This window comes from Sander vitreus, chromosome 16 (genome assembly GCF_031162955.1).
Source record: "Sander vitreus isolate 19-12246 chromosome 16, sanVit1, whole genome shotgun sequence".
Taxonomy (NCBI): domain Eukaryota; kingdom Metazoa; phylum Chordata; class Actinopteri; order Perciformes; family Percidae; genus Sander; species Sander vitreus.
The window spans coordinates 6,212,648-6,284,736 of record NC_135870.1 but is presented as its reverse complement, the minus strand read 5'-3'; the positions used below and the strand labels follow the sequence as shown (position 1 = coordinate 6,284,736).

At 39.9% G+C, this 72,089-nt stretch overlaps 1 protein-coding gene across 1 annotated transcript; it reads right to left on the bottom strand.

The window, feature by feature from the left end:
- Positions 1 to 16,489: 16,489 nt before the first annotated feature.
- Positions 16,490 to 44,443, bottom strand: LOC144531657 (tenascin-like). The gene is made up of 22 exons (XM_078271911.1): positions 43,966 to 44,443; positions 41,143 to 42,456; positions 40,487 to 40,750; positions 40,269 to 40,384; positions 39,337 to 39,490; positions 37,887 to 38,156; positions 36,815 to 37,000; positions 36,395 to 36,484; positions 35,984 to 36,247; positions 32,793 to 33,068; positions 27,502 to 27,774; positions 27,095 to 27,217; positions 25,896 to 26,039; positions 24,050 to 24,169; positions 23,276 to 23,419; positions 23,053 to 23,183; positions 22,069 to 22,201; positions 21,023 to 21,174; positions 20,748 to 20,844; positions 20,497 to 20,658; positions 19,743 to 19,906; positions 16,490 to 17,753 (listed from the first exon to the last, which is right to left on the bottom strand). Exons 1-22 carry the CDS (start codon positions 44,441 to 44,443, stop codon positions 17,643 to 17,645), a joined length of 5,166 nt encoding a protein of 1,721 aa, XP_078128037.1. The 3' UTR covers positions 16,490 to 17,642.
- Positions 44,444 to 72,089: the final 27,646 nt, after the last annotated feature.

The following is a 72,089-nucleotide window of genomic DNA, read 5'->3' as shown; positions in this document are numbered from 1 at the left end:
GATAGTATAGTTTGTCGAAGAAATATGAGGAAAAAAGTCATAGTATAGCACGTCAGAAAAAGTGAGAAAAAAGTCATATTATAGCATGTCGAAAAAAGTCATATTATAGCACATCCAAAAAAAGTCATAGTACAGCACGTCAGAAAAAGTGAGAAAAAAGTCATATTATAGCATGTCGAAAAAAGTCATAGTATAGTATGTTGAAAAGAGTTGAAAAAAAGTCATAGTATAGCATCTCAAGAAAATATGAGGAAAACGTCATAGTATAGCATGTTGAAAAAAGTCATGGTATAGTATGTCGAAAAAAGTTGAAAAAAGTAATAGTATAGCATGTCGAAAAAGTCGGAAAAGAAATCATAGTATAGTCTGTCGAAAAAAGTCATAGTATAGTATGTCGAAAAAAGTAATAGTATAGCATGTCAAAAAAGTCATAGCATAGTATTGTTGAAAAAGTCGGAAAAGAAATCATAGTATAGCACGTCGAAAAAAGTGATAGTATAATTTGTCGAAAAATGTCAAGAAAAGTCATAGTATAGTATGTCGAAAAAAAGTGAGAAAAAAGTCATAGTATGTCGAAAAAAGTCGAAAAAAGTAATAGCATAGCATGTCGAAAAAAGTCATAGTATAGTATGTTGTAAAAGTTGAAAAGAAATCATAGTATAGTATGTCGAAAAAAGTGAGAAAAAAGTCAGAGTATAGCATGTCGTATATGTCGAAAAAGTCATATTATAGTATTTCACAAAAAAGTCACAGTATGTCGAAAAAAGTCAGTATGTCATATAGTATAGTATAGTATGTTGAAAAAAGTCATAGCTTAGTATGTCATTTTATAGTATGCAGAGATGTTCACAAGTCATTTTTTGGAAGTCCAAGTCAAGTCTCAAGTCTTTGAGCTCAAGTCCAAGTCTGTATTCCATTACAGTTACAATTTAAATAGTTGGTATTTAGAATACAGTTACATTGTTGAAATCAATGGATTACATGACGATACTTCTCTGTTTCATGAGTTTATTCACTCTCGCAACTCCATGCATTTCCCAGAAGCCCCAATATGAAAACGAGAAAGTGAGCTATTTGCGTGATCACTGATAGAGGTAGAGATGGAGCCGGAACCGGCACAGCAGAGCCAGGGCAGGAATGCGTTTCTATCTTGGAAATTCAAACAGCATTTCACATTAAAGAAAGAGAAGAGAGAACAAAATATAACTGTGCACTGCAACCTCTGCTTGCGAGCAACCAACCTCCTTTCAGCGTCCAAATTACTCCACCTCCAACCTGAAAAAGCATCTTAAAGTAAGTTATTTTGAGCCAAGGGTAGTCGTCTGCTGTAGTTTTATGGCGTTTTTCCATTACATGGTACCTGCTCGACTCGCCTCGACTCTACTCGCCTCACTGTGCGTCCGTTTTCCATTGCAGATTTTAGTACCGCCTCAGCGTGGCTGGTCGTCATAGCGGCGCCGCAGTAAACTGCCGTGACCTAACGCGACACACACACAGAACGTGGAAGATGTGTTGTTGTTGCCACAGCCAGAAGACACGTTTTGTTTCAAATGAAGCTAGAGGCAGCAATAATAAACACAGCTGGCTAAACTATTTAAAAATGGCGGGTTTGTTCAGGACACCCCCCTCTGTCGCTTTCACGTCACCTTTTGGTATTGGCTCAGCTCGCTTGGAACCTCGACTGAGGTGGTACTAAAAAAAGTACCTGTTAGCAGGTACCAGGGACTTTTTTTCGTAACGGAAAACCAAAAAAGGAGAGTAGAGTCGAGGCGAGTCGAGCAGGTACCACGTAATGGAAAAGCGCCATTACTGGTCACCTTGCTATTTTGTAGTTGACGTGCGACTTTACACTCTCCTACATGCTGATTTACTAGACCCAGAGCCGTTGAAAGACTGGCCCCGTTTGACATGTTAGCTAACGTTAGCTAAAATTAGCTCGTGGTATCTTAGACTGCGGTTAGATTTTTGTAGTATGCAGTTCGGGACTACAAATACAATAATCTATCTGCTTGTTTAGGTACACATTCAGCCAGTTGGAACAGAAGAACACACCAGAATAGGCATGAGTCATAAAAAAGTCATAGTATAGTATGTCGAAAAAATTTCATAAAAAGTCAGTAGTATGTTGTAAAAAAAGTCACACTTTATTATAAATAAAATGTAACCACCATAAATATTTCAAAAAGTGAACATTATCATGACATAGTGTAAGCAGCATTTGTGTTCATGTTCTATTATTACAGGCTACTTTAGCGTAAGATTGTGGATGTTTTTTTTTTACAGTAACCATAACTGTGATTAATGGTAATAATCTGCAGGGAATATTTAATGACAGGGATTTGTAATGGCTTAGAGTTTACAGATACAGTGAGTCGAGTCATTATAAGGCAAATCATACATATAAATGATACAGTACTTCAGCCTATATAAGCCAGCTTGCTTGAAGCAATTACAGAAAATACTGCCTTTTTTCTTTTCAGTCGTCTGTCAGCCAAAGCAAGTCACCATACTACAAATTCCCATTATGGTAAATGTACATTTTACTTTTTTTGTTTCTGGTCCTTTAAGAGGAGGAATTCTTCAGATGCAGACTGTAATGTAGCTACACCGGTTACAGAGCTGTAAAGGATGAGGTTTAAAGATAAGGCAACAGGTTCAGAGAGTTTATCTTTAAAAAACCCTGATAGAGGGAGCACAGGGTCTGGCATTGTACAGCAACCTGTTGATAATTAACGAATATATCTGAAGTATTGATGAGCACCTCTCAGAAAGTGATCTCAGGGAAGTAATTATGGACCAAAGTGCATCAGTCGTTGCCCTACAAAGTATTAAAAAACTTGGCATGATTTGTAAAACTTTATAAAAAACACTTTATAAAAGAAATGTTTTAGCAATAAGCTGCATTTTCAGAAATGAAAAGTCATGCTGTTTTTCTGTCAAGTGGTTTGAACTATTTTGTCTCTTTTAACAGTCATGACACTTGAAAAATCTAAATAATCTTCCTATCATTCTGCACATCGCGCTACCTTGATGTGGGCGTTTGAATCACATTTCATGCCATTGAAACAAGACACCAAAAACGTTCCATTGTTAATCCTTTTAGATTAGAGATGCAATCAAATCTGTTTAGCATGTTCTAGGAAGTAGGTGTATTGTGCTATCTAGATAACTTTGATTAGTAACAAAACCTGATGTACAAAGAGACACATTCTGGGTTAGATAACTCAGGAAACCTGTTTCCCAGAATAGGGCCAAGTAGCCTTTAAGTAAAGACTTTAGCTTCAACTAAAGGCAATTACAGTAATAAACTAACTGGGAATGTCAGTTTTGTCCCCAGTTAGACATCTGTCCCCAGTCTGTACCAAAATACATATAGGGCAGCCTCAGACATACTGCTTCCTGTTGACTAGCCCAGTGTCCAGTCCAACATGTGTTCACACTGGAAAGCCTCCAGGTGTCGATATCTGAACCCTGAGAGAAACCATTAACAACCGCACTTCCACACTTCCACAAAGGATGTCTCAAATTAAATAAGACTAGTCACATGCTGCTGAGTGCATCTCACCTGTGGCTGTTCTGCAGAAGTGTGTACACTGTAAATACGGAAATTGTTAATCAACAATCCAAGCCATTATCCTGACTAAGCAACTGTGGTGTCCGGGCAGATATGACAGCATATAGTCTATCTTGATTGCAATCATTTTAACTGGTGATAGAGGTAACCACAGGTCCTTGAACTTAAGTAGACAGGTCAAAACCTTTTTAAGATGAAATAATTGCAATATATGACTCACGAAGTTAGTTAGTGAATCAAATCTGATCAAACCCCACCCACACAGAGTACCGTATTAAACTCTCATATCATACCCTGAAGTTTCTTTTAACTGATTATTTCCTGATAGTCATTCATATTTATATTTATATTTTATAGAGACATACATAAGGGGTTTTAAGGCTATGTTTTCATGGGGTTTTAAACACAAAAAGGTTGCAGACCAAGTGGAATGTAAATCTATAATGCTGTCTCCGGACAAGAAGAAAACGCTGGGGCGATTATCTAATTGCTAAATGTGTAAAATGGGTCGCTCAATAATTGACGAGGAAGGGTCCACCCAGCTGCGATGACATCAGCTCTGATTAGTAAGTGTGTGGGATGGAAGTCAAAGTGCTGAGAGCAGACCAGGCCATAAATTGTGATTTCACTACAGCTTAATTTATAAACTAGTCTGTCAGGTCACAACACAAACAGCAAGAACAACAAAATCTCCTGCCTCAAAAACTTGACTTTACAGTAAGATATTAAGTCTGCAGGGTTTTTCCTGGCTCACAATGGGCCTTTGAAAAATCGAGGAAGGGATGAAGTGACCCTGCCCGGAGGAAGCCCGGGGCCCCCGTCTGGAGCCAGGCCCAGATGGAGGGCTCGTCAGCGAGCGTCTGGTGGCCGGGTTTGCCACGGAGCCCGGTCGGGCACAGCCCGAAAAAGCTACGTGGCGGACATCCCTCCATCCCATGGGCCCACCACCTGTGGGAGGAACCGCTGGGGTCGGGTGCGCTGCCACATGGGTGGCAGTGAAGGTCAGGGGCCTCGACGGACCAGACCCGGGCAGCAGAGGCTGGCTCTGGGGACGTGGAATGTCACCTCTCTGTGGGGGAAGGAGCCGGAACTTGTGCGGGAGGTGGAGCGCTACCGGTTAGATCTGGTGGGGCTTACCTCTACGCACAGTCTTGGTTCTGGAACCATACTCCTGGATAGGGGTTGACTCTTTTCTTCTCCGGAGTTGCCCAGGGTGTGAGGCGCCGGGCGGGTGTGGGGATACTCACAAGCCCCCCGGCTGAGCGCCGCCACGTTGGAGTTTAACCCGGTGGACGAGAGGGTCGCTCCCCCACGCCTGCGGGTTGTGGGGGGGGGGAAAACTCTGACTGTTGTTTGTGCATATGCACCAAACAAGAGTTCAGAGTATTCGCCTTCTTGGAGACCTTGGAGTGGAGTCCTGCATGGGGCTCCAGTCGGGGACTCCATAGTTCTGCTGGGGGGACTTCAACGCGCACGTGGGTAATGATGGAGACACATGGAGAGGCGTGATTGGGAGGAACGGCCTCCCTGATCTAAACCAGAGTGGTTGTTTGTTGTTGGACTTCTGTGCTAGTCATGGATTGTCTATAACGAACACCATGTTCGAACATAGGGATGCTCATAAGTGTACTTGGTACCAGAGCACCCTAGGCCAAAGGTCAATGATCGATTTTATAATCGTTTCATCTGATCTGAGGCCATATGTTTTGGACACTCGGGTGAAGAGAGGGGCGGAGCTGTCAACCGATCACCATCTGGTGGTGAGTTGGGTCAGGGGTGGGGGAAGACTCTGGACAGACCTGGTAAGCCCAAACGGGTAGTGCGGGTAAATTGGGAACGCTCTGAGGAGGCCCCTGTCCGACAGACTTTCAACTCACACCTCCGGGCGGAGCTTTTCGTGCATCCCTGTGGAGGCTGGGGGCATTGAACCCGAGTGGACAATGTTCAAAGTTTCCATTGCTGAAGCTGCGGTGAGGAGCTGTGGTCTTAGGGTCTTAGGTGCCTCAAGGGGCGGTAACCCACGAACACCGTGGTGGACACCGGTGGTCAGGGAAGCCGTCCCGATTGAAGAAGGAGTCTTTCCGGGATATGTTATCCCAGACGACTCCGGGAGGCAGCTGCAAGGTACCGAAGGGCTCGAAGGGCTGCAGCCTCTGCCGTGAAAGAGGCAAAGCAGCGTGTGTGGGAGAAGTTCGGAGAAGACATGGAGAAGGACTTTCGGTCGGCACCAAGGTGCTTCTGAAAACCGCTCGCCACCTCAGGAGGGGGGGAAGGGGGAACCATCCAAGCTGTGTACAGTAAGGATGGGACGCTGTTGACCTCAACTGAGGAGGTAATAGGGCGGTGGAAGGAGCACTTTGAGGAACTCCTAAACCCGACTAATACGCCTCTATGGTAGAGGCAGAGCTGGAGGATGAGGGGGGGGATTGGCATCAATTTCCTGGTGGAGGTTGCTGAGGTAGTTAAACAACTCCACAGTGGCAAAGCCCCAGGAATTGATGAGATCCGTCCCAGAAATGCTTAAAGCTCTGGGTGTGGAGGGGTTGTCTTGGTTGACACGCCTCTTCAACATTGCGTGGAAGTCTGGGACGGTGCCTAAGGAGTGGCAGACCGGGTGGTGGTTCCCTTTAAAAAAAGGGGGGACCAGAGGGTGTGTGCCACTACAGGGGTATCACACTTCTCAGCCTCCCGGCAAAGTCTACTCCAAGGTGCTGGAAAGGAGGGTTCGGTCGATAGTCGAATCTCAGGTTGAAGAGGAACAATGCGGATTCCGTCCTGGTCGTGGAACAACGGACCAGATCTTTACTCTTGCAAGGATCCTGGAGGGAGCCTGGGAGTATGCCCAACCAGTCTACATGTGTTTTGTGGATCTGGAGAAGGCGTATGACCGGGTGCCCCGGGAGATACTGTGGGAGGTGCTGCGGGAGTACGGGGTGAGGGGGTCCCTTCTCAGGGCCATCCAATCTCTGTACGACCAAAGCGAGAGCTGTGTCCGGGTTCTCGGCAGTAAGTCGGACTCGCTTCAGGTGAGAGTTGGCCTCCGCCAGGGCTGCGCTTGTCACCAATCCTGTTTGTAGTATTTATGGACAGGATATCGAGGCGTAGTCGGGGTGGAGAGGGGCTGCAGTTCGGTGGGCTGGGGATCTCATCGCTGCTTTTTTGCAGATGATGTGGTCCTGATGGCATCATCGGCCTGTGACCTTCAGCACTCACTGGATCGGTTCGCAGCCGAGTGTGAAGCGGCTGGGATGAGGATCAGCACCTCTAAATCGGAGGCCATGGTTCTCAGCAGGAAACCGATGGAGTGCCTTCTCCAGGTAGGGAATGAGTCCTTACCCCAAGTGAAGGAGTTCAAGTACCTTGGGGTCTTGTTCGCGAGTGAGGGGACAATGGAGCGGGAGATTGGTCGGAGAATCGGCACAGCAGGTGCGGTATTACATTCAATTTATCGCACCGCTAGACGAAAAGAGAGCTGAGCCAGAAGGCAAAGCTCTCAATCTACCGGTCAGTTTTTTGTTCCTACTCTCACCTATGGTCATGAAGGCTGGGTCATGACCGAAAGAACAAGATCCAGGGTACAAGCGGCCGAAATGGGTTTCTCAGGAGGGTAGCTGGCGTCTCCCTTAGAGATAGGGTGAGAAGCTCAGTTATCCGTGAGGAGCTCGGAGTAGAGCCGCTGCTCCTTTGCGTCGAAAGGAGCCAGTTGAGGTGGTTCGGGCATCTGGTAAGGATGCCCCCTGGGCGCCTCCCTAGGGAGGTGTTCCAGGCACGTCCAGCTGGGAGGAGGCCTCGGGGGAGACCCAGGACTAGGTGGAGGGATTATATCTCTAACCTGGCCTGGGAACGCCTCGGGATCCCCCAGTCGGAGCTGGTTAATGTGGCCCGGGAAAGGGAAGTTTGGGGTCCCCTGCTGGAGCTGCTACCCCCGCGACCCGACCCCGGATAAGCGGATGAAGATGGATGGATGGATGGATGGACAATGGGCCTTTGGCACATTAAGCAGGGTTCCACGTTTGGGACACGGGCCCAGATAGACTACACTTGACCCCAAAGTCCAGTTGTTTAATCAGTAGGCCTATGAACAAAAAATTCCCAAGGAGCACGTTTTGCTCCCAAGTTGAAACATGTAGGAGTGACCTACATAGGCTACTGCTTTTACTGCTAATTTGTACAATAACACAATCAAAACTGCTCCTCGGAGGCCAGTTTTCGAGAAACTGTGTTTTGTGCAGTTTCAAAGAGGAAATATGTGAACATGGAGGATGGGGCTATTAGTCTTCAGTTTTCTTCTCTTCAATCTCTGCTCATTGTCTGCAATGGCCTTTAATGCTTTTGGTTGCTACAAATTCCATGAGGATTCGCTAAAGCTTCCTTCTTTTTGTCATTTTTATTGGAAAGACTTTTGTTAAATTTTAACTGTTTAAATCTGTTTTATTTATTCTTTTGTATGCTTTTCATTGTTTTACGCTGTGTTCCATGTTGTACTTTTAAAAAAAAATCTAGTAGTCTGAATTGCTTTTTTTTTAAATTGTTTACCTTTAAGCACTTTTTAACTCTGTTCAGTATAGTGCTATATAAATAAAGTTATTATTATTATTATTATTATTATTATTATTATTATTATTATAATAAGGACTTTTTGTAATTTATTTGATATCAATGTCCAGAATATCAACTCTATCAGAGACAGATCAGTTGGTACAGACTGCAATAGCAATTTTTTCTATATTCACTACACAAGTAATGTTTATCACCACCCAGTGCATTACAAATAAAAAAAAATTAAAAAACGTAAGAAATTATTTACAAAAAGTGGACCAGCAGCTACAGTAAAGCAACTGAGAACGCAGTAAAAATGCACTGGTAAATGAAACCTTTCACCACCGGACAGAGCCTCTAAAAAAGCACGGCACTTATCAAAAATGGACACCTTACTGGAATGACAGCTGATCAAATCTATGTTTAGCTATCACAACACAGATGGGGATTTACAAACATTTCAAATGTCAAAGGCCACGGAGGAGCTGACCTCTGGGTTTGAATGCCAGGGGATTCATTGTGATGCTAATCCTGTTTTATCTAGTCAGAACCTAAAATAAACCGAGCGCTCTGAAGAATGAGCTGTAATCCCCATCACCGAGCCCTGTGTGCTCCTGTTCTGAGCCGGGATGTTATGTCACAGTCAGAGATGCAGAGCTAAATGAAATGAGAGAGAATATGAGCAGGTACAACAGATATCATAAAGGGATTTGCAGAGTTGATTTGAAATGTTTTCCGCAACAAAGAAACAAACAAATTGCATGTACATAAACCCACAGGAGCTGGAATGAACACACACATAAGCACAGAATAATGGAGAGTAAACGTGAGTAAATGTTAAGTGTGAGTGCAATTTAAAGGAATAGTTTAGAGAGCCAGGCTAATTGAGCCAGGCTAGCTGTTTCCCTGTTTCCAGTTATTGTGCTAAGCTAAGCTAACTGGCCGTAGCTTTTTACTGTACATACATGAGTGGTATGAATATTCTCATCCAACTCTCGGCAAGAAAGCAAATTAGCATATTTACCAAAATGTCAGACTATTCCTTTTAATAAAGTAATTGATCAAAAAAAAACAGAAAATGCAAAAGTAGAGATCTTTTTATACTTTGTCTATTTCAAAATGCAATATAGCAAAGTACATGACTTTTAGTTACCAAACAAGTTTTTAATCAGGATTACCCATACTATTGCAAATCTATTTACATGTATGACTTGTATACATTCACTAATGTATATACGCTGATGGAATTTGTTAGAATTTGCTTTAAGGAGCTTTGGACCCAAAATGCCCATGAAAGTCCAGATGGCAACTTGATGAGGTAAAGAACTTGGAGTTGTGATCTCTGTAGTATGTAGGACTGCAAATGAAGCAGCTTGATCCAGTCATATGTGAGGTCCAACATGCAGGTTTTAACATGCTATAAGCACAGCTACAATCCTCTTAGGCTGAGGGCCAACCTGACGTACATCTGCAGCGATCTAATGAAATGTATTTTGCCTTAATGCTCTCATTGTAAAGCTAAAGGAGAAATTAACATGCACTGTGATGTGAAGGATTACAAGATCACTTGATTTGAGCTAAAAAGAAAGGAAAGCTACTGTATACAGAACAAAAGAGATCAAAATTAGCTTCAACGCTCAAATAATTCAGTTAAATGTAGCTGTCAGCTCTGCTTTCTTGGCTTTTAATCAGAGGTCAGACATCTGGCCTCTGGGCTTTTCATGTAATTGCTCTGCTTTCTTAAATGAACAATACCATCAAATCTATACATTTGATCAAATCCTTAGTAATTAACCAAATGAGCTCTTCATGAAATAGAGCTCCATTAGAGGAGATCACTCACCATCTTGATAGGTCATAAACCCCCACCACCATGCATGTTGTGTGTACATGGGAGGTCACTGACCCTCTCTCATTTTTCACACTTTAATTTTAATGACACGTCAGATGGCTGCATTCATTGATTAAGCCTACAGATGTCAGGAGATGATCCCAATGATTAATGATTATAATGGGAAATAATTTACCGCAATCCCTCGTGTTTATGTATGTGACTCTACAGTATCATGCCCATAAAAAGCTGTGCATTTTTAATAACAAAATATAATATCCTACCATGACATTGCCTCATTTTAACTGTTGGATTAATGGAGGTGCAGTTACTGTAGTTTACCATTAAATGATATTGTGAATTGATTAAAAATCTATACAACTATGTAAAGATTACAACCGGTTAAGATAAAAAATTAATCACGATGCAATTTTTAAACGACCTAGGGCTTAATCTACTTTTGATTTCACTTCTTTTGACTTCAGACGTCACTACATCTTCTTAGTTTATTTATTTCAAGATATTTTTTTCTATTTAGTTATTGTGATGTGGGATTTGTTTTAAAAATCCAATTAATTTTTCATTTAATTTTAGTTATTTAACATAAAATGCAATTTCAGTTGCACATGTGATAAGAGAACACATCTGTTGTTTTGCACAGTTTATATAAATAAAAGGAATATTTGTCATTCATTTGTCTGCATTTTATTATTAAAAGAATTGTGAGAAAATGTTATCGTGAATCGTGAATCATGAGTTGTATTGTTACATCCCTAATTGATAGCAATATTCAAGTCAAAATAATTAAAAATCATTGTTTTTCTACTTTTTACCCCTAAAAGGTTTATAGGTTCTTAAGAGACCAGAGTTATAGTAGTTAATTTTACATTGGTATTTCACATTTCAAGTACATTTACTCTAGTACAATTTTGAGGTACTTGTACTTTGAGTATTTCCATTTTATGCTATATTCTTCTACTCCACTGTTACATTTTGGTAGCCAGTATTGTATTTTTAATCCACTACAATTATCTGATAACTTTAGTTACTTTGCAGATTATTATCAGGTTATTAGCTAATACCAAATATAAATCAACTAATGATATATTAACATAGGTTAAGCTATCCAAAAGCAGTATATAAGTAATTAAAATAAGCGCCACATTTACCAGCTGTAACATTAAAGTGATGAACACACAATAATGCATCGCTAATTATAAACCAGTAATGTAATGGGCCTATCTGAAATAGGCCATTATAAATGAGTACTTTTGTACTTTAAAGTAACTTTTTGAATGCAGGACTAGTGTCGGAGTAGCCTACTTCCTCCACCACTAACCTAACGTTATAGATTTCCCACACAGTTTAACACAGGTGATAATCAGACAGGGCATAACGTTACCTGTTCTCTCCGCTTGTCTGCTGTCAATCTGGCTAGCTAAATCCAGTTTAACCGCATTGTCCTCCTCTCAGAAAGATGCTTCAAACACTGAAAACCTGTTCTTGACACACGGGAAGCAAACAAAAAGCCATTTTGTTCCTGGAGAACCACTCCACGTTAAATCTGATTCATTTTACCAGCAGGTTGGTTTATACTTACTCCGCAGCGGTGTGGAGTAAAGGTGGGGTAAGGACGGGCAATGCGAGACGTTTATCGTTAAATACCAATTTCCAAATTGCACCGACATTTTTAATATCAATTTTCTTCAAAAGACAGTTTTTAAATGTGTATTGTAATCACCGTTGTTCATGGTGACCTCAGTTAATATCTTCTTTAAAATACGTGGACAAGAGACAATCAAATTACAGCTGGGCAACGGCCAACCGCTTTGAGCATGAGTAGTTCTTCCCACACTCTGGGTACTTGAAGTTGAGACCGTTGAGACCGACTATAAATTGAGAGAATAAGCGCTAGTATTGTTAGCATATTAGCAAATATACGTGTATATTTATAATATTAGCATGCTGGCGTTAGCATTTAGCTCAAAAGCAACCAGCAACACTGGGCACAAGTTAAACCTAGCTAGCATAGCTGACTGTTTGCCGTTCGGCCTCACATTGTGTCACTGAACCTATAAATTAACGCAGGCGAATACCAGCGCAGAACTTCTTTTACAATTTGAGGGTTTTAAAGACAGAAACTCTGTAAATAGAGCTGTGACTAAAACAAATGATGATGAAGATTATATTTTGTGCCAAGTGATTAATCAAATCATTCAAGGGGCTGAATTGGAGGCTGAGCATGTTAACTCAGAGAACATGTAAACGGATCAAATCTGACTAGTTTATTACCAGAAGTGGAATGTAACTATTAGATACATTTACTCGAGTACACTTAGAATTTTGAGGTATTTGTACTTTACTTGAGTATTTCCATTTTATGCTACTTTATACTTCTACTGCACTACATTTATTTTGATAAATAAACAACCATATGGCACAATGTGATGGATACAGTGATAAATTTGACTTTTCACCGTAGGATTTCCATATTAATCAGAATAATGCTGCCATAAAAAAACAATTAAAAAGTAATTATACTATATTTATTTGATGTAGCCCACAACTAGCCCTGCAGTAAATCTTACTGTACACGACAGGGGTTTCTTCTGTCACAGTCAAAATGAAAATGATTCAATATCTGCAGGCTTAAGTACAAAAGCATATTATTTATGCCACAGTCATCTTTAATTTACAACATATGCATAAGGAACTCACTCAGCATATAGAATTATCAGACTGAGTGTGAATTACCTATTTTTCAATTATGAATGTGTAACAGTGGAGTGGAAAGTAACATGGAGCGCACTGACAGGGCCGTGAGCAGATGATTTAGATACATGTTCAAACAATGCCAAGGACTCTGCACCCGAGAGTTGAGCCAATTCAAATATAGCACAGACTCTTGGGAAAAAAGTTTCCTTGAAACCATGATTAAAGGCAGTCAAGCATGTTTCAGCGAGGCTGCATGGCGTGACTAACACAAACAGGTTTTTTAGGCAACAGAGTAACCTTTGCTCATATGGAAATCACATTTTTATTTGGGCTCCTATTTGACCTCATGAGTTAAAGTGCAGACTTCATGTTTATTTCTGAATATATTTTACACCCAGGTTCCCTTCACTGCATGGTAACATCTTGGAAAAACAGCACTTAACTATACAGTAACAATGCACAAACATTACCTCATAAAAGGTAATTTAACTGATTAGAAACCTGACTATGTAAAGGTAGACTTGTCTTTAGGCCGTTGCCATCAGCAGGAGAGAGTTGGCTGTGTAAATCTGAGCAGCTCTTATGCAAACAATGATATAACACTGCGCAAACACTGCAAGTATCACAATGTGTAGCAACACCATGACAGTTCTGAGAACTGTTGGCTAATTTTGTTTCACGTGTATTGAGGCATGTCCTCATTGTACTGCAGCCTCACCTAGGATGTATACATTACCCTATAGGAAGTATACAAGTGGTGTACAGCAGGTTCCTACAGTTAGTTATACTTTCTAGTGTGGATAAAATAAATGTAAAAACAAGACAGAGTTTACAGCCATGGGGAGTGTATTTATGTTCCCAGGGTCATGTGTTCCCCAGCTCAATGTCTTCTTAATATGACACATTAAGGAAAGGGTTTTGTGTTCTCAGCAATGCTTTATTTTCATAGGTCAAAGGTTAAATGTATTTTCCCTGGGTCAGTTGTTAAAATCACCCAAGTACAGCTTACTGATGCTATACTCCTTGAAAACTTTAGACATTGATATCTCCACAGTGGCTGAATGGATTTTTAACATTCAAACTGCATTTGAAATGTCCATCTTACTCCATTCTTTTGGAACTGCGAAGATTAGCCCTTACCAATCTCTTAAAATGTTGATCCTGGGAACATGGGGGGATGACCCCCCCCAGCCACACTAACAACTCTGTGAGGTTGTATTTAGGCACATTTAGGCTTTGAGCTAAATTTTAACACCTCATAGATGCTATAAACCAGTCTTTCTTTTTGCACTACAATTTAAAATACTTATATTGACATTGCGTATATGTGTATATGTATATATGTATTTAAGTATCTGTATATATTTTATTTTAATCTTTTCTAATTTAAATATTTGTTTAAATGTCCTATGTGTGTTGCGTGAAGGCGCTACGTCTTACACTTCCTTGTGCAACCCTGTGTTGTAAAATGACAAACAAATGAACCCTGAATTTAGTGAATTTACAATTTATGGCGCTTTTCCATTACGTGGTACCTGCTCGACTCGCCTCGACTCTACTCGCCTTTTTTGGTTTTCCATTACGAAAAAAAGTCCCTGGTACCTGCTAACAGGTACTTTTTTTAGTACCACCTCAGTCGAGGTTCCAAGCGAGCTGAGCCGATACCAAAAGGTGACGTGAAAGCGACAGAGGGGGGTGTCCTGAACAAACCCGCCATTTTTAAATAGTTTAGCCAGCTGTGTTTATTTTTGCTGCTTCCAGCTTCATTTGAAACAAAATGTGTCTTCTGGCTGTGGCAACAACAACACATCTTCCACGTTCTGTGTGTGTGTCGCGTTAGGTCACGGCAGTTTACTGCGGCGCCGCTATGACGACCAGCCACGCTGAGGCGGTACTAAAATCTGCAATGGAAAACGGACGCACAGTGAGGCGAGTAGAGTCGAGGCGAGTCGAGCAGGTACCATGTAATGGAAAAGCGCCATAAGTGGCAACTTAAAAAGTGCAATCAGTCAGCGTTTCTAAACATTAGCTCAAGTAGAGCTCATTGGTGTCAAATCCACATTTCACTTTCGCAAATGTTTGGTGTCATTTATGCAGCAACGATAGCTACAGAATGTCATTAGTTTTGCAGGTATTTAGTCACAAACCAAATGAGTCAAATTGAAGTTTTGAACTGATGATGGATGCTAGGTGAAAAGTTAAGGGATCGCCAAAGTTAGAACAATTAATCCTAAAACAAAGACATGAATATGCACCAAATTTCACAGCGATCCATCCAGCAGTTGTTGGTATATTTCACTTAAAACCACAACCTGCGTGTGGCACTAGAGAAAATATTCAGAGGATCACCTTTTCTTTAGCATATTTGTTTAGGGATGTATAAGAAAAAAAGTGTTTGAACAACTGACCAACTTTGCTATCTTTTGAGCAACACCAAAAGCAAGGCTAAAAACTCTAGCAACCTCAAAAAGGTAGCCATTTCTAGAAAATCTGATTAATTTGGGACTTTTTCACCAAGTTAACCCCTCAGAATACATATCACCCCTTCACAGGGGCTGTTATCGGCTCCCATCTGTCCTCCTGACCACAGGAAGTAATCGGGGTCATGTGAAATATGGTGCTGATTTTAACAAACACAAGTGCCAGCCAATTGTTTAATCTCTTCCTAAACATTAAGTGGTACAATTGGATAGAGTTGTACTTGAGTACTGTTGCTCTTTGGAGCTTTATTACAAGGGCTCTTGACTCATGACCTCGGTCTTTTTTTTAGAATCGTCTCAGGATGAAATTTGATCTCAGCAACTTGCATAGGTAGAAAGCCAGGCCAACGGTTATTTCTAAATCTTAAACTTAATGTGGAAACTTGCAGGTCTGTGCCAGCCGACATCCAGTGTTCCCTCATTCCTCATTTAAAATTCAGACAAAATGTTCCAACATCCTAAACCCTCGACAGCTGAGAGTGTCGGGCTTCTCTGAGCAGCACGGACATACTCAGAAACTACTGCCATGACCATGACTGGACCTGCAGTCAGTGTGGGTCTGATCGACCTCTAGGAGGATCAGATACAAGAAGAGGCCATAATGTACCTTTGTACAGCCAAGTGGGCTGCATAACAAACAAACAGTGCCAGAGGGGAGCTGAGAGGACACTGAGGGGCTGCAGATCAAGATGAATGGTCAACATGAGTTAGGGTCTGATCACTAGATAGTCACCTGCTAGATGTTGAAAGACTTAAATTACCTTATACTGCTTGCAGTAGGAAAAGTAGGACATGTAGATCGGTCATATTTAATTAAATCATCCCTCAGTTAAGGCTCTTGTGATTTTAAGAAGTTGGCAACACCAAAGACTACCCTTGTTAATTGTGTGACAGAGCCAGTGAAGAGCAATAGCAGTTTAAACCTACACTATGGATTTGATGACAACAGTAAAGATAATGGTTTTGGTTTTGTGCTTGCACAAAAGGCTCCAAAAGGGATCCAGTTGCAAAAAAAAAGAAAGATTAAGATTTTAACCTAAACTTTGAAACGGTGGAAAATATCCTGTTACAGAAATATTAGGCTGCACTCAAGCCAGGAAATTACAGTCTAATAGGTTTATAAAAGAAGACTTTTAAACTAAACTGGTATTATGTTTTTAAAAGTCCTCAGATAGCCAGTCAATATGAAGAGGTTTAAAGTTCCTTGGATGAGAGTAAAAGCCCTCCTCTTGCAATAACATTGACCATTTTTTTTATTTAAACAATAGAAAGTCTTATATCAGTCTTATATCAACATATGTAATAAAAGGGTTTCTGCAGTGTTCAGTGAGTGTTTAATACCACATAGAATTCAATTTAACACCTTTTTCACAGACATACCAGGTCCAAACCAATAGTGACAGTAAGGCTTAGAATTATTTATTAAGAACATGAATTAACAATTACACCACATTTGTATCTGTATTTCTAAGCTCTATATAAACATACAACTCCTACTATAGCAAATCAATTAACATGATCTGGACCCAGATAAGCGGCAAAAACATTGATTTTAATTAAAAATAATGATGTAGTTTAAGTCTTTTTATACATTCTAAGGCCTTTTTTAAGGGAACTGAAATAAATGCTTTTTAAGACCATGAATACTGAATACGTCTATACTTAAACTGTCATTTGCTCTGTGAAATACACTCCTAAGTAGCACTAGACAACCATATGATACATCACCAACCAGTATTGCATTGAGAGTAAACACTACCATCTGCTGGCCTGGAGGTGGAAATCATTTAAGTGTCTTTTTATATTTAAAAAAGAGCTCACACACACTTTTATCAAACTAATACTTTTATTTGTATTGAAGGTTACAGAGCATCTTTCTATCAAAATAAGTAAATCAAAATTTAAATATGAATTCAGTGGTATTAGTGGTTTCCAAATGGTCTCTTGGTTGTAAATACATGACATTTCATTGAGTTCATTATATTCATTAAGATTAATCATTTTCTGAATTTATCCTGGTCAATAGCTCAGTTAAAGATGGAGGAATTGAACTAATTCAACATTGAATCAACTTCCCGTTACTTAAGAGGACAGGACGCCTTCTTCTGACTATGTGCCCTTGACATGTTACTGATTCAGTGGATTCCTTTAAACAATTTTACAATGAATTCCTCATATGATTACAGATGTTTGGTCCCAATAACAAATGTACTGTATGTCCATTCGTGCTCCTCAAACTCACCGCTGCTTTCAAATAAATCACACATACACAGCAGTGCCAGATTGGGATGGCCACACAAAAAAATGTTCTATGGTGTAAATGTTACCTTCTCACAGCCAGAATTTGAATTACATTCAGCATGATGGTCTTTTTGTTTTGTGTGTATTTTAAAGAATGATTTGAGGATGAGGGAACACAGAAGTTCTTGACTGCCGATGTGGCTCTAGGTGGAGGTGGTGGGGGGTGGAGATGAGGTGTAGACCAGGAGTGGGGTTCACGAGTCTACGATCGCTTTTTTCTGTTCTCAAAATTTCTGAAGTTGGCTGGCCTAATCTTCATCTCTGCAAATTCAATTGAGTGTTCGTGGCCCTTCCAGTGGAACCAGTTGATCCCCTGCAGAAATACAGAATACAAATCCTGGTAAATATAGAGTTATCAAACACATCTGAGTCATCCTTCCCTAAACCATACATCCAACAATTCACAGATGTGGAGGGAAGTCTCCTGTAAAAATCGGATTTGTTTCTTTATTACACCAAAGATGAAAAGTAAACTGCTCCATGTCAGAAATGTTGCAGAGTGTGTGTAACAATATTTTGGAAATAAAAGGTATTTTATCTAGGGCTGCAACTAACGATTATTTTAATAATCGATTAATCTGTTGATTATTTTTTCGATTAATCGATGAATCGGATAAAAAAAACTAAAAACAAAAAAGCATTAATTTACATCAACTCAATACATACTTACATACATGTTGTTTTAGTTAATAGTTGTGTAAAGGTAAGTAACCCAAAGAGCAGATACAGACGACACACACACACACACACACACACACACACACACACACACACACACACACACACACACACACACACACACACGTTCACTTGAAGTTTATTCATTAAATCATTACCATCATTGTAGTAAGTGCAAGTTAAGTTCATTTGTACTCCACCTTTAAACACAGCTTAAGATGACCAAGTGCTATAAAAGAACTTTAAAATAAAATTAAAAAGTACAACACACACAAATATATTTGTCAACAATAACTGATATGGGACAAAGCCCAGAATATATACATGACAATAGATTGAAAAATGAATGGGCCAAAAAAGGCGAGTGAATAAAAACGTGTTTTTAGTCTTGCAAATTATACCACCCCTGCTTTACTACTGTTATTAACGAGCTAACGCTAGCTTGTCATGCTAGTCAAACTGGATAACGAGTAAATACCACACCAGCACCAGAAGAGCTACTGGAGGGACGTTACGTTCCTCACTTCGAAACGGAACAAATGTAGGATTCTGTAGTGACTTCACCCTGCTGTTGAACTCCCTTCCTCCTCATCAAGGACTCCAACATGTTTACGTTTTAGGTGCTGAATCATCACCGTGGTGCGCCTGTGCGATGCCATGTCGCTTGTGCTTATCTTGCAATTAACACGTTTTCGATTTATTTAGCGTGAAATGCTCCCACATCTTGGATGACTTAGGTCGTACTGATTTCTCTGCCTCCGCCATGTGTTTCAGAACAACGTTACGGGTCTCTCCGGTCTCTCTCTCCGTATTTCAACCCGGTCTCACGGTAGTTCGTGTAAATGTCACGTTATTTTTAATCTATTGATACGTGTTCACGGGGACGTTTTTCTCGTGGTGGCCAGCACGAAATACCCTACGGGGAAAGGACGCCTCACACGCCAGGAGACGGCCGAAAAGGAAGCCTCATATGCTGGGAGGCGGCCGTGACTACGGGGCTGGGCTGCATATTTCCTCTACCCCCGTTCTGCTCTTTTTTCTTTTCTTTCACGCTGCACCGCTCTGCGCTCAACTCAATTTATTGTATTTAAATTTGTATCTCCGCGACTGAGTGGCATATTGATACAACGAATCGATAATGAAATTCGTTGCCAACTTTTTTAATAATCGAATTTTAACGATTTTATCGATTCGTTGTTGCAGCCCTAATTTTATCTCTGTAATTAATCTGAAGTAAGTGTAAAGGGAAGTGAAATACTGTTAATAGCAAGTAAATAAGCTATTATAAGGAACTGGGGGAGGGACCAATGGCTAATAATTGTTGGCAAAATCTTCTAAATGTAAAAACTGACATATCTTGAGACTACAAGAAACAGAACTGGAAGAAACATGGGGGAAATTGATTGATTGAAAGATTGTACAAGACTCAAAATGGCAACATTGGAACGGGGCTGCAAATAAAACCATCAACAGGACTGTATGAATAATGGAAAATATGTTAAATAACTTCCCAATCTGTTTGTTACTGTCATTGTTTAATGTCACCAATCTTTTGCCAGCTTCAGTCATCTTTTTCAACGAGAAAAGAAATAATCGGAGACTTTATGAAATAAAATGTACGTACCTTACTGTGACTGTTGTCACCATATTTCCCCATGAGGTTGACACGATGACAGTTCTTATACCAAAAGGCCCCTTTGTAGGACAAGGCGCAGTTGGTGACAGCAATATCGTTATCGTTGTCGAAGGTGGAGAAGGGGCGACCCTGGTGGTACGTCATGGAGTCACCTGGAGAAGATATCGACGGTAAAGCTAATGTGAACATGTGAGCTTATTCAATTAAAGACAGTCCTTTTAGATTAAGTAAGTAATGTCAGAGTGACTTTTCTTAACGGAACAGTTACAAATGTTCTTGCTGAGAGTTAGATTAAAAGATAAACACCACTCTCATATGTGTATGTCTAGTATAAAGCTACAGCTAGCAACCAGCAATTAGCTTAGCATGAGGCTGGAAACAGCTTGCCTGGCTCTGTTCAAAGGTAACAAAATCCACCTAAATTTACTTATTTCGTACAAAAACGGAGGCGTAAAAACTTACGCATCTGGCCAAGAAACCCCAACTTGCTGTTTTTATACTTTGGTTTCTGTACAGATCAAACAAACAATATATACGAGGTGTTAACTAGTGAACTTCAGAGGTGTTGGTAGGTGTATTTTCTTACTTTTGGACAGAGCCAGGCTAGCCGTTTCCCCCCGTTTCCAGTTTTTATGCTAAGCTAAGCGGCTGCTAATATTTATAGCAGACATGAGAGTGGTATGGTTTTTCTGATCTTATCACTGACAAAAAACAGTTCCCAAAATGTCCAAGTAATACGTACCTGCTGTCCCACTATACGCTCCTATGTAGACTTTATAGCGCGTTTTTGGCTCTGCAATCGTGAACTTATCGTACTGAGCGTAGGCCGATTCCCCGTTGTCCCTCAAATCGACTCGCAGCTCATAAAGGCCAGAATTTGTGATTTTATGGAGGTTGGAGAGACCTGTAATAATTTAATATGTGAGTTGGAAAGGGACTGAGTAAGAAGAGACAGAGAGAGAGTCGAGGTGAATAGAAGAAGAGAGTTCTTACCCAGCCAGAATTCATCATTCAAGTTACCGAAGCCAGCCGTGTAGTTCTTCCAGTTCCTGAAGAATTCCAGCTTTCCGTTCTTGCGTCTCAGGAAAACCTGAAAAAGGACCAAGTGTCACAACAGCTTCACAATAATCATAACAAGCATGACCGAGGTCATCAAGGTTGCCGCCTATCATTAGAGAAAACAGGCAGTACGATCATATTCTTTTCAATGAGAAGTATGGTTTCAAAACCGTCTTTAAAATTGGATTTCAGCAGGTTGATTCACTCACCATCCATCCGCCACCATCTGTGGTCATGTCACAGTAAACCTGGATGGGCTGGCTCTCCTCTCCACCCACGTAGATGGTGTACAGACCAGAGGTCGTCTCTCCATTCAGTAAAATCTGAGCACAGTCCTTGGGGCGTCTGTACAACTGTCCAACTAGAAGCACATATTAAAAAGACATCATCTCAGAGACCTCGGCTGCTTTATCTACAAGACAGAATACAGTATTGTGTGAGAGTGAGAGTGAGGAGCTTGGAAGGAAAGATGGTTTTGAAAAAGAAAGGAAAAATAAAAGTTTTTTCCATCGGGAGCAGCTCAGACAGAATGAAAAATAAGCACAGGTGGAGTATCAGATTAAATGAATATCTTTCTAACGTGCATCTGGACTGCACCAGTGAGTTACACCACCATCCAAAAGTTTGGAATCAGCTGTTCAGTGTTGATTTTTTTCCTTCTTCCCTTCAATAGTAACTATTTAAAAAGATAAAAACAGTATAATTCAGACACCAAATGTATTATTTACATTTGAAAGGAGAATGAAATGATTCAAACTTCCTCTTAGTCAATGTCAACAGTTGTTGCATGACAGGAGAATACAGTGGAACTTGAATGTTGAATTTGTTTTCCATTCCAGGAAAGCGTAAGTGACCCACGATCATTATTGAACCAGAATGGTACAATTGGGTTCTAAATATTTTAGATGTATATTTAATTTTTTTCTTTGGGCTCTCTGCAGTCTACTCACTGGTTAGATTGAATAGGTTTAAACTGTGATTTGTCAATCTATATTTTGTCTAGCTGCTATTCCAACAGTGCTAACCCTAGACTAACCTTCTGTTTATATTGTAAAGTTTGAAGAAGAGCTTTGCTAAAGCAAGACATTTCCTTTTACTTCCTGCTTGTTATCGGCTGCATTATTGTGCACTTGACACTGAAACAGGAACCATTACAAACTTCTGAATGGTAGAAAAAAGTAGATTATCAGATAATATACACCAATGATTAAAAACAAAAAAGGAGGTGTGTGCATGCCTGCGTTTCTGTCCTTACTGGTAGTGAAGACGGTGTTCACGTGACGACTCCTCTGGGCTCCAGCGATGGCCTGCAGTCTCACAATGTACTCTGTGGAGCCGGTAAGCTGAACCATGCTGTAAGAGGACGCTGTCGGGCTGAGCACCACTTCCTGAATCCATGTACACACATAGAAAACAACAAAGCACTTACAAAGAGCAAGACCATACTGGAGATTTAACTACAAAATATGCACATAACTGCTAACTTTTTTTTTTTTTACCTACTTTTATACCTTCATATTCATTTCACAGACTCGAAAGATGCTTGACACAACAGAGTAAAAATAGTGCTGCTTTCTTTATGTATTTATCTGTATATCTGTATCCCAACAGGCAGCGGCAGATGGCTGCCCACCAAGGGTCGGGGTCTGTCTGAAGTTTCTGCCTGTAAAAAGGAATTTTTTCCTCGCCACTGTCCACCAAATCTTCGCTCTTGGTGGCGGGTGGGGGGAGAAATAGTGTGGTCTAGACCTATTCTACCTGTAAAGTGTCCTGAGATAACTCCTGTTGTGATTTGACACTAAATAAAATTGAATTGAATTTATTAATAATGTATAAGATATAAGCTGACAGGTGGTGCCCAAAAAGGGTTGCATTCATGAGTTATGGTGACATAAAAATCAAACCTAGAAGACAAAAAAGACACTACTTTAAAAACAATTTAAAACAGAAGATGTAAATTTGTGAGTTTCTTGCAATGAAGTCACTCTTCAAAAGCAGAAGAAGATGTCTGAGGTTCCTTGAATGCACCAAAAACAAAAGTTTATAATTGTTATTCATTCCTTGTTGGTATAAACTGAAAAAAATGGCCAAGAAGTTAGAAAATCAATCCAAAACCTGATGGCATTCTTTGGAAAATGTTCGTCAGTAACTGTGACTTTACAGTCTGTGGTTTTTGGGTTTTAACAAGAAAAACCACCAGTGTTGTCAGTGATTGAACTCATGTCGGGGACGTACATACCCTGATTGTACCATCAGCAGAGGAGAAGGTGAGTGTGTAACCAGTCACAGCAGCCTGCGGAGGTTTCCAGGTGAGAGTCGCACTGTCAGTTTGAATGTTAACTGCCGTCAGATCACGAGGAGGATCCACACCTGAAAAAACAACATCACACTGCAGCTTTATTTTTCATTAAAATATACAATAATCAATATACATTTCAGGTCTTTTCTCTCTTTAAGCCTACCGGTGGTGAAATCAGTAACAACAGAGTCACTCTTCTGCACTTCTTTTACAGCATGTACTCCAACTGAGTAGTGGGTTCCTGGAAACAGGGAGCCCATCTCAAACTCCACCGTGTTCCCAGAAACGTGCTCCACCACTGGGGACACTGTGAGCCAGGACACACCAACAGTTAAGCAAATTACATAATCAAAGCAAAATTTGTCATTCACACACTTTGAAAGTTTGTGGAAGGAAAGCAGAGTGACCAATAGAAATGTTACTACCTTATACAACTGCCATACTTGTAATAAAACTTATTAGTACTGTACATATTCTACTGCATTTGCTACACCTGCTTACATCTCAGTATATATATATTTACTTTACTACTTGTTAATAAGCATAACCATCAAGGTATATCTATCTAGCTTGCTTCCTGTTCAAGCCGTTTATATTAAGCTTTTTTTTTTATCCATCACAGTATATACATATTCCCTTTCAGCACAGCCTGTACTATTACTCACTAGACTACCACAGTATATTTTACTTTTTATTTCTCCTTTAATTTACCTGCACTATTTTATGTCTTAGATTTTGTTCCACTTGCGTGATTTGTCTTTCTACATATTCCTTTACATATATCTGTAAGAGCACAGTTGAGGATTACGACTGCTTCACTGTAGTTATTGTGTACATGACAGTAAATGAACTTGATCTTTTAAACAGGAACTTCCTGTCTAAATTAAGGGCTAATGCAGATAATAGATCGATACAAGAGGACAGAACAGAAACACACCTGAATCAGTACTGTAGGTAATGACGTAGCCATCGACCGTGGCCACAGACGGTTGCCACAGCAACAGCGCTGAGGTGTCAGTGACATTGACTGCAGTCAGACCCTGCGGTCTGTCCAAAGCTGGAGGATACAAACAGGAACAATTCAATTTTCCACGAACCGATTCCAACGTCTGTACCAGGGGTTGATGCATAGACTTTATAAGTGAAGCCAAAACATCTGGATCGCCCCCTGGTGACTGGCTGCAGTATAGGTCATAAATCCCGCCCCCCTCCATGTTAGCGGATGGGACATGGGCCACACTAAAACATTAAAGGTGCCCTGCCACACACATTTCATTACTTTGTGGTAATGTCTGAAGTTCTACCTTTTGTGGAAATTCTAGCATGGTATAGAAAGCCTGCAGGATGACTCAGCTCGATATGTGCCAGTTCTCATTAATATTCAATGAGCTAAGCTGCTTGACTCTGATGGTGGCTAGAGCTGACAGAGGAGGTAGCAGTTCATTTTCACATTCACGACATAACACAAACACATATTGACCTAACATATTTTTAAAAAATGCAAGTAAAAACTGTTTTGTGGAGGCCGGGTTAGCTCAGTTGGTAGAGCGGGCGCACATATATAGAGGTTTACTCCTTGATGCAGCGGCTGCGGGTTCGCCTCCGACCTGTGGCTCTTTGCTGCATGTCATTCCCCCTCTCTCTCCCCTTTCATGTCTGTCATATGGAAATAAAGGCCTAAAATGCCCGAAAAAATAATCGTAAAAAAAAAAAAAAAAAACGGTTTTGTGTGGCAGGGCACCTTTAAAGTACACGTCAAATACATTTTCCCAAAAATGGTTTCGGTCATTCTGATCACACTGATGTTTGTTCATGTACTCATTTTCTGATAAGTTGGGTTTTTATTAGTGCTGTCAGTTAAACGCGTTATTAACGGCGTTAACGCAAACCCATTTTAACGGCGTTAATTGTTTTAATCGTGAGATTAACGTTCTTTTTGGCCTAGCAAACTTTGTAGTTTTTTTCACACGCTGTTGCAACAACTAGTAACGTTAGAAAAACTACAACACCACACCGGATCTAGCTAGACCGGAAACATAACAACAGGCACGCCACGCACATTTGTTTGGGCTTGAGAGCCGGCCAAAGAGTAGTAGGCCAACGTTACGTTTTGAGTGGATGGCGAGCGCGAGACGCCAAAACGGATGCCAATAAGATTCTGAATGGAAAGTTTACTTTTAGAAAGTTGCCAAATGGTTCCGTCCAGTCTGAAATACCACTTGATGACCAAGCACACAGCTGATGCGAATTCTCCGCCGCCTCGTCAAAGCGAGGCGACAAAAGCACAGAGCAAGCCGATCCACTTTTCCATGTTGATAAGAGCATTAAAATGAGAAAAAATAATTGGACAAAAAGAAATCTAGGGACATTTAGAATAGATAAAAATGTGCGATTAATTGCAAGTTAACTATGGCATTAATGTGATTAATTGCGATTAAATATTTTAATTGTTTGACAGCACTAGTTTTTATTAGTTATTTGATGCTATAAAAACAGGGTGAAGCGTCATGATTGACAGCTGTGATTGACTCGCGATTGGTCGAGCGGGTGAATGGGCAGCACTTTGATACTTTGGCTCCGCTGCTCGGTAACTACTGCACAGACTTTGGCTCCAAAATTACAAAATGACAGCGCACATATCCGGGATATTTTGGCTTTACTCTTGTACAGTTAGAGGAAGTGGAGACATGTCATCCATCTTTATATACAGTCTGTGGTCAGTACAAGTCAGGGAGGACTGACACAGAAGTGTAGTATAAGAGAAAAACAAGAAGAAAGCCAACCTGTGATTACAGTGTCAGTGCTGGGGTCACTCTCCTCCAGACCCTTCACAGCACTCACTGTCACTTGGTACATTTTGCCAGGGACCATATTGGACAGCAAAGCCTCAAACACGTCGCCATCCACAGTCACCATCATTGGACTTCCTGTGGAGGAAAGAAAACAAAATATGGGTTCCACACTAAAAATACAACACATAATGTAAACACTATACATTTATCATTTGATGATTTATCTGCATTTCCACTGCATTCTCTGTAACTAAGCTCTATTGTACAGTAGCTTCTAGACTATTTGGTACTTTTTTTATTCGTATTGTGGTGGGTGGTGATAAACTTTACCTTTGCTGACTAGAGACAGACTATATAATACTACTAAATATTACACTTCCTACACATCCAAGAAGCACTCCAAGCATCTCATATGCCATATTACATTATGTTAATATGTTATACTGTTTTATTACATTATATACAGTACCAGTCAAAGGTTTGGACACACTTTCCCATTTACTTGAATGATAGTGTGTCATTATTTATCATATGGTTGCTGTTGGACGGAAACCTTATAAGTCCATATTTCATCATTTTAATTTTATTCATAAATCAACGATAATGGTCACCCTTTCCGTCTGTCTGTGGTTTTTTACATATATTTAAACAGTGACAAGGCGATTTGGTCTGACTTCGTTTGAGGTAAATACATCAATAAAATGTTTCCAAAAATGCCCTTTTAAATTTGCAGAAGAAAAAAAAAAAAATTGTTTGGACATACAAGGTTTTCACCCAACAGCAACAATATTATATTATTAGTCCTTTGTTTACAAACTACACTTGCTGACTATAACTAAAACAAGTTCCTTCCCGAGGCTATTTTGCAGAGGCACTGTACCTGCGTCCGGCGCTTAGCACCACCCAAGACGATTGCAATTGGTTTAAAGAAATGCCAATAAACCGGGAGCATGTTTTTCTCCCATCCCGGAATGTTGAGTGGATTAGCCAGACCCTCCTCCGCAGCGCTGTGGAGGAAGGTCTGGTGGACTGACTGAACGCCATCACTACAGCCATGCCAGTAGAGGTTCAAATTTGTTAAACTAAACCATCATTTAAATATTTAACAAATAACTAAATGTAAATCTAAGTTGGAAAGCATTAATCACCAGTAAACTATAGCAACAAAATAAAACTGACTGACTTCTTACCTCCTTCAAAGGGCACATAGGTGATTCGGTAGTTATCCACTGGAGAGTGAGGTATGGACCAGTGAACTACAGCGGAGGAGTCAGTCACATCAGAGAAGCTAAGTCCTCTTGGAGTGCTCAGGCCTAGTAGAGTATAAATGAATATGCACAGACAGGAAAGCAACAAAAAAAGGTGAATTAAAGTAAAGAAAGTATGGCCAATAACATTGCATAAATACAAGAAAACTGAGTTTGAAGGATCCCAAAAGAGCATTTTCCATTAGAGTCAGACATAGAGTTATGCCTAAACCAGAGGAATAAAGATGATTAGTGGGACTGTGGGTTCAGTTCTCAGACAGCAGACACCTAACAATTTAGTAGTTAGTAGTAGTATAAAACTGCAGACTTTGCTGTGTTTTTTTATATACCTGTCTGAGCAACCCCAGTAATAGGTTGGGAGCGTTGGTCCAATGTGACACCATAAAGCTCGATTTCATACTCGGTGCCACTCATGAGTCCAGTTAAAACCTTGGTTCGTTCATCGCCACGGACACTGTACTCTTTAGGGTGGGCTAATCTTTTGCTGTCTCTTATTTTGATCACATATCTTTCAAACAAGTCTTCATCAGCTGTCCACGACAGACGGAAACCGTCAGTTGTGATGTCCGAGACAAAGAGATGCTCCACCTCAGGCTCAGCCTCTGGTTAAACAAGGAAACATAACGTTGCAGAAGGTTTTGTGTTTTCCCAGGAACATTCATCAACTTCTGAAGAAGTACTGAAGAAGTCAGCAATCAGCCAAGAAGGTTTCCAGGTGGCAGACAGGGATATATTCCAGCCACCTTCGATTTGCCATGCTCAGGTATCCGTTAGTGTTAAAACTACAGCACACGGGCTAAAAAGCCTATCATTTTGGGTGAATTAACAAGACAAGATGCTTTTTGTAAATTTTTATTTACGTCATTTAACAGGGTCACATTCCTTTAAAGGCTCTAACGGGTCTGTTGGGAGAGATTTCGGCAAACACTGGTTGAGACGAGGTCCCCATGCGTCTTCAAGGTCAGCCTCGATGCATTCAGTGCATTCAAAGACAAAGAAACAAATGAGATTAGAAGTTAAATCAACAGACATTTCATGCTCAGAATGTCCTGCTGATTTATCAGTGTTTTCCTACGTCTGATCATTTTAGTTTTATTCATTGGTCTGTATCCATCCACTGGAGTTTTAGCCAAATTGATAAACCAGCATGTAAAAAGGTAGCAGCATGGCGAAAGTAACTTTAAAAAGACTTCTACAGACGTCTGTGTAGCGGCAATCAGAAATCTGAAGGAAAACACGTTTTAAAATATGAAACAAACAAATATGCTTGCTCATATTTTGGAGGTAGGAAGAAACAGGTGGGAGCTCCACATCCCTTTCTCCCGGTGACGAAGTAAATGTTTAAAACAAAAACAAAAGTCTGGAAAAGAGTTAGGGTTAGGTTACAGTACTGAGCCGAAGCCTCACCATCGAAACATGGCAGTAAACTAACTATCAATACTCAAGCTAATTTTGTTCTATTATTTTATATTATAGAAAAAAGCATGAATATCAAAAATAGCCACTTACAGACCAGCCAAGTTGTGATGGTGAAACTTCAGAATTGGATCATTATGTACAGTAGTTTACACATTTATAGTAAGACGAGGGGCCTTGCAGTGCGCTGTGAGTGGTACCTGTCACAGCCACTGTAGTCAGAGGCCGAGAGAGAAGCCCTGACTCTGACACCCCGGTCAGCCTGACCTCATAGCCTATGCCGGTGATGAGGCCCCAGATGTCCAGGTGACTTTGGTTTCCTGGCACAGTGAACTCCTGAGGCTCCAGCAGCCAGCCAGAGTCTGTCACCACTATCTGAAAACGGCTGAAGCCGCCACTAGAGGGGGCAAATTCCTCCTGCTGCTGCGGCGGCTGCTGCTGCTGCTTCACCTCCCACAACACACGGAAGCCGTAGGGGGTTATGTTGGAAATGGACAAGTTTTCCACTTTAGGCAAAGGAGCTGGAGAGGAATGGGTTTTGATTTTTTTTTTTTTTTGTGAGAGGGGGAACAAGATTCCATTAGGAGGATAATGTGTGCAATGGTTGCAAAAGCATATTATAAAATCTGTTCTTCCTGTGAGGTTATCAGTTTTAAAAAGGAGACTGAATATCGCCTACATTTAAAGGCCCAAACCATTAAAGGGCAAATTTTGCATGCATCATAGAGTTTTATATACTTCTACAATAGAGTGTGGAAAGAATAGATGCAACCGCTTTCTACTAATTCTCCACATATTGAAGCTTGGATTTACTGCCTAGAGCCACAAAACCAAAACGACGAAAGGACGTGACTACCCATCACCACTGGGAGTTCTGATAATGAGCCAAAGATGCCACCCAAGACAGTTAGAAGATGTACATCACATGATGTGGAGATAAAAACGTTTTGTAGAAAAAAATGTAGCATATGGCACTTAGAACTCAACACAGGCATCTAGTGGCCATTAGTGGTACTGCATCTTAACACCATCGTGGCTTTAGCTTTTTTTATATTACTTGAGTATTTCCATTTTTTGCTACGTTATACTTCTACTCCACTCCATTTCAGAGGGAAATATTCTACTTTTTTCCTCCATGATTTATTTAATAGCTTTAGTTACTTTACAGATTCAGAACACAGCATGTATTATAAATGAAGCTACCCAGCAGTATAGAAAGTAATTACAATTACCCTCTCCATTATCAGCTGCATCAATGAAGTGATGTAAACATGAATGCATCAATAATTATAATCCAAAAATATTATATACTGTATTATTCTGAAATGGAACATCCTGAATAATGAGTACTTTTACTTTTGGTATTAAAATATATTTTAATGTTAATATTTCTGTGCTTTTATTTTTATTATAAATCAAATGCTTTCATGCACCAAAAATGAAACCAGATGAAAACATGTACTCATGATGCATGACAAATTTGCTCTTATTGCAACTTAAAAGAATATTTAATTATTTCAGGTCTAAGGCCTGAAATGCATTAAGAGATTTATTCTTGTATATTAAACTGAAAGTTGGAAACACATTTCCCCAGAAGGTACTTTAGTCTATTAAATGTTTTGAAGCAAAAGCTCTTTACAAACCATTTACAACTACAAGTGATGAGAGTTTAAGATATGAGTAAAATACGGAGTACCTGTGACGGCGTGGGCTAACACTGAGGGAGTGTGACGCCCATGAGAGATACCGTACAGTTCAATATCATAGCCTGTGGCATCCATCAGGTTAGAGATCGTTATGTTACGGGCTTCCCCAGGCAGTCTGAACTCCAGTGTATCAGACTGCTGCTCGGGGTCACTGACCCGTATAACAAAGCCATCAAAGTGGCCTGACACAGTGCTCCAGGACAAGCTGAGATTCTGTGGACTCACAGATGAAGCAGCTATGGGCCCCAACTGTGGGACATCCTCTGAACAGAAAAAGAACACGGCTTTTCAGTTATGTTGTGCGGGTAATGTGCTTGGTACATGCAGTGTAAAAACAAAAATGCATGTAATGTGATACCTGTTGTAGCTACATCAAACAGAGGCTGTGTGTTCTGGCCACCAGCGCTGGCGTACAGCTTTATGTCGTAGCTTGTGCTCGCTTTGAGCCCGGCCATGACTGTGGAGCGCACGTCTCCTGGCAGAGCGCGCCCCATTGCCTGCGAGGGCAAAGCAGACTCTCTGACTTCTACTATAAAATTATCAAAAGCCTTCTCTCCTGTCCGCCACGACAGAGAAAATTTGTCTGAGGTAACGTTAGAAACAACTAGCCTGGACAAATCAGGCTCTTCAGCTACAAGGGGAGAGAAAAATAAGAAATATATTCATTTATTAAAATGGAAAGCATGTATGTGTCTCTATGTATACAGGCCCAAGTCAACTTTACTTTTTAGAAGAAGTGCAGAAAAGAATATTAGATAACCCTATTTTTTTGTAATACACAAAATCAAAATACCTGTTGATGCAACAATACTGACAGCACTTGTTCGGGATCTCTTGTATGTCCCATAGACGTAGGCTATATAGTCAGTGTTGGGCCTGAGCCCTGTGACGTGATGGGACTTTACATTGTGGGATATGTTATATTCCTTTGGCTCCATCAGCCAATTAGAATCAATTATCTCCAGGATAAAACCATCAAATTCTCCTTCAGTGCCATTCCAGAAGATTGAAAAACTCTCTGACGTTACGTTTGTGATATATAGTTTGCCAACCACTGGTTGATTCACTAAAGAGAGAAATCATTATTAGATTTTCATTTAAAAAAAAAAACATTTTACAGAACACAAACTAATTAGATAAATTACTGGTAGCTGTTTGATTTGATTCATCACATTAAAATGTGTATAGTGTTACAGGACACTCACCACCACCCACTTGCAATTCCTGATAGTCTGAGTAGCTTAAAAGATTTAATACATGCAAATATTTTTGCATAAAAATTAACTTAGCAGCTTGAACATTAAACCAATTATATTATTTATTAAAAATATGATAATAATTGTAACAAACATGTAATGCCAAGGGGAAAATAGCTTAAGAATGCTGGCCTCAAGCTTAAATGAATGAAGTGTTGATTTTAATGCGAAAATGTGGCGAAGGAAGAAACATAACAGTAAAAAAATAAAAGTCTTTCATGCATATGGAGGAAGAGCTGATCATGCAGTTGATCCGTTAACATTGAGAATAGGATAAATTCTGCATAATGTTGCACCAGAGCGATTCAAAGCAGAATATGCCAGTTACAAACAAAGTTAAACTTCTAAAAACACATATATATATATATATATTTTTTGTTTTCCATGCGATGAAAAATAAAGTCAGTTACTTGCATACATGCAGCAGATAAATTAGCCATCATTCAGATGAAAAACAAGGTGGCGTCAACTGTTAACCTCAGATATTATTGGCTTTTTACCTTGATAACGACAAGAAGATTTAATCATTTGCCACCTAGTAGTTCAAAAGGAAATGAGGATATTTACTTTAACGTTATCGACAAACTATCTCACACAGACTAACAGAACTCAAATGTCACTTAAACTTGCATGTGAGCACATCCATGATCCTTCAAGGTTAATCAATTATGCACTGAATGAGTGTTGATGGGATGAAATGAGATGGGCACGCTGTCATGGTGTGACAGGCGTGTGAGGGTGAAAGTTATTGGTTTTGCTTTTGCAATCATTGCAGCACATCAGCGTCAAACCTCACCACGATGCAGGGGATGGTAGAGGAAGGGGGGAGGGGGCTTCATGCACGTTGGTAACTGGGATGGAGGGAGCAGTTTGGAGTAAGGGTGAACATTTGAGGGGCGTTTGCTTTGCTCAGTGATGTGGCACGGGTCCCCATCACCCTGCCCTCTCTCAGCTAGACAGAAACAGTGGCTGGAGGGTAAAGAATGGTTCATGGCATGTTGGTTAAGATGAAGCAGTACCCTGTGGCCAGGGTGTTGGACAGTGATGACAGAACAGAAATTAGGTTATTATGTTGTTCTCGTTTCATGCAGCAAGGTGTGAACGCTCCACTGTGAGTGGGACAACAGCGGTTCTAGTGTCTGTGTATGCTTCACAGACACCGACTGAAACGGAAAGTTAAAAATCAAAAAAAGTTAAAGAGATAGAGGACAAAAACGCTGCAACGCTGCAAGTTGCAGGTACCTGTGGTTGATTCAGTGTACACGGGTTCAAGGAAGGAGCCCTGATACATCCCAAACAGGCCAACCATGTAGCTGGTGTTGGGATTCAGCCCCGAGATGCCCAGGCTGAAAGCGTCTCCGGACAGACTGAGGTTTTGGCTCTCTTCGAAATTCTCCAAGTTTGTTACCTCAATGACAAAGCTGTCAAATTCCCTAGCGGTGGGGCTCCAGGACGCAGTGAAGCCGTCCCATGTAATGTCAGAGATGGTGAGGTTCACCACCATGGGCTTCGGCTCCTCTGGTAGATAGACAGATCAGAGTGGGGTCAACTGAGGCAAGATAGATTGTAAAAATTACTCTCACATTAACTTTCCATTCGTCACAGTAAGTACGACTGAGTATTTGGGCCACAGTTATGGAAAAAATAATCTCCGATTTCGGGAATAAAGTCAAACTACTAGAAAACTAAGTCAAAAATTACCCAAAAAAACAGAGCATAATAATTTCAGAAAAAAGTCACAATATTTTGAGAATTTTCTTTTTTACTTTAAATCCTTTAAATATCATGACTTGCAACTTAAAATATTACAACTTTTTCTCAAAATATGACTTAAATGTTGAAATATTGCTACTTAAAATATTAATATATTACACCTTTCTTCTTGAAATGTCACGGTTATAATCTTGACATATTATTACTTGTTCTTGAAATATTATGACTTTAAATCATTTTCTGACTTTTACATCTTTCTATCTTGAAAAAGTATGACTCTAATCTTGAAATGTTATCACTTAGTCTTGAAATGTTACAACTTTTTCTGGAAATATTAATCATTAAATCTCGTGCTCGGTTTCTTGTGGTCCTAATACTCCGCCGTAAATAAGAGTCATAGGTAAAGGAAAATATGGGATGAAAGAGAATTGTCATTTACAATAAAACATCAACAGTCTGTGCAGCCATCCTGAAATATTCAGAGCATACAAAGTGAATGGTTGTGATGAACACCTACAAAAAAGAAGAAGAAATATTTGCTCCATGTACCTGTAGTAGCAAAAACTTTGAGAGGTAAAGATCGCCTGCCTTCCACCAGCCCTTGCAATGTAATATCATATTGTGTGGAGGGGGACAAACCCTCTATTTCAGCCTTCCGCACACTACCCTGTAGTGTGGTCACATTAGCTTGTGTTGCCCCTGACGGAGCACTGAGCTCCACCAAAAAGCTGTCAAACGCCTCATTAGGCGCCGACCAAGCCAAGCTTACACTGGTGGAGGTGACTTTGACTGTGAGGTTCCCCAACACGTCCAGGCTCAAGCTTTCAGGCTCAGCCCCAGAGCCCATCACACCCGTATCAGAAGTGTTTAGAGGACGGAGGGGATCTGGGTTTTGAACTGCTTCAATATCCAGAGCAGTTGTTGGGGTTGTAGGGGCATCTTTGATGCTCAGCATAAGAACATCTGGAGAGGTAGGCGTGGGTGCTACAGTGAATAAAAGCAGGTTTAAAGAATGAATTTGTTACCAGCTCTGCTGATGACTGAAAAAGAACATGTGAAGAAGAAACAGGGTTAAAATAAGAACACAATATATTGTAGAATTCAAATCATTCTGCACAAAGTTCGGTCCATTATCTACATTCTTCTTGTTAAGATTTAATTATTATCTTGCCTCTTGTTATTCCAGTTTTTCCAGGACCGCGGTTCATATCATCAAGCAACAGCTAAGGTATTAATGGCACTTGAGTCGGCGCCATTAATTTTTGAAGCATCTGAGTAGTCCACCAGAGTGGAAGTACACAGTTGTCTTCAAATAGATGTTGAAGCCATGCACAGCCACTTTTTTTTGTTGCTGCTGTCCTAAAGAAAGACTGTTCTGAGTCACTTGTTTGACATGCGAAGTGACGTACAGTGTCATTTTCTCTGACTGCTAGAGAATTATTTATTATAAAAGTAAAAAGGATTGAAGACAATGAATGATGCAGATGGAATTAACTTTCAGAGAGAGCAAAATGGTTGCATTTAAAAGTTCAAATGCAGGAAGAAATCAGGACAGTCAGTGTATTATAACCCCTTGTATTTGAAGGTATTCATGCCTCAGGGAGTAGATAGTTCCTAATAATTCCCACTGTAGATTTGTTCTTGTATTTGAATTTCGGCAACATTCTGCTACAGTACTGAAACTTTGTCAGATGACAAATGAGATGAGATGAAAATGAGTTTGTTTTTTTTGGGTTATGAAGATGACTGTTGCAATGAAAAAAATATTCTTTGCTGAGAAATCTCAATGAGTAAAATATCAGCATGCAAATCATATCGCTACTCTGATCTAAGCAACTATTTCACCTCTATGTCACAGAACATCTGACTCCACTGAAGGGAGAAGCTGTCACAAAAACAACAGGACCGAAAGTCCCTTACAAACTAAAAGAGAAGCTTATACCTGTGACTGCAACAGCTTCAAGTAGTGCAGATCTCTGGCTACTGGTTAATCCATAAAGTTTTATTTGATATTCTGTCGATGCATTCAGGCTCTGGATTCTAGAGCCAGTGGCATCTCCAGGAAGTTGGACCTCTCTCACATCCCACAACCGCTGAGTGTCTTTATATTCTACTGCCAAACTATCATAGATACTGAGAGCCTTTAGTTTCCACGAGAGGTCAAATCCATCAGGCGTGATGCCCGAGATAGTCAGTTTCCCAAGCTCATCGTCAGGCTCCATACCAACTGAGAACTGGGACTCAGAGGGGTCTAAATACACAAAGCTAATGACATTGTCCTCCGAGCCTGTAGGAGTCGTTAGCTCACGGTCGTCTGAGTCAGCTAAATAAAATGTGAAAGAGGCTACAAGAAAAACAAAAAGGCACAAATCAAGAAAGCATAATTTAGGTGTAAGTGCATTTGTTTGGTGTTCCTTCAGCAAAGTCTTTAAAGTTTGACTCTGGTGTGCATTCATTTAAAAAAAAAATAATAAATAAATATATATATATATATATATATATATATATATATATATATATATATATATATATATATATATTACTTTAGAAAATAAACCTATATTGAACTCCAAAATCTAAACAATTGAATGGAAAAAGCCATGAAGAAACTCTAAGGAACATAACAGCATATTTTGTGTGACAAATCTGTTTCCATCCTCCTTTGAGGGCATGTGTCATTATTCCAACATTATATTGTGGTAAAATTGTTCCCTACCCACCTGTAGATGCAGGTAAGGTGACAGGTGTGCTCCTCTTGTGCCCCCTCTCAGCAGCCAAAGTGAGGGTGTAGCTCATTCCAGGAGTCAGGTTGGACAGGACATAGCTAGTCGCTGTTGCTGGGATCTCCACCTCCTCAGCCTGGCCGTCTCTGGAGACGTACTCGAGCCTGTAGGCGCCAACCTTAGCCCGAGGTTTCTGCCACTTCAAGGTGAGGGAGGTCTCTGTGGACTCGATTTTTTCGAAACCTCTGGGGGGATCGATATCTGACAGAAGGGAAACATTTAGTGTGTAAAATTGTACTTACTTCTTTTGCATGCTCATTTCGTCACCCAATTTGCATCAACAAATTCAATCAACGTCTCAATATTTATGAAGTGGTGCTTAGGACAACTGCTCGCCGTATCTCTCACCAGTTGCTGCATTTGTAGTAGCAGGGAGGCTCTCTCTGTCATTCTTCACAGCTGTCACACCAATCCCATACTCTGTCCCTGGCTTCAGCCCTGCCAAACAGAGGGACGGAAGAAAAATGACCACCTGGTATAACTATGTATGATATTTTCAAAAACCATGTATAATGCTAAATATCTTTCCCTGGGCCACCAGGTCCCTGAATTCATAAAGTGTGTGTGCGCTATGATGTGTAAATGATGTATATATTGCTTACTTCTCTCCTTTTATTGTTTATATTTATTATGCACTGGCCAAAGAAGCACTGCAATTTCATTGTATACCTGATGTGCAATGACAATAAATATTCTTATCTATCTTCTTATCTATCTTATCTAACACAAGTTGTGTGTAATCGTACTGAATATATGTTTGACCCTTACCAGTGATAGTAGCTTTTGTTGTGTCTCCTGGTTCTCGTGGGAACAGTTTCTCACCGTGAGTCGCTCCAGAGATGGGACTGTATTTCACCAGATAGCTGCCAACATCAGCTTGACTGTTAGTCCACTCCAGAGTGACGCTGTCGTCTGTCTGAGACACAGCCTGCAGGTCTGTGGGGGCGTCCAGGGCTAATAAAAAGTAAATACATTTATAATAATAAGAATAATAATAATAATAACAATAATAATAATAATAATAATAATAATAGGAGAAGAATACTTCTCTGCTCACAAACAATACATTTATACACAGATATGTAATCTATTATTTTGGATATTATTGGAAATCTGACTCCAACTTGCAGTATGCAAAGAGATGTATGACAACCCAAATCGCCACAAAATAAATATAAATACTGTGAAATATATCCACACACTAGCATGTTCTGCAATACTGTATGGTTTCAATGTAGTTTTTCATAGTGTTTGAATAAAATTAAAGCAAAAGGCTGGTGCTATTCTATATTGTTTTATACTGTCAACAAGTCCCATGAAAAGAACAAAAACCCATTGGTTCCTACTGAAGTGGTAAATCTTTAAAAACGGGTCACAAATATACCGTAGTTTCATTTTTTGAAGGCTCAATAATTTACTAAAATAACTGGTAACAGGAGGAAATAGTGCATTTATTGGGGACCTTTTTCAGCAGCGGATTAATCCACATTTGGTGCTCTGGTTAGTATTTATGGCGGCAGGACGGTGTGTGTGGGATTGAGTCAAAATAAACTACATTGTGTGTGTTCATGGTAATGACGGGACATGTCACCCAGTGCAACAGTGTGGCTCACTGATGTGTTTTTAATAGTTTTTGGACAACAATGGAGCTCTGTGGCACAGAGAAAGAAGATATATCAGGCTTTGATATACAGAAATACTTGTTAGAAGACACATTCATTGTAGGTTTTGGTCTTTTCATGTTGACAATATGAAAAACATAATATATATCACCATAACTTCAGTATTTACCACAACATTTTGATCTTACAATTTAAACCTACAGTTATGACCAGCCTACCTGTAGTGAATGTGGCGGTGGCAGGGTCACTGGTGAGGCCTCCACTCCTGGAGATGAGCGACACCTTGTACTCAGTGTCTGGCCTCAGACCAGCGATGCTGTGCTGCTTGTCTGGGGGGTAAATCTCCACACTGGTTTCATCAGACGGTTCAGAGCTGGGCCCGTAAAACATAGTGAGTCTGTCCATAGGAGCCACCGGCTGAGACCAGCCGACCAGAGCAGAGGAGTCCGTCACGTCCTTCACCTCAACCTGCCGGGGGCCGTCGATCTCTGGGGTGGGAGGGGTTCAGGTGAGACAGGCAAGGGTGAAGGATACTAAGCTAAGCTAATCGGCTGCTGGCAAATTCTTTACCGTACAGACATGAGAGTGATATAGATCAAATTCAAGCAAATAAGTGTATTTCCAAAATGCTGCACTATTCCTTTAAGGTTCTTAAGTAGACAAGTGTCGGCAAAGTTGTTCTCGACTCTGGTCTGTTTAGGAATGATTTAGCTTCTAATAGTGAAATTCACACATCAATCAAGACAAAGTCAAAGTCTGCATTGGTGTGAGACCAAGGTTAAGACAAAACATCAGCACTCCTGCCATGTTTTTTTAGCCTTCATAAATAAAACAGCCCTTATAAGACTCAACTTGGCTTTCTCATAAGACAAAGCAATAACTTGGATCAACAAGGGAATGGCTATCATGAAAATATATGCGATTCACTTTCACTCTGACGTTGTTTACTACCTGACAAATCTCCTCTGTTTGTATGTGGGGGAGACATCTTTTCTCCATGTTAAAAAGGACCTCTGGGGATAAAAAGGGTACGAAAGGTTTAACTTTACTTCTATCATTCATTTCTGGGAGCTGCGTCTAGTTCCTACAAAAATAAATGACATAAGAAATGAAAACGTTGCGAGTCCATTGACGCCAACTTGTAAACTAAATGGCTTTTCCATGCACAATGAAAGTTGTTTAGCCTGGCGTGCTATATCGATTGCATAAGCATTTCAACGACATAATGTATGGAGCAACGCTGCTATAAAAGCCTCAGCAAGCAGATGACAAAAGCTAAGAGCAAGATTTAGTGAAAAAGAAAAAAAAAACTAGTACATGGTCATGATAGGCTTAATAAGATTCAATGTGTCTGAGTTATTACTCTTTAGCTAAAATCTATGATATGGAGCTGTGGAGAGTCCGCAGGGATTTCCTGGTATAACTCTTCTTTTCATTATGGAATTTCACTCTTTGACATTAATGTTTTTTATTTATTTTTTACTCTGTGCTCAAGTGAAGGTTTTTTGTATCCACCCAAACTGCTAATAGCTGCCAGACAGAGCAGGAAATTGAAAAAAAGGAAGTCACTGGAAGACACTGGATGATTTTAAACATCTATGATCTCACCAGTTTACTCCAAATAATCAAAAATGCTAAGAAAATGTGTGTTTACAGCTGGAGACTCACTGGTAGTGACTTTTTTGGATGTTTGGGGTCCTTTGGTGTTGTTCTTGATGATGTTAACAGATACTTCATACTCCTGTCCTGGTCCCAGGCCTGACTGGAGAAACTGGGTTTGAGAAGGTTTAAGGGTGCTCATGACTTTTCCATTTTCTTCTTTCTGCAAGGACACATAACAGGATATTTTATGTTAGTTTATGCATTGAGAGTTTAAACAAGAGAGAAGACTAGAATACTGTGAAAGAATTAGGTTAACACACAATGACTTCAGTTCACATCAAGCTAGTCAACATATTTCAGGCATATTTTGATTGGAAAACACGTTTTTGCTTTCTTGTCGAGAGTTAGAACAGAAGATTATTATCACTTCTTAATCTGTTTGTACAGTACCAGTGGTACAATGACTAAAATGGAAACTGTGTCTGATTTCCATGAAATCAGACTCAGACACAATGCTGCATGCAATAAATTGAGCTCTTGACACATTTATGAATGTATGACAGAAGCTGTCAGTTTTCGCACTACAGGAAATGTATGAGACTACAGAGAGAACTGTTGTGCAGGAAACTTCATTCAGCCCATTATCTAAATTAACATAAAGGTCAGGAAAGGACATGCATTTAAAAATGGGTAGAAACTCCGCAGCAACTGCAAAAATTTAAAGACGCCTCTGATTTATCAACTGCCACAGTAATTTATTTCAAAGAATTACTGGCTCGGATTCTAAGCAGCAGATTTATCCGCAGTTCTATGACATCCAGACTTGCCCTCACTGAGGTTTTTCCAGATGTCAAAGCAATTTTAATGGTTAGTGCTGAAATAAATCCATGTTTTGCTGAGACTTCCAATAAGCTGGCATGGCTGTATCACCTCTCACTTTTTCCCCTGTCGCTCAATAAAATCCTGGGCAAGCCTTCAAAAGAAATGGGCAAACTGACCGTGTTGCGGAAATAGATCTCCCAGCCATCAAAAGAGATGTCCAGCTGGTCCCACATCACCTCCACTGAGGTCTCTCTCACCGATTTGAATCTTAAGCCCTCCGGCTGTGGAAGCTCTGGAGGGATGAAAACAAAAATAATCCATGATAGCTAAGCCACATCAACGTTTTTGATGTGAGTATTTACAATAAACTAGCATGGAGACGACTGTGATGTACCTGTGGCCACCCTCGCGCTAATAGGGACACTCTTCTTGTTGCTCAGAACAGCGTAGACATTGATCTGGTACTCAATGCCGGGTTCAAGCTCTTTGACAGTGGCTGATGTTTTGTCTCCTGTCACAGTGAACTCCTGGTGAAGACCACCAGGACTGGTGGGCACATACGTCACAAGGTACTCTGTCACCAACATCTCGTTGTTCCAGGACAGGTCCACCGTGTCAGAGGTGACCTCGCCAACAGTAAGGTCCTTTGGAGGAGACACTGGAAAAAAACGGAAGCAAAAAAAAATTTAATAAAATAAACTGTGCTGAGGGTGTTGTCTTGGACAGTTTCTCATGACCTCAATCACAGAGTATACACCACACAGAACTAATGCAAACTCCAGAGCCACATCTGGCTGTGGTGTGAAGAACTGCCAAAAAAGTGGGAACAAAGTGCAGACAACGGCAACACACAAACCAAAAACCTCTTTGATAGTCACTGAAATAGATTCTCTCAAGATCAGTGGTGAATTTTGATAATAGGAGGATATTACATCACTGTGGATTTGATTTTATAGTACATTTAGTTAACACATGGAAAGTTTCAAGATTTGTGAAATGCCAAATCCATTTTTTGTGCATTTCCGCAGTAAACTGAACAGAGCTTCTTACCTTCTGAGCAGTCTTCTCCAATGTATCCCTCATCACAGACGCACTGACCATTCTCACAGCGTCCTTTGTCCTGGCAGTTGTTGAGGCAGCTCAGCTCCGCACAGCTTTCTCCTCCATATCCACTCTCACATGTGCACCTTCCGTTGATGCAGCGCCCCCTGTTGTTGCAGTTGCCTGGACAGGCGTGCACAGAGCAATCATCTCCTGAGTAGCCTTCCTGACAGATGCACTTGCCGTCCACGCAGTAACCCTGGGCCAGGCAGTCGTTGGGACAAGCTGTCTGACTACAGTCCTCCCCACTGAAGCCTTCGTCACAAACGCACTGCCCATCGTTGCACCGGCCACGGTTTTGGCAGTTGTTAGGGCAGCTCAGTTGAGCACAGTCCTCACCGGTGAAGCCTACATGACACACACAACGTCCCTTTAGACACTCGCCGCGGCCATAGCAGTTTGAGGGGCAGGTCCTGATGCTGCAGTCCTCACCAGCGAAGCCTTCCTCGCACACACACTGTCCGTTAACACAGCGCCCCCTGTGCAGGCAATTGTTTGGACAGGAAAGCTCCGAGCAATCGTCTCCCTGGAAACCAACATCGCAGGCACACTGTCCATTTATGCACTGGCCTCTGTTGTTACAGTTGTTCAGACAAGCTATCTGGCTGCAGTCTGCGCCTTGATAGCCCATGTCACAGATACACATTCCGTTGAAGCACGTACCTCTGTCGTTACAGTCGTTGAGGCACAGGAGCCGAGAGCAGTCTTCTCCGCCGAAGCCGGCGGTGCAGACACACTGGCCATCTACACAAAAACCATTACTGTGGCAGTTGTTGGCGCAGACGCGTTCTCCACAGTCCTCCCCGGCGTACCCCTCATCGCAGTAGCAGGTGCCGTTCTCACAGCGCCCACGGTCGTAGCAGTCTTTGGGGCAGATGAGTTCAGAGCAGTCGTAGCCTGTCCAGGGTTCATCACACACGCAGTCTCCGTCTTCACAGCGGCCGCGGCCGTGGCAGTTGTTGAGGCACTTGGTTTGAGAGCAGTCTTTGCCGAGGAAACCATCCGAGCAGATGCAAACACCGCCCACACACTGGCCGTGTGCTCCGCAGTCTACAGGGCAGACCTCGAGTGTGCAGTCTTCTCCGGTGAAGCCCTTGAAGCACTCACACTTTCCGTCAACGCAGCGGCCCCGGCCCTGGCAGTTATTGGGACACTCGGGTTCAGTGCAGTTGGGTCCCTTCCAGCCAGGCTCACATATGCAGCCACAGGTTTCAATACTGTAGTTTCCATGACTGTTGCAGTAAGGTTTAGTTCCCACTTCACCTTTGATTAAAAAGTAAAGACATTTTTTTTTACCAATTCAATTAGAGAGTTTTGTCGAAAATCATCTCTGGTATTAAATTATTTTGTAACATATGTTCTAGTTTTATGGGTATTATCTATGGGACTATTTCTTTGATGGGTGCCGTTTCCCCTATTTCCGGTCTTTATGCTAAGCTAAGCTAATCAGCTGCTGGCTCTAGCTTCATATAAAGCGTAAAGATATGAGAGTGGTATCGATCTTCTCATCTAACTCTACGCAGGACAGTGAATACCTGTGTTTCCCATACATAGGTTCTACTTGGGCGCCTCCACTCCATATCTTTATAACAGAGCTAGCTAACTGGAGCTAACTGCTAACCAGAGCTAATCGTTGCTAACCGAGCCTTCAGTTCTGCGTGCCTGTATCCATTAACTGCATTTATGGACTCAAGCCTGAATAAAACCCTTCATTTTATTAAAATGGCTGTAAAAGTTTTAAACTACAACTCAGAGTTGTTTGAATGACAGAAAACTGTTCAGATGCGATCTAAATGAGTGCAACAGGTCATGTATAGTACAGAACAGCATGTTTAGGATCCCTAAAACACGGATAAATACACTTAAAAAAATGAACAATGATCTAACCAACAAAATGAACAAGAATTAACTTTAGATAGCCCTAGCCTTATATGATTTAACAGGAGTTAGGAGGAAACAGTGTGTGACAAAGCACATCATCGCTACACATTTTTGTCATTTGTTTCAAATGTTATGTGCAATTTGTTGTATTTTAGCAAAATACTGAAAGCAGCAGAAATGCAGAACTGAGGAGGCTACATTTTAAATCTATTTATAACAAGTTATATCATCGCAATATTCAACAACGTTGGGGCATATCGCATATTTTCCTCATATCGTGCAGCCTTAATAACTACCCTGAAATTGTGTCAGATGCAGCATTTTTGTCGCAATATTTTCATGATCTTTTAGTCTAACTGGTTTAATATGTAAATAGTTTACATATTTCATTCTAAATGATCTGATAATGTTATGTAGTCATTCTTTTCACCTTCGTTTGACTAGTTTATAACTGAACCCATTATTACTGAACCCAGCCATTACGTCACATCCTGCGCCACCCACCACCAATTTACCAAGTAAATTCTCAACCTGTGGGAAACACTATACTCTTAATTTCCAAAATGCCAATCTCTTCCTTTAAGAGTGCATCACTCAGAAATAGCCCAAGCTTGTTTTAGGAACTATTAGAGGAGACTTTTTACATTCATTCATATTCAGCAAATGTATGTCATGACATTTGAGCCAAATAAAGCCCCATTCAAACTGGAGAGTTGCTGGGAGTATTACACCCCCACATTGAATTCCTGAACTCAACAGATGAATAGAACAGATGTGCGATGTGGTATTCTTTAGTGTAGCACTTCATTACAATTTTAGTGAAATAAAGGATTATTGGCTGTTATTTTACTATATCTACATACCAGACAAAGCACGACAGACAACACCTACCTGTGACCTGTGCACTGCAGCAGGCCCTGTCCCCGTTGCACTGATCTCTCAACGCTGAAAGTTCTCCCTCGAGCATCTCCAGCCGGCTCATGAGGTCTTTCAGGCCGGGCACGTCGTCAGAACAACCACAGGCCTGCCGAGGTATGTTGATGCGGTGGGTGAAGACGATCTGGTTCTCCCCATCAACAGTCTGCTCAGCGATGTGATGGCCTGAAGAGCCTGCTGCATCTTTAGGCTGGAGCTCCGTGCTCCCTGGAGCGTCCAGGGCCACTGAGCACAGGGAACTGGCAGGAACATTGACGTTATAGACATGGTTGAAAACCACAGGATGGTCTGCGCTGGGGAGCGTGATGTTAACTTCTTTATGGGGTTCCAGAATCTGTCGTCGATGCCGTAAGATTTTCTTCACAAGCCCAGCATTTGATAAGCTGAGCAAAGCAGTCAGGAGGACGCAGCTCAGAATGCCTCGTGCACCCATGCCAGATGTGGGACGTGGATTTAGTAAAATAAATATCAGTTTGAACCTCTGACTAAAGATCAAATCCTCATTAAAGGTGAAGGTTCTAAAAAAAAAAAAAAGAGAAAGAAAATATTTCATCACACAGAGCTGTAGAACAGTCAATCTAATGGACAGACATGACACTGGTATCGATCTAATGATCGATCTTACTCTCAGCAAAAGCAAATAAGCAAATTCACCAAAATATCAAATTATTCCCTTCAATATAAGACAGCAGCTTGAAAAGCATCTTACATCGGCACAAAGTAAATATTACCAACAGACCCATACTGTAATGACAACCCAACTATCAGATTTAACAACTGACCCACTCCTTGGAAAACATAGTAAGAAAAAAAGACGAAGCTTAGAATCATGCATACATGTACATACATGAAGTCTTTTAGAGCAATGGTTCCCAATCTGGGGGTGCAGACACTCACAAGGGGACGAAATGAAATATGAGGGGTTGCAAAATGACATATGCAATTGGTTGAGGTGTTGCAAATAGATATTGTTTTCGTTTTAATGGCTCACAAGACAAATGTCCTGTTTTAGCTGCAGCCAAAGAAACGGTATGACTTTTTACATGCAGTGCACCTTGCTAAAAAAGAGCTATATGAAACTATGAAGTCTTTCTTCTTCCACTGTTTTGGAGATTTTTTTTGCATTTTTCAAATTTCCACTGCAATGCTGCGACAAACACGTTCAAATGTGTTCACTGGAACAAACAGCAGAGGTCAGTCGGAGGTACCAGGATCCCTTCACACCACTCAAACTAACTCCAGGCACGTCTGTGGTGGCCCACTGTAGTGGTCTTTTTTGTGAGTCAGTCTGATTATTATTTACTGTACAGTAAATAATAATAATAATACTGTACAATATATTTGTGCTACAGTAGCATTTGAGTCACTGCACTGACAACAGAATACTGCAAACCCTAACCCCTGTGGGTACAGGAGTCTAATCATGTAGTTTCTGTGGTGATATTATTCATCTCCATGTGATAGACTACAGTAACCAAACCACTGCTCCTTTGCTGTTTGTCTTTACATTTGCAGAACTTTTAAAAGTTCAACAGAGCAAAGCGCAAGAGTCTTAACACAGCCCAGATTTATTGCTACATAGAATTTAATTCACACTTATTTCCTGTAGAGTTAACCAGGGAAAGAGAGTGTACTGCTCTATAAAAAAAGATGTTAAAATCAAATAATCCACAGTTGTGCTGGCACTTCAAGTTCTTTCATGGTACACATACAGTATTTGAAAAGTTGAAGCTGTTTTGTATGAAATAGCATATATAAAAAACACACAAAAAACAGCAGAGTGTATCCCATACACAGGACTCCTTCTCGCCCACGATGACTTCATCGGCTGGACATTAAGAACGCTTTCATTTGTGGGAGCCGAACTAGAACTAATGACGAGCTTCTTCCTCAGCGTGGGAAAGCCTGCTTGGATAACTCTGTGTTGAGTTTCCGCGGGATCTGAGTAAGCACCATGAAACTCAATAGAAAACCCCACAGTGATTCCACAGACTAACTGACATACTGCATCTGTGCACTGGTCTTTTCCTCACAGGACAGGAGGTACACATGCATGTCTGCTGCTATGTCTGGGAAGCAGCCAACTCTACCTCTATAAAAGGGTTGCATCTCCGTCAGTGATGCAGGATTCTCTCCAGATCTTTTGATTGAAGATTGCACATGCATAAATATGAAAAATTATTTCCAGAAGGGAATTGTTCGTGCAGTGATAGCTATGAAAAGACATGTGGAGCACCTGGATTTAGGTTCTCATGAAGACTTCTGGAAAGTCAACTTATTAAGACAATGCTGATACTCAGCTATCAGGTAACGAAGATGTTTAACAACTGATGTTTGTTGCATCTCAATGTAACCATGACTGGAATGACGGGAATTACTAGAATTGTTGGGTCTTTGTAAATTATAGAGTGTGGTCTAGACCTACTCTATCGGTAAAGTCTCTTGAGATAACTCGTTATGATTTGATACTATAAATAAAATTGAATTGACTGCAATCACCCTTGTTTCTCTCTTTTCTTCCTTGCCACTTATTTAATGAATAGGACATATTTTATTCTCCAGAGACACAAAATCAAAACCGATCAGGGCATCTGCACATGAAACAAAAGTTTCATAGTGATCCACACCTATCATAATGCAAAAACAAAACAAAAATAAAAACACAAGGCAGCCAAAGTATGAGACACAAAGAAGACAACATACAAGTTCCAGAAAAGAAGGGGAAAAAAAACTAGAAAAACAACAATCAAAACATGGAGGAAAAAAAGACATTACTTTGTCACATGAAGAGAGAAAAAACAATTCTTTATCCCAGAACAAAATCTGCAAAACCATTCAGCAATCAATCCATATTCAGATAAAGCTACAAATCTTTACAACTGAAAATGTTCCAACTATGAAAAAAAAACACTCAAGGACATACCCACTGTTCTCCCGCCTACTGCATTCTAAATATTAAAAAATATTAAACCAGTCCCTTGACCCCATGTCTACCTTTGACCCCAAATCAGAGGATTAATGCAGCGTTCATGACATATCGGAGTTATCGTCATTACTAGATTCTGAGCAGACAGATTAAAAATACACAAGTGCCTGAAAACCAAAAAAAATATCACATCAGCCTAACAGTGATTAAATGTAATTAAACCCAAATTTAATGGACAGTATTTTAATCTTCATACAACCAAAGCTCACACATAGACTCTGAATATCTCCTGGAATATCAGAATCCCAGTAGACGCTTAGGTGACAAATTACAGTCACTTATTCACTGTTAAAGCTTCAGTTGGTAACTTTTTTATAATAATGAACGTCCATTACATTCAAGCCATTGCCAAATGAGTTGATACAAAGCTAAATAAGACTATCAGCTGTATTTCTCAGCATGGCTATGTTTAGAAACTAGTGTTGTCTGGCGACTTTCCCACACAGAAACTCAAGTGAAAATAATTACCTCTTCTGGAGAGTCCATCATGTTTTTTTTAATCCTCCGTGTCCTCCTTGGCTACAAGTAACTGCGTGGAGGAGGGATGGGGGTGAAACACGATCACGGAAGGCTTGTATCATTTGGATGCACCGACAGAATTGTTGTTATTTAGAATTCCTCATGGGGGAGACAGAAACTATGCACTATAGCTGTGCGATTATTTTGACAGAATGATTCAGGATTAATGGGCAGGTTGAGCCTGTGTGTATTCACCTCTGTTCCAAAATATACACAGGTTGTGATGAATTCTCCCATAAGGAATGCCTAAGATTTGTATTTGGGGTAAAACCAATAAAACAGATTAAGAAGCAGGAATCAACAGACCACAATGTGACAAGTTGTGGGCAATTTGCCAACAGTGTTTGAATACAGCAAGTATCCTACAAGCGGACAGGAAATCTTGTGGTTTTATGACATTTTATCATGTCTACCTCTTTTTTTTGTGTAGCTATATTTGGATGACACGCTGCATGATGTATTCCCTAAAATCAAATGACAAATATTTTCCATTACTGTCTCATCAATCCCCTTTTCTTTCCTTTCTTGTCCTGACTTTTGACCTGGCCTTTCTTTCTCCTCACGAGCATGTTTTGCACCCATCCAACTAAGACACAGATATAAAACTGAGCTTGAGTTTCACAAGTTCTCGCACATCTGGTGAGTGGTAGGATAAAGATAGTTTATGACTGGTGTTGTAAATCTGAAAACTAGGTCTGTCAGTATGTTTTTGATCTACTTCTAGACACAAAGACAATGTGAAATCCTAAGCACGTGTTTCACCTAAAAATGCTCTTGATAGCTTCAGAGGTGGCGCTGTTCTGTAATTGTAAATGAATCAAATATGATTTTTATCATGGTAAGTTTTATACAGTAAAAAGTCAAGAAGACATCATTCAAAGCAGACGAGCGGGGTTGACCAAGGACATTCTCATTTGACTTTGGGACACAGTCAAATGAGAATTTGGAGAGCAAATTGAAATAAATATAACCTGTTCACTAAGCTATAATCCAGAATTGCTGTAGCTTTAGTACTCTTCCCCCATGCTGGCAGCGAGAAGGGAACTTTCCCGCGTGGAAAAGTGAAACTGGGAATGTTGGCACTGGACTGAGGACATCTGTTTTGCTTAGTCAAAGGAAGAAAAAAAAAAAAGACACTGCGGTACTTGTCCTGTGTCCACACAAAAACTGAAAGTGCCACTGCATTCATTATTAAATGTTCATGGTCTCTGATCATCTCTATGTGTGCAGTCAGCAAGTTGAAGGGCTACTTCTGGTGACAAAACACAGACAGCGTTGTCTGTATTTCATATTCATGAGAACACAAGTGCAGCATATCTGGACACACTTCTTATGGAAAACATTTGTGGCTGACAGCAGCGCGTCTGGTCAGCGGTAAACATTAATCCGATGCATATGCATATGCATATGTGTTTGTTCACCTGTGATATTTTACCATATATATATATATATATAAAAGTCTGATTCTCATAGCATCTGGAACAGCTGGAAATCATCTCAGAAAAAGTTAATTGGACTAGTTACTGTAGCTGATACAATAATAACAGAAATCGCAACACCTCATTAACAGATTGCAAATTTCCCCACTGCTGCACAGATATCCTGAAGTGGTCCTTTAAGAATAATAAACCTGAGCTTTATGTGTTCCCATGTGAGGCTGAACAGGATACAGACTTCAGTTTCTATTTGCAATTATGGGGTCTCTCCTCAATCAGGGAGAAAAAGCGTAAAGATTTGTAACAAGAGACTTTTCTTTCTTTTTTTGGAACAGAAACGATTAATGGATCAAGAGAATATTGAACAATTGGATCATCGTTACTTGATTCAGTCATTTTTCAAGCAACTTCTGCTGGTTCCAGCTTCACAAACGCGATTATTTGCTGCTTTTCTTTGTGATACATGTTAATAAACTGAATATCTTTGAGTTTTGGACTGTTGGTTGGACAAATCAAGCAATCTGCATATGTCACCTTGGCCTCTGTGAAATTATGATGTGCATTTTACAGTTTTATTTCACATTTTATTGGCAAAACTGTCAATTAAAGGTGCCCTGTGGAGTTTTCTTGTAAACAAACAAAAGTATACAGCGTTACTCACCAAAACGCATTGTGAGGTAATTTTCTTCCTACTACTGAAGGTCTTGAACTCCACAGGGAGCATTTCAATTTGAAACTGAAATTTTGCAGCTCTAGTTTTTGTTCTCTATATCCATGTGAATGTAATGGTGTGGAGGATATCAGAAGAAATCCCTCCACTGGTTAATGAAAATTAAAGAAAGGGTTTTAATTAGCTAGGAAATTCCAAACAGCCATCTGATTCTAGACACTGGCAGATGTACAATCTAAAAGGCCAAACACTGACACAGTCAGAGCTGACACAGAATCTCAACAGTTATATAATCATGTACATGTGTTTATTTGAGTAGTATGTACTGTAAAATGATGTCAACCATGAGTTAATTCAGTTTCTCTGATTTAGGAGGAAGAGACGTGGATTATTCGACAAATAAGCCCGTCAGAATGCTCTCATTAACTCTCTGCATAACAGACGTGTGATGCTGAGTTATGATCAACCCCCTGGCTCGTTCTGTAGAGCTCATTCAGAGGAAATCCGTGTAGGACGAGCCCTGGGGGAGCTCCAGCTACTTAACCAGCTGTCCCTCTGACAGAGGTTTGTTTCACAGAAACACCGTTCTCCCAAACACACCCCAAGACACCCAGCACATAGCAGAGAGGCAGCAAAACCTCCCGGACTGAATAGCTGCGGATCGGACTTGATGTGTATTCAGATACGGGTTGTGGGATGAAACAAAGAGCTCAGCAGAGGAACTAAATGATTATAATCTTTCTCAGCTGAAACATTCAGAAGTTAAAACCACCAAAAACCAGATTTGGATTTCAATTAAGCAGAGCAAATGCACTGAATGGATGAAGTATTTTGTTTTTTCTCCTTGCCCATACTGGCAAACCCTGCTACCCATTTGTTCCCTTTAATTTAATCTCCATGATGGAAAAATGACACACAATGAAAACTGAATTGCATTGCAGAAGGTAATGAGATGAATCATCAGGCTGCAAAACCTCACCCCACACACACACACAGACACACTTTTTTTGGAGTATTGATCTACAACCTGACAAAAAATGTAAGAGAATCTTTTTGGCATGAAACATGCTGGCCCTTCTCTACTAAAGACGATCAAAGCTTCCACATGTTCACTCCTTCCCTCGGCAGTTAGTCATCATCTCTGATCCTGCATTGGCTGCTATGTGTCTCTGACTGAGGAAGAAGTTGCAGTATACACCAAGAATGTACTTCCAATAATCAATGCCTTCTGGTGTTGTAGTAGCCTGCGCTAAACAGAAATCTACTGCTACTACTGTCTATTTTTAAGACAATAATTGCAGGAAAAAGTCAAGAAAATGTACTTCTTGTCACATGAAATACAGGGAAATTCCTATCAGAGATACACATAAATATATCTTCTTACCTGTACTAGTGCAATCTACTTGTCACAAGCACATGCAGGTAAGATAAGGCGCTCCTCTGAGTCTTCACACATTCATTGAAGCCAAGAAAAATGATGCTTTGCTCTGTTGTGTCACTGCTCCGTCTTGCAGCCTCTCCAGCAAGGTGGCAGCTCTGTCAGTCAGTCCTCCCTCAGCCAGCTTCCTTATCTTTCTTCACCATTCACAGCTCAGGCTGGAGTTTAGCTCCTTTACTGTCAGAAAGAGAGTGAGTCAAAATCACAAAGAGAGAGGGAGAGGGAGAGAGTGGGAGTAAATGTCTTTTAAAGTGTGAGGAGTAGTTTAGGTCAGACCCCCATTGCTTAAACTCCAACCCTTAAATAGCTGTTATTTTCCAACCCTCCACAGCCCTTATTCCCTCCCTCTACTGTAACTAATGGATGCAGAGCTGGGCTGCTGCCTTTAAATGAGATGCCAGTGTTACTGGGAGTCATGACAGAGCGACCAGTGCTTGTGATTGTGCAGGAAAATTAGAGAGGAAAGCCAGGAATGAGAGGAAAGTGACTTCAGGATGTAGACAGCAGACAGACGTTTCCCTTCAACCATTTAACTTTGTGATAATGATTTATGATTGTCTCCTGCACAAATAAAGAAATAAAACCTTCAATTACCCATCACCACCATACTCTTCATTTCCATACTTAACACTAATCCCTCACAGTGTGAATCTTTCTCCAGCTCTGCCCCAGTGATGGATATTTACAGCAACTGAAACCACATTTTATTATGCATGCAACCACTCTTTTTTTTTCAAACAAATTTATTGGGTTTTTGCTTTCTTTACATCATAGAAAAGCGCAACAACAGAACAAACAGCATGCACAAACAGTGCACACAAACAAAGCAATCGTACACAGCGTATCCACCCCCCAATCCCCCTCTCCACAACAAAAGGATCACAACAGTTATGTCAAATTAACACAAAACCGAGATGAAAATAGTAAACAAGTATGTAAATGTATAACAAATTCTGCGTCCATATACGGATATGCTGCACTAGAATACTAAAATGATATGTGCACATGAGCACGCCTTTACACAATAATGAATAAACATAGAATATGAATAGATAAATAAAAAAAATTTAATTAAAAAAAAGGGGGCACAGCCACAGTAACAATCAAATCAGTTCCTCACTCCCTCCACCACTTCGTATACTTTCATTTTCGATCCTGTTTTTTGTTTGTCTCTTATCTTTTCCAATGCCAGATAGGAAGTCACTCCGTTTAACCATTCAGAAACGCCACAGACAGATGGTTTTTTTCCATGACCTAGCAATGCACCTTTTAGCCTCCAAAAGGCACATACTAATTAAAGATTTGTTATCATTAGTTATCACAAAATTGACAGGGTAAATTCAAAATATAAATCTATTTGTCTACCAATATACTCTATAAAGCTTGGGTCCCTAAGCCAGATTGATTGTAAACGTTGTCAATTATTGTGGCTTTAAGCTGCCAGAGCCTGTTCATAACCTGTTTAAGCTTGACAATCCTATTTAGTCCTCTCACATTCCAGGACAAGAACAGGTCAGAGGCCATAGCTGAGAATTTTCATTAATGCCCTGACAGATATATATGGAAAGTGGCTGCAAACATAAAAAAGTAAGAAATGCACAAGAGAAAACAGAAGGCAAAAATAACTTCCCACACAATATCAAAGAAATGTAAAAAATGTAAACAAAACAGAGTGTACTTCCCCAACTGAAATACACCCACCCATCCAAAGGAGCTCTAAACTGAGCTCAATCATGGAGCTGCGCTGGTCCACCTGAGCAAGCATCATAGGAGGAACAACATGCCCGGCAGTCAGCAGTCAGCACGGAGCCCCCCCCCGGTAGCCTCCGTACTGCAGTATTGTAGGCAGTGACAGCCAAGCAGTCAAAGTTCAACTTGAACCATAATTACGTAACGCCACAGGAGAAAAATAAAAGTAAAATGATAATAATTTAAGACCTTAGCAGCAGGGCTAGTCATGTGGCCAACGTGGTAATTACACGTTCAATCTTAAATGTGCCAGTCAAAACAATACAGGACCGAACTGTATTGCAGAGGGCGTGCTGTGGTGATAATATGCCTCTTTTACCCACATTCTCCATGTTGCTGGCTCATTTCCTTCACAAAATCCTCCGCCGTCCTCACCGAGTCAAAAGTGTGGCGTTTCCCCTTGTAGGTGATCAATAGTGTAGCCGGGTGAGCGACTCCATATCGCAGGGTCGGGATGGAGAGGGCAGTCAAGTCTTCTTTCACAAGGTCGAAGGCTTTCCTGCAATTGAGAAGGTCAGCGGAAATGTCGGGGTAAAAATATTATTCTCTGGTTGTCCAGCAGTACGGGTCTCTTCAGCCTGGCCGCTCTCATGATTTGTGTCTTGTCCGCGTAGTTCAGTAGCTTCATTATCACCACCCTGGGCCGTGCCGATTGCTGCGGTCCAGCTTTGTTAGCCATGCTAGCCTCGCTAGCTTTACCGAGCCTGTGGGCTCGCTCGATTAGCAAGGGTCCAGGGAAAGTATCGGCACCAAGCACCTTCGGGAGCCATCTCGACTGTGGTTTTCCAGGTCGTCAACCTTGAACGCTAGCTCCTTAATAGTAGCTTTCATGGCCGTGTTGTCCGCTAGCAGTGACGTCATCATGGTTGGCGCCAATTCTGACCTCAGCCTCCATTACACGGACTATAATCGCTTTCACGTCAGCCTTGCACTGCATTTAGAAGCCCATCAAACCTCGTCACGAAGTCATTCTTCAACGCCTGAACTGCAGTCATAAATTGGTTGGAATTGGTTGCTTCGCTAGCGCTGTTAGCTTCTTCGTTAGCTTGTTTTTCGAGGGGCTCAGCATGGAGTCAAACTTCAAACGTTTTTGCGTCTGCTTTGGTGCCATTGGAACAGTCATTGTGTTAATGAAACTTGATGTAAATGCACGAGTTAATTAAGACTGCTTAGCTGACCACTTAGAGCAAATTCACCAGCGGGGCTCTGAAACACAACTGCTCAGCATAACTGGAAGTCCCCATGCAACCACTGTGAATAAATCTGTGGCACATTCCCTGATAACCCTGATAGTTCCAGTAATTATCTAGTAGGTGATGCATTAATACAAGTGACAAAAAAAGTGTAGAAGTGGATGTTTAAGGGTAAAGCCAATCTCAGTGCCAATTTTAGACCCTTTTTAGGGGGACTCAAGCCCCACTAAATTTTATGTCAGCCCCCCTAAAAATGATAATAAAAAAAAAAAATTCTTTTAAAAAAAAATTAATTTTAGTACTTCAAGTTAGAGTTTGCGAACTTGTCTGTTAGTGACAGAGGGCAAACAATTACAGGTTCAAAAAAACAGGTTTAATATCCTGTGTTTCTGTTGCCAATGCTATGCACCTGTAACCCAGTCAAGGAAAGTTTTATTTTAAATGCATTTATTGTTTACACCTCATTATCATTTCATGGGATTCTGGTAGTCCATAAAGGGACTTCTGTTTTTTCGTATGGTCAATATTTTGCATTTATCCTCTATTATAATAAATACATATATTCATTGTTATTCAGTGAAACTACTGATTAAGCAGAGGGGGGGTTAACACTTTTGCAAGGCACTGTATCCGTGTCACATTCTCATTAGGGGCTGAGCCCCCCTAAAGGTCTGATCCTGGAATTGCCCCTGATCCAATTCCTGGGGGAAATGATTTTCTTGCTCAGACACATTTATTTCTTTCACAGACACAGTTACCTTCTCATACATTTAACAGATGGGATGACCAGGAAACAGATACATTCATAACCAGCCATCTTGGATCAAAATGAAAGCAAGCTGTAGGGGAGTATGTGATATCATTTGTTCCCAAACCTGCAAGACTACTTGAAGCTCAGCTGGGGAAACAGGCCACATGTGACCATACGGATGCAGTCGCCACAGTTTAATCTTAATATGATCAGATGAGGATAAGGCTTAAATCTTTAAAGTGAGTCTGTGAGGCTGGTTAGGATGTTCACAACATGCTGCTTTATTGTTTGTTGTGTATAAAAAGTTTAAAAGACCTTTAGATTGAGTAGAATAATTCAGATGAGGCAGCTAACATTTATTTTCTTTATTAATTCATGTGCTGATTTTTTTCTTTAATTGATAAATCATTTAGAATTATTTATAAAATGTCAGAACTTGTAGAAAAAAAAAGTTCCTAAAGCCCAAGGTGACATTTTCAAATCCAAACCCAAAGATAATCAATGTGTTGTCACATAAGAAGAAAAGTAGGAAATCCTCAAAATGTAGAAGTTTTTTGGTTAAAAATCAACAGTTACCTGGTGACTTTTGCAGCATCAGTTCTTAGACGTGTAGTGCAAAGCGATTATTCTGAGGATTAACTAGTTGTTTGGTCTATAAATGTCAGAAAACTGAAAAATCCCAAGCCATAAAACGGTGACCAGGCCAAGGGAACTTCTTCAAATTGCTTTTCTTTTCTCTGACCAACTCTCCAAATCCCAAATATATATTCAGTTCAATATCGCATAAGACGAGGACAAGCCGCAAATCCTCACAATGTTTGGTACACAATCAATTATCAAAATAAACTAGGTAATTAATTGTCTAATCGTTTCAGCTCAAATGGAAATAATTGTTTGCTCAATACACTGATTTGGTTTGTGTTATGCTATGGTTCAAACCCAGCACAGAGAAAACAGATAAACAAAAGTGATTTTAATGAAAGTTCAGTTCATCAAGTAACGAAAAAATTAAAATATTAAGTAGGTCGGCTCCGGACTGGAGAGGGACTGAGGCGGGCAGGCAGTGGAATATCCAGTCGTTTCTTTTGCAGGAATCCAAACGAGGTGGTGGAAAACTGGAGGTGAAAGAATTGGAGACACGGAACTAGTGATGGGACGTTTGACACCGAGGCACCGAAGCTTGTATCACTCCCGCAAAACACACTGGTTCGAAGCAGTGTTGGAGCTTGTATCAAACTGAAATAAGCACGTCACTGAAACTCCGGAAGGGTTGGCTGGATTCATGGATTCATGTCGCTGCGTGCTTACCAACGGCCCGTTAGAATTCACTGGAACATCGCGGGGTTTATGAGTGTGGCTTGCAATTTATTTGATTAGCCTTTTAATGGAAATTAGCCTACTTACATCCATCTTTACATAACTCTACATAGCGGTAGAAGATGGAATTGTTGCTGGAGTTTATTGAATCCATATTTAGCCTAATTAAACATACTTACATTCAAATCCTGATCACAGTAATTTATATTATGTTGTATTCAAACATAGGCTTTATATTTTTAATTCAGTCATGTCACGTTCATGTCATTTAATTCTTTTAGTTCAGTCATGTCATGCCATATGCATGTGTCCATTCTGTCTCTCCTATGTTCATGTTGTAGCTTCGTTTGGCTGTGTCGAGTTCATAGCCGCTGTCATTTCTGCTGACTGACCACCAGATGTCACTGTGTCGTTTTTGCTGCTTTGATGCTTCGGATCATTTTGCGATACAATCAGGAAGAAGCTTCAGAGGCTTCACAAGGCTTCGTTCGCCCATCACTACACGGAACGCTACGGCAGCAGGTTGAGTGGTGTGGGTCTGAGCGGAGCAAAAATAAAGCACGTTAGCAGGAGCAAGAGATAATAACAAGGAGACAAAACAAACGAGTTAGCTAACTGCAACTTGGGAGCCTAGTTACCTCACTGGTAGGTGCAACGATCTGGCGCCGATGGAAAGCCATGCCAAGGAATAAATACTGCCAGGTTGATAGTGGAATTAGATGCAGCTGCGCAGGTAAGAATCAGTGTAAGCGCCCGCATCTGTATGGAGGGGTAGATCTGCCAGCCACGCCCCTTGACCTACTTTCAGGCGAGTCTGCCATACACACCGGCAGACACCACAAACACAGTGGGGACACACACACACAGACACCACCGACAAAGTGGGGACAAAACAAGGGAGGAAAGGGACACAGAATGGGGAGAGAACAGCTGCCCACATAACAGTTTGCCATTCATTTTTTCCTAATATGCAAATGCAATATTATCATGGCTTTATACAAGGCCTCAGTTTGTGAACAAAATGTTAAATGTGCATCTAAAGATTTCCCTTCTGCATTATTAAAGAAAAATAAATAATTTCCAATCAGAAATGTTGGTTTTGACTTTGTTTTTATAAACCGACAGGAGGAAGGAGCATTCAACTAAAACAATACGTCCTGACTAATCTAACAGCACAACGGAGCTAAGTAGATTTGTCACTTTTCATTGCAGGATGGTCGGGTCAGGTAACGGAAGCCACAAAGAAAACAAGAGTCTGTACTTAACTGCACACGGTCTTGTAATGCAAAACAGGAAAATAAGCATGTCTGAAACGGATTTCAAGTATGTGATGAAGAGGGTCCACTCACAGAGGCAAGAGGATAAACTCGTAAAATCTGTCACCATCCCCTAAATCAAATCTTCGCCTAAGCTTCATAAGACCACAGGGATCTGGTCTGAAGGATGGTCCCACAGAATGAGAAAATGTGTGTGGAACTAAGTACATAGGTCACACTGTGGCCCCCTTTTAATTTAAGACTCCACATGTGTTTCACATGTACTATACACACTGCAATATAACCCATGTGGCTCAGGCACAAACACGTAGGACATTTGCAAGCCGTTGCTACTGCAGCTATAAACAAAATGAAAGTTATGATTACAATAAAACAAAAGAATGTCCGACACCACTGGAACAAAAACACTTAGGCAAACACGTCTGCTACTTAACAACACTGAGAGTCTACATCCATGCTAGTACAGCTAGAGGCTGCTTACAATGACAATGTTAACATGCTGATGTTTAGCAGGTATGATGTTTACCATGTTCACCATCTTAGCTTTGCGTGTTAGCATGCATTGACATGTTAGCAGAGCTGCAAAGATTAATCGATTAGTCAACTATTCAACAATTAATCACCAACTATTTTGATAAGCGATATCGGTTTTGAGTAATTTTTTAATGACATAAAAACGTAAAAATTCTCTGATTCCAGCTTCTTAAAATGTGAATATTTTCTAGTTTCTTCACTCCTCTATGACAGTAAACTGAATACTGACTATGACAGTAATTTCCACTGGAGGTGGACAATAAAGTCAATCTAATATGTCAGGGGATCACCAACGTCAGTAGGATTTATCCTCTGGAAAACATAAATGTCTAAACAAAAATGTAACTCAGCAAACAGTTGAGGTATGTGGACTAGTATAAAAATAATATGTAGAAATGCTTTGCCCTGAGCTCCAATAAAGAAATAACATTCATTGAATTCACAAGTCGTACAATTCAATTAACAGTTTTTAAGACACTCCATTACGTTTTCACTTTCAGGGCACTGAAATACGTTTTAGTCTCCTAAGACTAAACATGTATTGGTAGTTTATACAGCGGCATTCTTTCCTAGAAGTTATGGCTGGTTCATTTAATCCATACAGTCGTGCTGACGTGTTACTTGGTCCAGTCCTCTATAATCTCAACAGGCTGAAACTGGCATAAAGAAAAGCAAAGTGTCTCCAGTCTGACCTTTGGAGAGGCTTGTAATCATAGAGCTCAATGAGTCATGGGTAGTTTAGGCTCAACTGTTCACCAAAAATGAACCATGAGGTCAGTAAATGTTTGAAATTCTTTTCAAACATGATTAAAAATGACTTGACTGTCAGTTGTTGACGTATCAGTACAAAATACTATGTTTATAAGCAACAACATGGAAAATGTCAAAATATTAAATTGCGATACGACTGGCACAGAGTTTAAATATAATTACATTGCAAAAAAAAAAAGACATGTAGACATGGATTATGTTGAAATATTTACATGGTCACTAACATAATGTTTGATTATTAAGCTCTACAATTACTGGGCGTTTTTGCAAGAGGCTTTTAAGTAGAAGGTAAATGTACCGTTTGGTCTTTTCTAGTTAAAGAGTACAAAACTAAGGTGAAGAAAGATTTGGGAACTTGGAAATCAAGATGCTGTGTAAATGGTTTGTGTTTCTCTTGGAGTTAAAGTTTTCTCTAAAAATGAATGAATATAATTGCACATAGTGCCTATAAAAAAATAAAATAAAAAAAAGTGTTTTCCCCTTTAGTAAAGGAGGCCACAAAGAACTTCCAGTTTAGATTTCGATTTATTCTTTTCATATCCTAATAATTGATTTAATTGCACTTTGAGGGATGTTCACTGACATAGGAATGTTCTTGTATCATCCCGACTTGTGCTTTCTTCCAGATACAGGTGTATTTGTACTACAATCAATTCAAACTAGACATTTACTGTAGATCATTTTGTACAGCTCTGTTTTCACTTTGACATTTAAAGATATTTTTGTATTGACAAGAATCAAAAAGCCACATTAATTTACTCTATATATTCTATGTTGTAAAACAATAAAACATAAAGACATCTGAGGGGCATGAATACTTTTTAAGGCACTGTTATTACTCATTTGAATACTTAAACCTTGATAAAACGGTATGTAATACAATAATCTGGCCACAGACCAAGATCATATTATACCATAGCTGTTTCTCTAGACTTTTAGATCGTGAAGTTTTTCCAGAGCGGGTCACCAGATTTATTAGCAACTAACTGTCATAAACACAGGAACACAGCAAGAAGATACTTCTTAGATGACCTCATTAGTTGTAATGCCCCACTATAACTCTTGCTAACCCAAGACACTTGCAAGACACTATAACTGCCAACAGTTTGTTTCATGATTACAGCTGGTCGTCAAATCCTGGCGGTTTATGTGAGATAAAATATTGACAGTAAGCTCCTGTTACAAGTACATGTTTTAACTGAAGAATGAATTAAATACTCTCAAATGACAACATAGTGACAGTAAGGGTTGAGCTGTGGTAGAGACAAAAAAAAAAGAGAAAAATAGAGAGTCATGCATTCTCATATGTGGCGTTACATCCTCATCGGTCTGACTCGGAGTCAGCTGCAGGCCATGTGCGGACACTGAGCAGACCAGAGATGTCACAGCTCACACAAACATGAACTAATATGGTTCTGAAGGCATCACAAATCCCTCTCAGGTCGCTCCGCAGGCTTCTCATCAGCTGAGAGCTTCTGATTGCAGTTACTACTAAAGAGCAGCTTCAACCAAAACCACAGACGGCAAACTCCGCATGGAGATCACTTTGTTGTCTCAGCGTGGTAGCTCTAATGAGCTTGTGCACTTTACAGATTAGGGGATCTGCACTTCCAGGCATTAGTTTAAGGATTATAGTGACACTGGTGAATGATCTGTACCGAATGTGACCCTTTGTTTACAGCTGTGTTTGGCTGGGTTGATTGAGAGCTTAATCAACCACAGGGCACGATATCCTCAATTAGATCAGTGATCAGTCAGTCGTCACTGCAGTAAATGTCATAGTGATGAGGATTACAAGGCTGTTTTCATCGTTCATAAAGCAGACACATATCCAGTCCAGCAGTTAGCTGCATTCAGTGGGGTTTGTGTTACTCAACTGTATCACACTAACATGCACACATGTTTCTACAGCAACGCCCTCCTGGCTTTAGAGATGGCATGTTTATACCTGCTAAAGTATTGAAAAATTGACCGGATGATGGTGCTTGATGAAATGTTAGGGGATCACCAAGGTATTTACAGTTCATCCTAAGGGGAACAGAAATGCGTACCAAATTTCATGGCAATGCATCCAATAGTTTTTGACATTTCACCTAAAAACAACAAATGTCAACCTCATGGTGGCGCTAGAGGAAAAAGTCAGGGGATCGTCAAAGTCAGCAGGCTTTATCCTCTGTGTTATATGGATATTTATACAAAACTTTGTACAATCCATCCAAAAGTGGTTGAAGTATTTTAGTCCAGAACAAAGTAGTGGACCTACTGACAGACCAACCAACCAACCAACCAACCAACCAACCAACCGATATGCCATCCTAATAAATAAATAAATCATCTTAATTCATATTAGATTAGCAATTTCACATGAATTGTAATAAGGTTATCAGAACAATTTTATTATTTGAGCACCTGAACAGATTCAAAACACTGCCCAAGCATTAAAACTACAAAAGGAACATATGTCTGGTGTTATAGTCGACACAATCCAATTTGTTCAGTTAATAGTCTTATTGAACCAGAGGAGAAATTATCATTGTCAATTAAAACAGACAAAGAAATATAAAGACATGCCTTGGCTGCATTACGAGAGTCTTTTGTCAGCGCTGCATGCCCCAGTGAACTCAGTGTTGTAAAGTGAAGATGTTCAGGGGTTATTAACCACACAAAGAGTGTCCTGAAATAATGAGAGAATACAGCAGTAGCTATAATCTGCCTCAGTCAGAATTAAAATAAACCCCATTACCTTTGACTGCATGTGTTATGATTGCTTACTTATAAATAACTTTATACTTATAAGAACAGAATCTCATAGCCCCTGTTTGATGGGTATTGCTGACAATCTCAACTCTAGATTATTCCAAATATGTGCACAATACTATTGTCACAATAACACTGAACTTGCCAACTCATGAAGACAGTGGCAACATGCATTTCCTCGTCAACAAATCTTCTTAGGCATTTAAAACAAGCCTAACTCATGTCCCAAAATACATCAGGAAAGTCCCAATAGACAAAGAAAATCCTGCAGAATGAAGCTGTGACTGTGCGACTCAGATATCATGTTGAACATTTATGCCAACGTCTCAATTGGTGTTTACATCACTGCATTAGACTGTAATCCTCTTTTCTCGGTGTTGATGACATTCATGCCAACTGCAATCCTGCTACGTCTCTGTGTTTGGAATATTTCTATGGAACAACTCAACTTCGAACTTTTAAATAACAGTCTTTCTGCGCAATATTTAAATGTCTCTGAATGCATTAAACCAAGTGTTTGGTTACCGTTTTATGTAGGTCCCAAATCATATGGTATAAACTTTAAGTATAACTGTTACCAATTTTGAAGTCAAATGTAATGCTTTTTAAGACCTTTTTAATGCCACCACAAATATAATTTAAGACATAAAAATGTTGGAAAAAAATATTTGATAGGAAAGAGAATTTATTGAGTCATTAATAAGATTATTAACTAAATAGCTCAATAAGGTCCTTATAGTCCTTGTGCATCCTTAAAAACTAAAATTATACAAGTAGATTCCAAAAGGCAATCTGATTGGTCAACTAGACAGTGCTCAAATGAGCATTTCAGCCAATACATCTGTGATGACAGCACACCCAGAGCCATTTGAGCACACCAGGCTCATCACTTAAAACATTACTCTGCCATTTCCATGTCAACATCTCATAATTGAATCAAAAAGTATTTTTGAAAATATTTTATTCATGAAAATAAATCAGGAACCACAGTGGAACACACAGAAACTCTCCAACATATTTATATAGTCTGATTCGTTTTAAACCACTCCCGCTCTGAAGTTAACTGTTACTGGAAATGCTTGGATCACATCAGCTGTGCTGCTGACAGGGCGCTATGTTAAAAATAGCTAAATATGTGAATTTCGCAGACATCTGCAGATATATTACATTATACCATAATAGGGTAGCAAAGCAGTTTTGTGTAAATATGTGTGCTATTTATTCGGTTTGGAAAATCCCAGGATCTCTACAAAGCTTTTATTTTGTTGGTAACGTTAAACGTATAATTGTGTCGGCTTACAGTGTGAAGAATCCACAATACATCTGCCCTTTGAGTTTCTGGCAGCGACACAAAACCACCGAAGCCGCCAGTTGAGAAGCAGCCAGGGAGTCTGACATTTTTGTTCTGCTTTGTTGAAACAACGCAGGCATTAGCCGCCACTAGCTAGCTAACGTAACATGAAACTCCTGAAACTGCTGCAAGACCTCATCTCTAAAAGACTACAAAGTGCTACGAAGGTGAGGTAACCAAGGACACATTAGGTGATTTACGGAAGACCATCGGCGACAAATTACCCCATCATCTTAAAAACACGGTCAGCAAACGTAATACCTACAGCAAATTTACAGTAAATTTAAGACATTTTATGACCTTAATTTAACGAAATTTAATTGAAGGACCCGTGGGAACCCTGCTCTATTACATGTTTTGACAACCAAAAAGCGGTACATGTCCCGCTCAGTAGGTATCTTAGTCACAATTTGAAAAATAACTGAAATCCAAAAAAAAACCTGTGTCAAGATAAAAAAAAGAAATAAACTACTATCTTCTATCAAAATATTTTTTTAAACCGCCACATATCAATATCAGTATCAGCCTCAAAAATCCAGTATTTGATGGGCTTTAAAATGTACACTATCTTCTGTATTTTATAAAGAATAACTAAAATTACAAGGTGGGCATTTTTCTGGCGGTCAATTGAAATCCTTCCCTTCAGTTTATTCATGGACTGCTGATTCTACTGTGTTGGCAGCTTAATATTGTGGCTCCAAACATGTTATTTTGTGCCTTCAAAGGTTATGGCATACAGCTGAAACCAGTGCCGGATAAGTTATAACACTGGTAATGGTCTCGGCTGAGCTGCAGGCCTCCCTGGTTTCTAGGCCTGCCTCATTCCATCCAGCTGACATTTCCCCCACTGTGGGAGATGGCTGGTCTTCACAGAGGTTACTCTGTCTGGCCTTCGTTAGCAGCTACTCAGCACTTTCATGTACACAGCTGCAGGAACTATGCGGTCTCTACTTGGACAAGGGCATATGGAAAACGTGTGGGAGCATGAAGCAATCGTTCTCACTTCTGTGACGTCTTTCACTGTGAGGTCAGTAGTTTTTCATCCATATGAGTAACAGTCAAATAGAAATTGCTGTGGTCAGTCTATAAATAAATGGTAAATGATAAAAAAGTTGAAGTGAAACCCTTTTCTTTATATGAGGCTAATTAAAAAGATTTAGCACAGACAAACTATTTTTATTTAAATACTTTGGTACAACAGTAAATATGGCTCAGTGGAGTTAAAAATGGGAGCACTAACACATACCAACTGCACCATATTCAACTGGGAACAGGCAGAGGTAAATTATCTCCTCTGATGTGCAGATGAGCCGGCTGGCCATCAATAACTGTCAACACTGGTTCTGCTGCATAGGGGGCATAAAGTGTACACCTAGCCTAAAATAAATATATCATGTAGATACGGTATATTTCAAACTAGCTGTCAGGTCACATTGAGGCTGCACAGCACACAATTTTTCTCTGGAGATGACAGGAAGGACAGGAGGTGTCTGCAACTGATCATTATCTTTTCGAGATCCTTTTATACCGGATAAAAGAAGGTTGGGGTTACATAAATGAGATGTTCTGTCGGATGAGATGAGTGAAATTTGGCTCATCTGTGTGATTAACAATGGAAACTAAACGTGTTCAATGTGGCAAACATTACATGGAGATATTTTGCAGTCGCTGTCCATCTGCAGAAAAGCCATCAACTTAAAACATCAGCTGCACCACCATCACCACATCCATCACACAAACACACACAGTTACTAATGAACTGTACAAATGTATACTAAAGTGTATACAAGTGTATCCAAAGCTACACTAAAGCATGTCTGACTTACAGTAATATACTAAAAGGTATCACAGAGGAGGCTTCAGTCTGAATGAGTCAAAGCCTCAACAGGAGGAAATTTCAGCACCATAGATGCGTGAAAAGCCATGAACATTTTTTTGCTCATGATTCTATTTGTATAAAACGTGGTAGGAGACATTAACAAATGCACACTAGGTACAACCAAATATTTACCACATGAGGTCATGTCATTTACAGAAATGCTGCAGACGAATTTAGAAAAGGGAGACAAAGAAAACTAGGTGCCAATCAGCAGAGAAAATCTCATGCAAATGTCTAGAAACTTCAAACTGCTCTACTAGACAAAAGACTTCAATGTTATTGTTTCAAGCTGCTTTAAGATGTCCATTTGTTGCTATTTTCCTGTTTACAGGAGAGATCTTTCTCTTGAAGAGCTGTTTCATGTACCAAATACCAAACAGACACCTCTAATAATTTTCAGCAGACTATCTTCAACCATTATAGTGAGAAATATGAGTTAAGATGAAGATGGGACTTTGTTGAAGACAGGTCAGCTCAAACTGTTTATCAAGAAGCAGCTGCTTTGTGATCTAAACACAAGTTCTACACACAGCCGGGACAAAGAGAGGTAATGCTTGTCAGGCTACTGGAAACATAAGTTCAAACTACTGGGTAAACATGTCTACGTTAAGTTAAACATCACCGTGCCAAGTGTCCATTAATCGGAGTAATTACTGGAAAGCAAATGGAATGTAATCAAAACTTAAAAAAATAAAAAACAAAAAAACAGCTAATATCAATCTGCTGTCACCAACAAGAAAGTGAACATCTTAAACAATCGGTTCACATTTTTATTTCACATTAAAAAGAGTTATTGGTGGCTGTAATCATTCGTCCAATCCATACTGGCAGTGAAGAGAAGCAATCATTTATAAAGCTAATCCAGTCTAAGAAATGGAGGACAAAATTCCAGTCACAAAAATGCAATCCAAAGTTTAAACAATGCTAATAAAGGAAGTCATTTTAGCCATAGTAGCAGGCTGGAAACAAGAATAGCAATGTTGCTTGTCCGGACTGAAATACCTAAACAACCATTGGATGGATTGCCATGAGTTTTAATACAGACATTCATGTTACCCTGAGGACAAAGCCTACTAAATTTGATGGGATTCCCTGACTTTTCCTCAAGTGCCCACATGACATTGACAGTTTCTAATGACAAAGAGAACAGCAACTTATAAAAAAACAACAACATTTTTGTTGTTTTAAAAAACCAACTATTGACCAGTCTTTTTTACAATTGCAACCCACTCTGTCCCATGCTAAGAGAAAGGTATACTGGTAGAATATGGTTTCAATTACTGCATTAGAAACAGCCAACAAGTTATCAACAAGTTGTCATTCTGTAAGTGTCACCATGACAAACTGGCGTCTGGCCCTGTAAGGATATTGAGAGTTGACCCCTGCAGTTTGCACTCTGACATACTGGGGTTGCGTTTCATTTGGCATCAGTTTCTGTTTGCCTCAAACTAACATCCCATCTCCAGGAGAAAGTGACTGCTGTCTCTAAAACCATGGTGAGGAAAACACAAACATCTCAAACAGTGCAAGAGATGGGGGAAAGCTCAACGAAGCAGGGAGCTTAAACGGTGGATGTCGTCGCTCTTAACCAGATGTTCTGACAAATCAGCCAGCTGCTGTTTTCAACAACTTCTAAACAAAAGACAAAGTTACATTACAGCTGTGGGCTACTTTTCCCTGTTCTTTTATAGTGATAATAACTAGAAAACATCAAGTGTTGTAAAATAGTCCCTTTGTTTTTCCATTATACTACTAACCCTAAGAACATCCTTATACTGGACATTGGATAATGGATAATGGCGTGTGTTTTGCATCTTTGTTCTCAACATGGTAATTGACTTAGATAATAAAACAAAATGTATATGAAATAATAACATTGCAAGAAAAGAGCCTAGATATTTAAAAACCGTTTTGAAGGGAGCACTCTAAAATACTCTATTTATGAGTAAAATAATAAATAAATAAAAAAATACACTATGTAATAGTTGATTTACGTTTTGTATTAATAATCTGATTCAAGGTTCAAGGTTTAAGGTATCGTCCCTGAAGGGCAATTTGGTTTACAGCCAGCAGTAGGCTGCATAGACAGCAAGCACACCAAAAAACACAACAAAATAATTACAAGAGTTACATTTTAAGAAAGTCATTCATAATGCTGATGGCAGCAGTAATAAATTACCTTTTGAACCTATTAGTTCTGCATCGCAGAAGATTGTATCTGCGCCCTGATGGTAGCAAAATTAATTTGCACCCCAGTGGATGGCTTGGATCAGCCTAGATGGACTTGGCTTTCTTTAAGGATCTGTCCTTATACAGGTCATGAAGGTTGTTCAACGGTGTTCCAGCAAAGTAACTAGTAACTAATGCTAAGAGAAAAAAGTACAATATAGGCATCCAAAATGTGGTGGAGTAGAAGTATAAAGGCGCATAAAATGGAAATACTCAAGTATAATTTTGAGGAACCTATACTTTACTGAAGTATAGTACTTGAGTAAAATGTTGCATGCCACCACTGTTGATTTTCATGCACTTACTAATTTAAACATATAGCGTACTTTGTACAGAATTGTTCCGACACAGCAGTGACCAAATATATTCTCACAGAACAATGGCATTAATGTCTGCTAAATAAAACCAAGGATTTACCCAAAACATCAGAGTAAAAACAATTGAGCCAGTCATTTCTTAGCACTTACAGTTCAAGATTTGTTGTCCACTTTAACTCCCGTTCAACTGGAACAGATGAAATGAAGTCCTCGAGAAGAATCCTCCTTCACCAACATGACCACACAAATCCCAAAATATATGCAGAGTCAAATCCAAGAGCATCACACACGATCCAGTATCACAACAGGAGACATTTTATCCATCAATGGAGCACCCATTCTGTTGTTTAAAGCAAAACAAATATAGGACGTAAACAATGAATTTATCTTAAGCAGAACAAATTTGAAACGTTTGTTGGTGTAGCCAACAGTAGCTGATATGTGCATGGGTCATCTGCCTCCCTGCAGGAAGTCTGTAAAAATAAAGGAGCCAAAATCAATACGGGTAATAAGCCATCAAGTGAACAAAAGAGGTCAGTGCTTCCAGACAGAGAGGGATTAGAGCTGGCATGCTTGTCTGGGTACAGCGGTCTGAACGCTGTGGTCTTACACTTGGATGGAACTTTTATTACCAAACATGTCTACTTTTATTGGATGTTTTGTATAATCTACTGTCTCCATGAGTTAACTGGGATGACTTTTAAAAAGGCGGACAAACATTGTTTGAATAGATTTTTTGCAGTTTGTGAAATTCACATGTTAAAAGGTTCAGGAGAGCATTTAAAATAGATTTGATTTAATCTTTCTTGGGCTTTGGAAAACAGATTTTTCAGTATTTTCAGACATTTTATAGACCAAACAACTAATCATTAGTCACAGTCCTAGTATTAACACGAAAACGATCCCGTTAAAAGAACAAAAAACTGGGCTGATTTTTTTTGTCAAGGTGGCAGCATTATGTTGTTGTACAATAGAGATATATGACATGAACAATGTTAAGAAAAATAAGTGCATCTGTGTCATAATTTTGGTGAAATGTGTCTTCTACTTTGTTTTAGGCCTATCAGGTGAATAAATAAGACATTATCAATCCAGCTCCTATATTCTCCTGAATATTATTTAGATGTATTTGCAATTAAGTTGACTGAATGAAGAAGACTAGAGCAGACATCTTCAACAGGGGGTCCGGGTCCCCTAGGGGGGTACTCAGAGTCACTGCAGGGGGGCCTCCAAATTATTGTCAATTCTTGAAAGTCTTTTTTCAAAAATTAAAATGCCTTAACATGAATCCAACATATTATTAGCAAATATAAATCCCTGCTGATGATAGGCTTCCTGGCCTATAGGTAAGGTAGTCACTAAGGTAGCCATCCACAGATACAGTTCATCCTAAGGATTCAATGTGACATATGTATGTTGTAACATCAAAAGATGATTTATAAAATGATGCCAACAATTAATATTTTAATAGCTTGGTATTCTATGCATAAAATGTATGTATAAAGGCCTTAGGCCCCCCTACACATTATTGTAGGCCCAGTTAAATATGCAACTTCATATTATACAATATATGTAGTAGGGGGTCCCTGCTCCGTCTCTCTTTCAGCTAAGGGGTCCTTGGCTTAAAAAAGGTTGAAGACCCCTGGACTAGAGTTAAAGCCAAGTCAGCCAGTCTGTGTTCTTAAAGAGAAGACATTAAATGTAATAGCTCTTGTGTTAAAACTGTCGTAAATGTTCTGTGTTCATGTTAGCAGGTCAGAGGTAAAGCTGACATGGATACCCTCTTGGTGCCTTTGATCAGTTTCTTTAGAAGGTGGCTGAAAGAATTCTTTGAAAACTAATCTTTGGCCCACAGATTTATGTTTCTGGTCCTGACAAACAAAAAGAGTTTTGGGGAAACCATATATGCTTGTTTGCCACCAGAATCACCCTCTTTGTCTGTAAAAGTTGGATGTTATTCCACCTCACGGGTTATCTGGAGACAGGGAGGTGATGACTTTTTCATCAGTTTTCCCCTCTCTCTTGGAATCTCAGGATGTTAAATGTTACCTCAGAGCATCATCAGTGGGCTTCATGTTCCTAAAAGGGAACATTTGGCAAATTTTTTAACCTTATTTCCATGCATTAGTCATGACACTGATGTATATAACACCCACCATACTTCCCCCAATAATTTCTCTATCACTGCAGCTATTACTGGAGAGGCCTAGGATGGCTCCAACAGTCATCGCCACAATTAAGTTAAACAATTAATCAGCATTAATTGTAGTTATTTATCAAAGCAAACGTATGCTGGTTCCAGCATGCCAAATGCTTCACAAATCTTCCCCTCTGAGAGCAAAATCGTGAAAAAGCCTAAACTGGTTGTGTTGGATCGGTTGTCATGTGAGTGATGTCTAGATACTGGGAACAACTGGAGACCAAATGCACAATTTATGCTAAAAATGTTTTGTTTTACACCGCTGCGTTCTGTGTTACAGACTTGTTTTCACGTTTTGAAGTCATACAGACAGTATTTTTCTGTCTAAACCTCGTTGCAGACTTGATTCAATCAAAAATCTCTAAAAGCTGATGTTTCCATTTTCTTTAAATATTTGGTTTCCAGGGAAACCTATGATAGAGCACCAGTACAAATGATTTTTTAACTAGCTGACAGAGGTCCTCTTACTCTGCATTTTTGGCCAATCAGTAAACCTTTGGTCTAATAATACTTCTGCATGTTTTGGATGAGATCAAGAATATTGAACCAGATAATGCTGAGCTGTTTGTGCTGTTCAAATAAGTCATTCATGGCTGGATGCCAGCAGTAGCAGAGTTTAATCTGCAAGACTTCTTATCCCATATGCAGCATTCATTGGTATTGTATTGCAGATGTGTATTTTGGCACTTAAATGTACGACTGTAATTTATAACTTTAGATGCAACACCAGAAGTTTACTTTCACAGGCAATAAACTAGGGCAGACAAAGCCAGAAGTGTAAGCAAGCTTTTAAAAATAGGAAACAAATGCCAAAACCAACCTCATGATAAAACAATGTGATGAATCAGGTCGTTCGGTGAGATTAGATCATCACTACAGAAGGCTGTAACAACAGTTTAGATCAAGCGTAAAACAACTCTGATGGATTACTGGATAGGCCAGGATTGCCAGGTTGTGATAAATTCCTTTGACTGGTGTTTGTCTTCTCAATTAATAACAATTTCTATAATAATGTTGTTCTAAATGTTGGTAAACCATGAATTAACCCTTACTTTCTAATAAAGTCAACAAGTCTGCAGTTTTTAATTGCTAAAAAGTTGTCAATAAATTAGATTTTGGTTCATTATTAGCACAAAACTTTCCATAATAAGTAAATCTATTGTAAATTAAAGAGCTAAAAAGATAAAAGCACACTGGAATGGGATAACCACTAGCCAAAAGGATTTTTCACAACCTGGCAACTCAAACAAGTTGTTCTCATTAATGGAAAATAAATCCTTTATTGATATTAGGCCATTTGTTACAATGTATAAAATGTGGAGGTGTTTATGGAACAAGTATCACTAAGTACAAGCCCAAATAACACTGCTGGATTTAATCTTCATGGTAACGTGGATGATATAGAGTGAAGAAATGTGCGTGAGGCATATTAATACTTGAAAATATTACGAGTAATCGTTATTCCCATTTACTTTCTGCAGTCTGACTTCAGTTCACCACCTCACCATCTGCGTCGCCAATTCCTATTTTGTCTCCAAAATGTGCGTACGCATCGGTCAGAGTTCGCGTGTTTTTCTCCCGTCAAATTTGTTTTTTATAAATCACAACCTTTGCGTGGGAAGTGGCGTACGCACATTTTCAGCCCCGTTTTGTGCGTACGCCATGTTTATAAATGAGACCCCAGGACAGAAGGTCTTCTAGTCCACTGTAGACATTTATCAGGCTACCAATTTCTCTCTCTCCCCCTCTGTCTGGATGTCCTGTGGTAACGTCATTAATTGTGCAATGGATATAAAAGCTCAAACTATAAACAGTCCCCCTCTTTTTGCTTTACAAAAAGGTCCTGGAAGACCTCAGACTCAGGAAGTTGTTGAACAAGAACACTTGAGCCAAGAACACCAATAAAAACACAATCCTGTCCCAGAAGCTCAAAATCTCAGTGAAGACTTCTATTTTGGAGATAACAATATAAGCTGACTGAGGATTATATGAATTCTACCAAAGACACTTTATGAGCTTCACAACTTATTTCTTTTAAGTCATTACTCCTAAAATGTGAATTATTCATATCATTCAAAGGCTCAATCTGATTTAGCATAGCAGTTACCACATTAGTTGTCAGATGACTGCTAACAGAGTGGAAAGAGGAAACAAGCACAGAGTGTCAATAGGTAAACCACACTGACAAGATAAAACAAACAAAAAAACATTCAAGTCATCAGTGCTCTCTGGTACAGGCAGCTGTGGACGCGGTTTTAAACATTATTATTAATTGCCTTATACTACAGCACAGCAACCCTGACACACCACCGTGGTTCATTCTATGCTGAGTACAAGAGAAGCACGTCTGTATCCTGTCTTTTTAATTACGTATTGATAAGACCCCAGGGAGTGACCCATTTTCAATGCTAACCAGTATTTAGTCAGCCAATGTGGGACATGGTAACAACATGATACAATACTGCATACATATACATACATAAACCTTTTCTCTCAAGTCAAGTGTTCTTGATGTTCTGTCATTGGTAGCCAACTCCTGAAATAATGTGCAGGATCGTGAAAATTATCTATTAAGTAATATAAATAGCAGTGCAATAAATAATAGGAAGTTTATGAGCAGTTCTTAGGTGGGTGATGGTGTGGAAGAGGTCTTGGTGGCATGAGGTCTTAATCATTATGATCTGAGGCCAACTATATTGGTACCA

Coding starts and splice junctions, on each gene's coding strand:
- LOC144531657 (XM_078271911.1), bottom strand. CDS start 44,443: ATGGGTGCACGAGGCATTCTGAGCTGCGTCCTCCTGACTGCTTTGCTC. Junction 27,775..32,792: donor GTACACTGAATCAACCACAG/GTACCTGCAACT, acceptor TTGTTTAACCAG/AGGCTGAGCCTGAGGTGGAG. Junction 21,175..22,068: donor GAACACCGTCTTCACTACCA/GTAAGGACAGAA, acceptor ATGTGCTTCTAG/TTGGACAGTTGTACAGACGC.